This window comes from Caloenas nicobarica, chromosome 3 (assembly GCF_036013445.1).
Source record: "Caloenas nicobarica isolate bCalNic1 chromosome 3, bCalNic1.hap1, whole genome shotgun sequence".
Taxonomy (NCBI): domain Eukaryota; kingdom Metazoa; phylum Chordata; class Aves; order Columbiformes; family Columbidae; genus Caloenas; species Caloenas nicobarica.
Window position 1 is genome coordinate 116,947,814 of NC_088247.1, and position 71,340 is coordinate 117,019,153.

At 43.4% G+C, this 71,340-nt stretch overlaps 2 protein-coding genes and 1 long non-coding RNA gene across 3 annotated transcripts in view; all 3 read right to left on the reverse strand.

Annotated features, from left to right (window-relative positions):
• Positions 1 to 19,327: 19,327 nt before the first annotated feature.
• Positions 19,328 to 31,379, reverse strand: ANKEF1 (ankyrin repeat and EF-hand domain containing 1). The gene is made up of 9 exons (XM_065632418.1): positions 31,034 to 31,379; positions 30,331 to 30,530; positions 28,777 to 28,926; positions 27,892 to 28,015; positions 26,194 to 27,016; positions 23,245 to 23,471; positions 21,827 to 21,978; positions 20,478 to 20,621; positions 19,328 to 19,453 (listed from the first exon to the last, which is right to left on the reverse strand). Exons 1-9 carry the CDS (start codon positions 31,377 to 31,379, stop codon positions 19,328 to 19,330), a joined length of 2,292 nt encoding a protein of 763 aa, XP_065488490.1.
• Positions 31,380 to 39,678: 8,299 nt separating this feature from the next.
• On the reverse strand, positions 39,679 to 53,213 carry LOC135987739 (D-beta-hydroxybutyrate dehydrogenase, mitochondrial-like). Its single transcript, XM_065632865.1, has 4 exons — positions 52,886 to 53,213; positions 45,002 to 45,154; positions 42,203 to 42,333; positions 39,679 to 40,026 (listed from the first exon to the last, which is right to left on the reverse strand). Exons 1-4 carry the CDS (start codon positions 53,211 to 53,213, stop codon positions 39,679 to 39,681), a joined length of 960 nt encoding a protein of 319 aa, XP_065488937.1.
• Positions 53,214 to 70,994: 17,781 nt separating this feature from the next.
• LOC135987553 (uncharacterized) overlaps positions 70,995 to 71,340 on the reverse strand; it is a 12,834-nt gene continuing 12,488 nt past the window's right edge. The window contains exon 3 of the long non-coding RNA XR_010606023.1: positions 70,995 to 71,340. This exon is cut by the window's right edge and continues 1,510 nt beyond it. This is a non-coding gene — a long non-coding RNA (uncharacterized LOC135987553).

Sequence of the window (71,340 nt, forward strand, 5' to 3'; positions counted from 1 at the left end):
CCCAGCCAGGCACACAAGTTCGGAGAGTCTTTACTGATGGGTTTTCTGGCTACAGGGTAATTTTTGCTAGCTTCTGTTTCTACTCCATGATCTACTGTGATTCTGCAGGTTTAAGAGTCTTTCATTTCTGATCCCTCTGGGACCAGCTGTGTCCCTCTCTGCTCTAGGACTTCTTCTTTTCCCCTTTCCTCTCGCCTTTTGCTGCTTGTCCCATCCCAGGCTTTCAGTCCTGCTGGTGCCACGAATATGGCCCTGAAAAGTTTCCCTTTGTTTATGCTCTGGCCTTGTTTAGTTTTCTTTTCTCTCTGTAATACTTCAAGCTCCTGAGCATCTATACTTGGATCTTGCCCTTCCTGTGTCCAGCTCCTGCTGGATCATGAGCAGTCAGCACAACTTATTTGCCATGGAATATAGCTTGTCAGCAGATTTTTCTCCTTTAACATGAAAAGGCTGAATCTAACACAGGCAGTATTGCCAATAAACTTTGCACTCTAAACCTTCCCAAGCAGTGATTTGCACTTGCAAAGTATCTCAGTTTGTCCCTCTCTAGTGGCCGGTGCATGAGCAGATATTTATAAACTATCGCCAAAACAATTTGCAGAGTAGTGGGGCTTGCTGTCAAATGTTGTGATTGCCCCTTGATTATAATCACCCAACGTGGAATATCAAGTTATGGTCTCAAAGGAACAGCGAGTCAGAGCCTCCCCTGATACCAGTCTGTGCAATCCTGCTGGAGGCGACACATCTCCACCATTTCACACCACACATGGTGTGTGCCAGTCTTTATCCGGCATCTATAGCTCTAATAGGAACATACGCTTTGCTAAATTAAGAAGGAATATTTTTGTACTTTCGTACAAGCATGCTAACAATTCTGACTTATTTTAAGGATGTGTCTTAAAAGCATTAAAAGGGGCATAAAATAATAATACATGTAATTTACCACTATGGAGACTGTCAAGTGTTGTCATGCTACTGGCATCTGATTTAATACACAGGCTGCCAAGCAGCATCACTAATAGAATTTGCATTAATATACATAGCTGCTTTAAAAATTAATTAGCCAAAGTAGAGCATCATGTGCTGAGACTCTTGAGCAGGAGAGAAACATTGAAGCAGTAGTGAAATAAGCGGTCTTGAAGCTGCTTGGAAAGGTGAGAGCAGATGGAAATACTGCCCCAGCCATTCCTTCCTGCCCGTTGCATCGTGGCGGGGACACAGACATAAACTGACAGCATGAAGCATTGCTGTGGAAAATTTTGAAGGAAATCATAGATTTGGACTGGGCTTCATGGCTGTTGTGCTGCTGCTGAAGGCTGTTGTGTCGCAGCTGGAAAAAGCTGCAAAGAAATATGAGGAACCTGCTAAGTCACTCAAAGAAAATGTGATATTTTTCTAAAGTTTTCCTAGAGGCTGGGAGGTGCCAGCACTTTGCAACTTATGCAACACACGTAGGCATGGGTCACGTATTTATGTGTGAGCGTGCACCGAAGGCAAATATTTTGCAGATTTGCATAGGTCAAAATGTCCAACGGCAGCAGTGAGGCATTGCGGAGCTTATCAAGGAAACGTGTGATAACCCTCACCCCAAAGTCAGCCCCCTTATTTTTGTATTCCTCCATCAGCCTCAGAATGCAATGGCAGCTTGACTTGGGATGCTGTTTACTTGACTAATTTAATAAATTAGCAGCACCTTCGGTGTCCAGCGCTTTCAGCTTCTCCCCGTGTTGGAAGTGGCAGGAGATGGGTTTCACTGCTCTATATGGAGGAGAAGAAGCAAACTTTTACTGCTCGCATGTATTGGTTACTTTTTGTCAGAAGCTGAACAAAGTTAGCAGTATTTGTGCCAATGCTCTGCCAGGTTGTGGCTCACTCTTCTCTTGTATTTTAGCCCCGTTGGGTTCTGAGTCTGAGCTGTGGTGTGGCCACGAAGGATCCAGCCTCATTGCCCACGGGCATCCTTGATATCAGCTGAGGGGAAACAGGCCCAGTGGTGCTGTACCCAGGCTGGGCACTGCTAGCAATGAGTTCTTCTCATTGCTGAGCTCTTCCCAGCTTTACAAGCTTTCCTACCAAGAACTTCCACCAGCTAGAGATATTTTCCTCCCTTTTACTACCTGTAAGTGAATGCTCTCTCTCCAACTATTTGTTAATTCCCAGCCTTCTCATGTACTGTCGCCTTGAAGATATTAATATTTATAAGCTGTGTTCCTGTCCCTTTTGAGTCAAGGTGGTGCCATCATTTCTATTGCAGTCACATGTCTCGTCATCCAATTTGGGGGTTTTGTAACTCAGCCCTGGAAGTTTTGTCTGGGCTGGAATTTGGAAAGTGGAATTTCAGATAGGGAGCAACTAAAGAAAAAAATCAAATACAGCTATTAACTGTTATACTTATGGAAAAGCAAGGGAGATTAACTTTTTTCCAGCCGTAGTCTGGCTCGTTTTGGTAAGTTAGTTTTTCATAAGTCATTTGACTTATGTTTCAAGCGGTGCAACCTTTCTGCTTTTGCTTGCAGCTGCTATTCCTTCAGCATCTCCATCTGCGCGATGCACATGTGCAGCCTGGGAAAGGCAGCTCGTGTTCAGACACTGCAGCAGTCTGGGTGGGCAGACAGCTTGGGGCCAAAATACTGGCTAAAATATAGCTGAAGACCACAAAAGCTGCCCCTTTTAGAACAAATCCTACAGTTTCTCTGAACCCAGTCCTGGTCAGTACTTGTAGGCTCTTATGCTTCCTCTGAATGGAGAGGAATGCCAGGCATAGACTCCAAGAGCTGGGGTTTTTTGTTTTTTTAAAGGAGGTTGTTACCGTGAGATCTAATGTATTTAATGAGCACATATTCTTCTGATTCATTACTTCAGATCTGTGCTTATTCATACAGTGATCTGGGTTACCTTCCCTCTTCACTCCCCAGGAAATTGTGTTGTTACTGATAAATGCTCAGACTGTCGGTAGCGTATGAGGATTCACTGCACAGAGCAAGCTCAGGGGACATGAGCATCCCCTTGGAAGGCTGAGGGGGTGGTCGGCAATGAGAAAACACCTACACTCAGTTCTGCAGAAAAATGAGACACAAGTACTTTCTCACCAAGTGGGGTTACTCAAAGGGCTCCTTTGCCAACCAGATGTGCTGAGTAGCCGAAGGGGAAGGCTGGGTGGGGGTCAGTATGTCAGGGGATCTGTTGATTTCCAGCCGATGTGGGATGAACTGGGAGCTGGGACATGATTAGAAGCCATAAAGTGAGGAACGTTGAAGATGGGTTGAGCTGGACTCCAGCTCTCAAAGACAGGCTGAAAGCACTGGAGTGAGTCTGAGGAGTGAAATGAATCAAGAAGCTCTAAATCTAGAAAGGTTTTGCTCCTACATCAGAATGAAAATAGATAATCTGCCTTTCTTTCTTTGCCTACACTAGTGGGAATGCTGCTCTGGTGACTGTACTGAGGACCTCCCACCACCCTGCAGCCCTGCTCCCCCAGCCAGCATCACCCAGGGCAAAATGGAATGGAGGAGGGATGGTCCTCCTGCTCCAGACATGGCAACTGGGGCTACAACCAGAGGTTGGGGTTTGCTGCTGCTCCCACTTTTTGGTGGAGGGCTCCCCTGGGTCACTGCTCAGACTGCTCCGTGTGCCTTCCAAAGCCAAAATCCAGAAAATATGGTGCTGGCAACAGTGGGCAATTTCTACCTAGAGGGATCTAAGGAAAGAGGATTTTGGAGGACTGCAGTGAAACAGGCACCTGAAACCACCCAGGTACGCTGTTAGAGGGTGAAAGAGAGGATTGAGCTGTTGGGGAGGGCAGGATGCTTTCTCTGTGAGACCGAGATTAGACTCTGGGGATGGGGTTGCACATCCTCAGTTTCTCAGTGCAGTTCACTGAGGATGAGCAGTGTGATGGAAAGGGTGCTGTGTGCGAAGCAGCTGCTCTGTGTTAACACTAAGGATATTTATCTCGTTGGTGCCTCGCTGTCTTTGATTACCCCAGAAACAAAATGAATCCTGTTAGGCATTTCTTTTTCTCACCTTCCTCCTGAAACGTGATTATTTGAATGGATACAGGAATCATTTCCAGTAGCATCAGTTGTTCAGCTTCTGATTTTTCCTGCCGTCAGGTCCTACATTCAGCCAAGCCATGGGACAGACCTGCCCTCCTGGCAGCCAGGGAAGATGTAAATCCCAGATCTCACTCTATGTGTGGAGCGAAGCCGCTGGTGTTCCTGGCGAAATCCCTGTGCCCGGACAGCAAGGTGCCCCACGCCTCGGGGTTGTTGCAGTGTGAGGGATTTGGCAGTGTGATGAGCAGGAGAAGGACGGGGTCGATGGAGCGGACGGGGTCGATGGAGCAGACGTGTCCTCCTGAATTATAACCTGGTCCTTAGGGCAAAATGGAGATCGAGTATTTTTATTTTTATATTTGTTTCTTCTCTCTAGGTCTTAGTAATGCTCTGCTGCTTCTCACCCAGGTGGCCAGGGGCTGTGTGTCTTTGGCCATCGGAGGCCCCCCTGTCCTTAGGAGATGGCAGCAGTCTTTGCAGCTGGGACTTAAATCCATGTGCAAGCTGAAACCCCAGTAATGCTTCCCTTTGAGTCAGTGTCTCTGTGGATGTGTCCTCCAATATAACTTTGGTACTGTAAATACTAGAGATATTTACCTTCTGTTTCAGACGAGTGAGGGCTTTGGTTTTCCAGCGTGATATTTATTTCCTTAGCTCGGCTTAGCCTTTATTGGCTTCAGGTTCTTGGGCACGGGGGAAGGGGAATAGTAGCAGATTTCTGCTTGTTTTCTCCAAGGTACATGAGGTATCACCCGCACAAGCAGATGGTTTTGGAGGAGACTGTCTCCAAGGAGCGCTGCTGACATTGGATGTGTCAGAAGTCATAGTGCAGAAATATTAGCAGCAAAATCACATTGCAGATGTTATCCTCAACTTGCCATCAATTTCCTCCCTCCAGAAAGGCGCCTCTGATTAATGCTTGTAGCGTAAGAGGACCATAATACATGGATCTCATAAGCAGAGGATTTGTCAAATACAAACGCTGCCATTGAGGCGTACATTGATCCAGAGGCTTTTGCGGCTGTTTGCAGAGTGATGGTCCCCAGCACAGAGCTGGAGGTGGTTAAAACAGCCAGGGGATTGTCCCTGCTGAGGGCAGGGCCAGAGGAGGGGCCTCTCTCTAGATTTCTCATGGCCTTTTACATTTCTCTTGAAATGTATTTATCAGAATTTTTTCAATTTTTCTATAGCCATACATTTTGAGAGCTGACCAAACAATATGCAGGGTTCCTGAAAATTAATAACTTTTTAAAATCAAAACCCAGATATCTTTATCATCTTCCTCCCACTTCACAGTTTCCCATTAGAAATGCAGAATACTTGAAACAGAAACTAAAAATACCACTAGACTTTTAATTTTGGTCGAAAGGCCATTTGTTTGTTTTGAAATGGTTAGATTTCACTATTATTTTGAAACATTAGCCCAAAGCAAAGCACAAAGCTAGGCTGAGCCTGCCCACACACCGGATTACCGTGCTGATGGTTTCTTAGCCCTGAGCACCCGTGGCCTCTCGCACTCAGTGTGTGATGGTGATGGAGACGTGTCCACATGCCACAGACTTTCTCATCCTGCCCTGCACCCTGAAAATTCTTCTTGAAACACATGGCCGAAGCAAGAAGGGCTCCTGGGAGAGGCTGAGATGCTGCACAGACACCGGGTGATTTACCCACTCACGCAGGGAGCCAGCGGCAATGCCAGCAAGTGAGTCAGGTCTCCTCTGCTCCTTAAATCGAGACTTGTCAGCCCTCATCTCTCTCCGTGCAGCTTTGTGAAGCCTAACGGGATCCAAGATAGTTACAAAACAATGTCAAAGGTGTTAAAATGATTACCATAAAAATACATCTGTTTTCTGCAGTAATGCCTTGAAATGCTACAGGGCTCTTGGAAACCAGAAGCCTGGCAGCCGGCTGCTGGAGCATGTCTTGTGTGGACTTGGAGAAGTCTGCTGAAATGCTTGATTTTCTTTCCTTTTCAAATCATCATTGTAGGCAGTTAGGAAAAAAAAAAAAAGCTATTCTAATTCCCTTGTGATGCAGATCTCGATCTAGCTCCTAAATCCTTCTAACCAGATTAAGGCCTTAAGAATTTCAACTATTGAAAATATGAGGTTTTCCATATATATATGTCTTAGATTAATGTCCCCAGTGCAGTGAATAAAATTAGGTGCCTAAGTCTTATCTTGAGGAATTCAAATAGCTCACCATGTAGGGATCATGCAACCCTACCAGAGGCTTAACGTATATATGTATGTAAATATAGTTTACATCTGTATCAAGTTTGCATATCTATATGTAAATGTAGTTTATGTATACAGCAGTTTACAGCAAATCTTGAGAAGCATTTTCTTTTTACCTTTTTATGATGTGTATTTGGGCAAACAGAGCCTGATCTAACCCAGGCAGCTTTGAGAGATGTCTGTCATCTCCATCATCCTTTGGATCACACCTTCGCTGAAGAACACGGAGGTGAAGCTTGGGCATGTGGACGGAGATTGCAGAGATGCATCTTCATGACATGTACTTTATCACATATACAGGAAAGGGTGTTGGTACAGAAGAGTTCAGAGATCCAGGACTCTGATAAATGCACATGGTATCTATTTTCCATTGGAAGGGAGTGTTGCAATTTCCAGCTGATGTTCTCGTGCTTTGGTGGCTTGCCAAGTCCTCGTGTGCAGTTTGCCATGCTCTGCTTTCTCAGTGCCACAAGGCAAAGGGACATGTCCACCCCAGCTTCTCACCTGCACCATGCTGGCCACAACGGTCACCCAGGCTCCCAGAGTTGCGTCTCCTCTCGTGGTGGGGACAACGTGGAGACAGATGTTGGTGATGCCACTCAGTGAAAGCAGGAAGGGCCAAATCTGGCCAGCTTTGAGCCCTGAGATGGAGCTCGCCTGGCCATGGGGACCTTGAGGGGCCACCACCCCCAGAAAGGAGGGAGTATTGAGCTTCCTTGGAAGGAGGAGATCATGATCATCTCACTCTTTCTGTAATAACTTCTCCACTGCCCCTGGGGGTACAGCCTTGGGGTTTGGTATATCCGGCATGTCTGCAGAGTGTGGTCAAACCCAGAGCAGGAGAGAGGAGCTGCCTGTGAAGACCAGCGCAAGCAGCGATGGGTCGTTTTGTTGCTCTCCACACTTTCCCCTCCCTGCTTCCCAATGCTTTGTGAAGTTGTAAAGGTCAGAGCACTTAAAGTCACCAAGGGAAATGCGATGTGTAGTGTTCGACTTTTCAGAAATATAGCGCGGTGGTGATTATTAAACCTGCTTCCTTTCATGCACCAACAGCCCCTGCAAAATAACGTGTTAACAGAGTAGATTTAGCAGCAGATGGTGAAGCAGAAAGCGAGCACTGGAGAGCAGCTGAATGCTGCAACCGTGGGCAGGTCTCTGCAAAGCTGAAGGCGAGCGGCCAGGGCTGCCCTGCAACCTTGGACAGGGTACGGGGAGGTCTGCATGCGGGAGGGGAAGGAGGGTGAGGAGGAGGTGACAGCTCTGGTAGGGATGTGTCTGCAGGGTCTCTTGTGCCACCTGTCCCCCCCCACACCTGCCCTCACTGCCCCGGCAGAGTGTTGGCCAACACAGGCAGCGCTCCCTGAAACCAGAACCGGGGAATTTGGTTGCTTTGGGTTGGTTGGTATTGATGCAACCTCCAGGTACATCCTCCTGATCTGAAGACACAAGCCCAACAGACTCCCGTTACATAGTGGGCAACACCAGACAGTCACACATCTGGATTATTTAGAGAGCTGGAGTTACTGGTATGTTTGCAGCTGGTCCACAGTGGCATTTACATTTTAGCAGCACAAATACAAATTGTAATCCTGCCAACGAGACAAATCTTTGCATGTGCCTTGCTGCCCGTATATGTGATTTATATATAAATTTCCTCTAGACATTCCTGGTTGCAACTGCAAGATATTCAGTGGTCACTTTTTGAAAGTCACAAGATTCTGGCTAATTTGTCTTTTCCTGTGGAAAAATACTAGGTTATGTGATCTTGGTATGTGGTGGTAGCAATGGTGGAGCTATCGACAGAAATAGAGAATACTCCTGAGGATGCTTGCTAGCTGGCAGCTGAAAACTTGTCTGCCGAGCTCCCTTTTGGGTAACTGAAGGAGATGGGCTGTTAGCAGTGGGAACTTGAGAACTGTGCCGTGAGTGCTCTTCCTCCAGTGTGGGAATACCAACTGACTGCCTGTTCCAGTGAAAGGAGGGCCAAAAAAAAAAAAAAAAGTATGACAACCATGGGGAGGAAGAAATGGATGCAAGAGGGAGAAGCATACGGCTCTGGAAGTGATGTGGTGGAAACACTGCTGAGAGTGGAGGAGAAAACCAGAACGGTGCCTGTCCCGGGAAAGGAATGGGAATCCAGCATGAGGTGCAGCCCAGGAGGGGGACAGAGATGGATGCAGCAGAGAAGAGATGTGTTGTGACCAAGCACGAAGGCATGAGAGAGAAAAGCAGGTAGCAGAAACTGAGCAAGTCTGTTCTTCAGAAAAAAATTACAGCAGGAGCAGGCCACTGTGCTTTTGCCATCCAGCTACACTAGGAAATTCAGGGGAAAAAAAAATCCTCATGGATGTCATTTAACAACCTTTTGGTTGACCTGAAATCTCCAGATTATTCACAAGGATCTTGAAATGCTGGGGCTGAGTGTGGGGGGTTGGTTTTGTTAAGACTCTCTCACTTCTTGTTCTGTCTTCACATCTGTGATATTTAGGGGTAAAAATAATGCAGTACAAATATAGTTGTCTCTGTCTTTAAGAAATCAAAGTTGTTGTGATGCCTGGGGCTGTGACAGAGCCTTAGAGAAGTGCAGGCAGAAAGCTGCTGCTGTAGGGAGGCAAAGAAATCTGGAGTTAAATAAAGAAACCAGCTCCAGCATCACACTTGCACCCAGCCCCTCTCCACTGGGCTCGCAGTAAATCAGCACGTGCTCCCACCAGCCCTTCTGATATATTAATTAGCGCAGCACCCTAACAAGGAATGCAGAGAGTTGTTTTTCAGTGGTGATGAGCCGAGCCTTTCTGTTTGCTCCAAGGCAGGCTGCCTCGTACTGAGCTTTCAGCCTCTGCCACAATAAGGGATGGAAGTAGATGGCGGAAAATCAGAGAAGCTCTGATCTCTTGGTGGAGAGGCGGGAGGCTGCGAAGGTGCTCTCTGCACACCAGCAAAGCGGAGCGAGCCAAAACCTGGAGACGTCCCCAGCAGTGCAGCAGCAGCAGCAGCCAACTCTCCGGAGAATTCCTGCAGCAGCCTGCTGCTTTTTAAATTTGGTCAATAAGCATTAGATGAAATGGATGTTTCTTTGTCTGTGTATTTATCTGAACTTCAGTTACACTGGGCACTAGCTGGGAGCCATAAAATGTTTTGTGCTGGTTTATTAAAGAGGAACTTTAATTACCTGATGAAGAATTGACCATTCTCTCTCAGTATATGAAAATCAATGATGATTTCTTGCATCCTCAAGAGCAAAAGATCCAGCACTGACGCTGAGATATTCCAGTCTACACAACCTCCCAACACAGCGAGGGCATTTTCATGCCTCCTGTCTGCAGACACCGTCTGTCCAGTGTTGCTTTGTGAATGGAATTCAGAGTAAACCAAATGTGCTTGAATGAAAACCCAGCTTTTGGGTCTGGAAGTGGAATGCTGGGCTCCTGACTGGGATTTGATTTGGGTTTAAAAGCAGCCGTAGGGAAGGCTGATATGTTTGGGGGCAGCTTGCAGGCTCTGCTGGGATTAAGAAATGGAGAATCCTGCAGCATTGCCTCCGGGTCTAACCAGTTAACTCAGATCCAGGGGACCAGGGAGGGAAAGCACAGGCAGTGCTGACCCTCAACTTGTGCTGTTTCATACCAGGCCGTGAACTGGCACGTTTGCTACTTGAAGGGAAACTTGGTTTTGTGACCATGGCCAAATGGCAACTGCATTAAAAGAGCAGAAATGCTGCTGAGCAATTTGATGTTTTATCTGGGCTTCTTGAGACCTTTCTCTTCAGTGACTCAAGCTCTTGTCTTTCATGTGCTCAGAAACACACTCACAAAGGAAGTTCGGGCAATCTGCTTGTGGCAAATTTGTTCTTTTTTATTGTTATTATTATTAGTCCCAGCAAGCCAAATTGTATAGATTTTACTGAAGGGGAAAAATTGCTTGTTACTATCCAAGTAACTCAATGTAATAAATTCTTAGAGTCAGGAGGTGTATTTACCAGCTATTAACTCACCTCCTCATCAAAACCCAAACACCATAACCTGAACAGGACACCTGTCTTTGCCCTGCAGCCCAGATGATTAAAATGACTCCATCCTAAGGATCAAAACTTGCGGTAGCTTGAAGAAACTTTCCACTGTACAACCCGTAAGCTCTTTCCTGGGGACCGCAGAGCTCGGCAAGGGCTGTTGAACTGGCCGTAAGTCACACAAGCAACAGGACTGGTGAGGAATGACCTGCTTTAGGGGCTGCCATCACCTCTTACTTTTCACAGAGCTCATCAGAGAAACATATTTCATCCTCTTAAGTATCGCGTGAGTTAAATATGGCATTGGTGGTTGTGTTTTTCATCACTTGTTGCAAGCACTGATCCAAGGGGACAGTGCAAAAAGAAAGGAAAAAGCTTACATTCAAAGTCTAATTTAGACTATGCAGCCCCAAGCGCCAGGGTCCTCCCCCAAAAACACAATGTCCAGAAGCTACTGAAGGGCCGGCGTTAGTTAACCTGTAATAGCGGCAGGAGCCACAGAGTCTGCAAAGCAAAATCAATGGAGCAGTATCTAAAAGCTGCACTAAATAACTCCTCGATAATCATAAATCTTGTTACCAGCAGCTCTCGAGCTGCTTTACGGTGAGAATGATGCCCTCGCTTTGTGGAGGCGGAAATTCAAGCATCGAGGAATGAAGCGATCGTTCCTAGAGATGCAGGAGAGAAAAAAGGGTCTGGATTTCTGGGCCAGTTGGTGTATTATCTCCAGGGCTACATTGCCTCCCTCCCGCGACCAAGCGAATCGCCATGGGAATAACCTGCTGGCACTTTTTGTCTCTCCGGTGAGTGCTTCAGGGAAGCAATTTGTGCCGGGCCGTGGCCGACAGCCAGGCTGACACTGGGCAGCACTGGAGGAGCAGCTTCAACACAGGGCTCAGGGTTTGCTGTTTCAGCCAGGAGCCTCCCTGCTGGGTTTTGTGTCCTCTGAGCTGGTCTCTGCGCGTGCAGGAGAGGCAGAGCGATTTGTGCGTGGTTTAAAGATCTGGTTTTTGCAGCAGGTGATGGGAACAGCGGAGCTCGGGGGAAAACGGCACTTGTTATACACATGCAGCAGTCTGACTCCATCCCTGCTCACTTGTCATGGTGTTTAACTCAATAGCAAAGGCAGATTTGGTTTTAACTTATTTTAAAAGCACATCAGGCAGGGATTAGAGAATATCCCCCTCCATGCTCTTCCTCCAGGTGAGCCCCTACAAGAGGCAGAGTCTTCCCTGGGTTTCTGATGGGAAACAGATACCTGATCTGAATGTGAGGGTGTAGGCAGGAGTGGATGGGTCAGGACAAAGTTTCCTGGAATGACTCCTGGTGCAGGGAGAAATTCAATTGGAAAATCCTATGTGTAGGCACCTGGTTTCAAGGCAGAGCCTTTAACCCTCATCTCACTTTTTTTTTTTTTTTTAATTTACCTGATGTGAGGTAATGAGGATGAACTAACTCCTCCTAAATCACTGTGGTACGATTAAATAAGAAATCCTGCCCTGAGTGAGATGCCTTATGGCTTCAGAGTTTGTGTCAGGGACAAAGAAGACGAAACCACAGGCTATGACTATGCTGGTGTTTTAGTGAGGATGAGGGTGAGCTTTTGCAGCAAAAAAATGAGGCTTTGGTGCATCACAAGGGCTCTCCTCTCTGCCTTGGCTTTGCATCAGCAGAGGGCAGCAGAGATTGGAAGAAAACATTGCTATGAAAATCCTGCAGCAGTGGCCAAAAAGGAGGAGAAAAATATTCTTATAAATTAGCCTGAGCATGAGCCAAGGGCTCACCCCTGCATTGCCGATGCTCTTTGAAGGAATGCAAACATATTTCTGTCCTTCTGGCCTACGCTTTGCACGAGGATCTCGCTCCTGTCAGCTGGCTGGCAGGAGGAAAACATAGTGGTGAAATATTTGCAAGGAAGGAGAAAAGCAATTCAGAATGACATCTGAGCCCCAGGTCTTGCTCAGGGCTGCAAAGAAAATAGAGTGTGCAAAATGCTCAGTCCCTCCTGCCCAGCCGAGGCAAAAGCCTTGTGGAGAGATCTTTCCCCTCTGACAGCGACTTTTATTCACGGCGTGTCGGCAAGTTGTCCCTTTCCTTCCCTCTGCCGCAGCCTCCGCCGTGCCCGCAGCCCCAGGGACAGACCTTGGCTTGCCTTACACCAGCAGACTTGTATCTCTGACATTACCAGCAGCTTTTCTCTCCACTTGCTCCTCTTGTGCCTTCACCTCCGTGGTTAAAGCCCGTGGGTTATAGAACCAGCAAAGGGATGGCCTGAGCCCACTCACGCACCAGGTTCTTGACAAACCCTGGCCCTGTGCTCTCCAGGGATCAACACCAGCAGCAAATGCCGGAGCGAGATGGTGTCAGGCAGCTTTACGTTGCCTCCTTAGACAGATCTTAGGCAAATTTGCGATTGAGGGCCAAATTTTCACAGCAGGGTTAAACACGTAGCAACATCAAGTGCCAAAGCACATCACCATCATCCCCTTTCTCAGGCCACTGAGGAGAAAGAGACTCCAGGCGTTGCTTTCTGGAGGCATCGCCCAAGCAAAACTGTCTGATTTTACCAGAAACCAAAACGAAGGAGTTGGGCAGAGATTGCCCCATGCTCCGCTCCGCTGGCTGCTGCTGCTGCAAACGTGGGTGGTTTCCTCATCAAGTAATTCAGCTTTATGGATGGGGAAAGCTACTTGCTGGACCAGGGCTCCCCAAAACAGGATTATTAGGGGTCCAATTATGTGTGTTGTATTGCAATTATTGCTATTAACGTAAATAACTACAATGTGGTTACAATTAGAAGCTCCAGTAGAAAGAAGGCACCACAATTTGCTTTTCTTTGGAGTGAAGCTCTCACTGAAGCAAAGCTTTATGCTGAGGACTTGCAGATATATATTCGGCATATATTTGAAGGATTAAACAGCCTAAAATATCCAGCAGGCTGCTGACTGCTTTGGCACAGTGTCTTGTCTGTTCAGATGTGACTTTCAATTGTGCCTTTCACTTGTGCTTTATTTTTTTGGCTTAGTTTATTGCTTCCAGGCAAATTTCTGACTGTTGTCAGTACCCCAGGCAGGAAACCCAGTGAAAAAGGACTGTTGTCTCAGCTGCTCTAGCATAAGCCTTTTTAAATTATAAGGCATTTTTTACTACAAAAGGAAGGAGCAGGATGTCTCTTACCTCACTACGCTGTGGTGTATACCAGGGTCACCTCCTTCCTCACCAGGAGGCCTTTGCCCTGGTCCTGATTAAACACGAACATTTTATGTGGGGAGGGAACAGGCAGCCCATCAAAACATGAAGGAAAGTCAGGTTATTCGATATGGGGCTAATGCATTCTGGCATGGTCCAAATCCTTACCTGCATGAAGTTTTTTTTCATCTTTTTTTAATTGCAACCCTATCTGGAGCTTGAAGGAAGATGGTCAGTTTTGAAATTTTGATTACAAGCTTTATCAAAATTTTATTTAAGAGGAAAATCTTTCAACATTTTGCAGTGTTCTCCCAGCAGGTCTTGCAGTGAATGCTCAAGGCTCATTTCAAAATTGGTTTCTGTAAGCAAAGCAACATGCATCTCTGAAATTCATTTTTGCTGATTATTTTTAATATTCCGGAAAAGTTCCCTCCCACGGTTCACCAGAAGCACACTGCACAAGGTTACGAGCCTGGCCTCAGCAAACTTGTTTTTAAAAAGATGCAAATCAGTGTTTCAAATGCGGATGGTGCCTTTCAGTATGCAGAGGTCTGACTGTCAGAAGGTGGATATTCCTTGTTTACTGAGAAATTAAAATCTGTTCACCCAGGTAGGCTCTAAGAGTCACCCAGTGGCTACAAGAAACCATTGAACTACTGGGCTGGAAAGGGAAAAACCAGCTGTTGGCCATTAACAGCCAGTTCAATCAGCTGGGATAAATGTGATCCCTCAGCTGGGGCAGGAGAGAATGGAGGGAGAAGTAAAGGGAGAAGTAGCAGCTCTAGGAACAAGTGGGGAGTGCTACCAGGAGGAATAATGTATTGTGAAGCGGGGCTAAAAGGCACGAGGGGATGAAAGTCGTGATGAAGTGATTCTCTACCTATTCCTTTTAAGTAATGGTTATATTTGATTTCTTCTTTTTCTCTTTGGTAGATGCCAGGTCACTCTGGCCCATCAGATAATACCGGCTGACAGACATTCAGAATTAAGAGGCAATTTGAAGCTCCTTTTGGCTTATGTGAATGTTTCTGGTTGTCCCTCTGTAATAGCTGTATAACCCAACAGCAATTCCCTGGGATGTGCTAGGCTGCTTTTCTCTTCCTCATCACCAGGTAGGAGCTGGATTGCACAAAGTTAGCTGGTCCCCATTTTTATAGTCTGCTCTTTGTTTTTCTGTGGCTCTCCCGTATTTTCCTTTTGGGGTACCTGGATTCCATTTCTCCTGTCAGCAGCATGTCATAGGCTGTAGGAACTGGACAGACGAAACAACTCTGTAGTGTCTGATTTCCCTGCAAGCCCCATGCTACAGGAGAAGAGCTGTTGGGTTGTGCAAGCACTCCTGGTAGTAGGAGAGGACTTATTCAGCCCACCCTTTCAGTAGGATCCCACTCAGTAATACTCTTGTTTTATTTTACTTTTTTTTTTCCCCCTTCCAGAAGGTCTCCAAGCCTTATAATGATATTATATTGTGACTTAGCCTTGTCCCATTTAAGTGCGTTTGCAGGGGGAGGAAGCGGAGCCCTTGGGGATGAGGAAATCTTCCTTCCTCCAGCCTCTTAAAGCCAATTCAATTCCTCTCGCTGGAACTCCTCCCTGATTTGTTATTACAAATGAGATATTCCTGGGAGCTGTGGCAAGGGGTTTGTAGCAGTAGCAAGGATAAATTAAATTTCCTGGGCTTCAATCTCAAACAATTGATAAGCTGGGCTATTCAGGAGCCATTCAAAGGTCTTAAGCTGTAACCATATTTATTACCTCCACTGCACTTACAGCGGCTCAAGAATTCCACATTGTACTGTCCATTTTGCATTAGCATAACAGCATCGATGGCTGTAACTAGAACAACATTTGCGTTGCAATTTGCCTTCCGAATAAAGCCCCATTGTGAATGGTAAATGCATTAAAAATGGGGAGAAAAAACATGTTCTTGTATTTCAGCCATAAATGTGTATTTAATGAAAATTGGGGAAAAACACATGTGCTGGGTCTAGGAAGCCTGTGAGATCATCTGAGAACAGAGGAGAGAGGACTTTTTGTCAAATGTATCTTATTTTGTGGCCTTTACTGAAGCTGTATTAACGGCATCATATTGAAGTGATGATTTGTTGTACTGTTTGTTTAGTGTGTAAGATAACTCTGATCATGGCTTCCTCCTAGACTAACAGTGATAGCAGAAGCAAGCTGGTGAAACTATACAGTGACTTAGAGAAGTCTCGAGGACAGAGGAACTGCCCAAAGGGACATGTGGTGGACGTTTGCATTTTGGGGAGAAACATGTGGATTGCCAGGGTGGAGAGTATGGTTGAAATGGGAAATGAGGCAGGTGCGTGTGAATCCAGCTGTCCTCATATGTGAGAAGAAAGAAGCCCCATGGCGAGGTGCTTTTAAAAAAAATAGAAAATAAAATTGGTGCAATATAGGCCTGAACCACCGATTGTTCACTGAGGTCTTTTTCACCAAATATCTCTTGGTGCACAGTTACTCTCATGTCCTGTAGTATTTGATGAATTTTGCGTCTGTTATTAAGCACTGGGGCTTCCTGCATAACGAGGAGCCTTTGAAAACCACTCCGGAGTTAAAGAACAGAGTTCTAAGCACATAAATATGTGCCAATGGCATATATAACAGCAACCCAGCCCTAATTTCATGTGTTTTGCAAGTGAACTTAAAATAGCACATGTTGGAAATCAGGAGATGAGAAATGTAATTGCCTGTGTCCTGCAGTGAAGTGGTAGGTGAAGCACTTTCGGGTATCAACAGCAGCCAGCCTGAGGTACTCCTGTTAGTCTGAAAAGTACTTGAAGATTTCACAAGTGTCTTGAACTTCAAAGGCAAAACACAAAGGTGACTAAGGTTACATTACAGCCTCATTGTGAACTGAAACTAGTACACGACTCATCTAGTCTTAGGTTGCGTAGATGTGCAGAGTTCATCTTCCCTTTTCCTTTCAGTGTTGCTGCCCTCTGTCTGCCTAATTTTTCTGCGTTGGTTTCTCCCTTTGATTTACTTTTCACTTGTGCTCCCTGTCTCAAGAGACTGAGTCACCGCCATAATCTGTTTGAACTCCCACCTGCAGATTTCCTTGTTCTTGGTACATTTTCTGCTATTGATTCAACTTCCCAGAAGGTGCTCTCGCTTTGCTCTCTATTACTGAGGCCCCTCTTTCTGACCATCACTTGGTACCCTTTAACACCGTCCATCAAACCATCACTCAGCTTTTCCATGACCAGTCCCTCCCTCACAGCTTGCTTCCAGCTCTTTCCTGTATACCCTTCCTTCTGCTGATGGTCCAGATGGCAGTAGTTACCCCAGTGAGGAATACTCCTGTGGTACTTCCAGAGAGCAGAGTTGAGCAATTGGCTTTAACAGCGCAGAACTCTCCTAGCTCATCTCCATAACTCTGCCAGAAACACAGTTTTACCTTACATGATGAGTTAGGAGTTTCTGACTGTGCAGCTTGATTTTATTTTTATGGCTACTGTTCAACAAATTGACCCTGCACCTCTCCTTCTTCTAGAGATGCAGTTTTATTTACAGCTGTTCATGGGCATCCTGCTCCTTGCCTGCACTGCCTTCTATGACTAACTTCAACACTATTATTTCTGTTATTAATATTTACAGTCATCTGCAGCCAGCGGAAGTTTTATGCTGCCAGGCAAAGATGATATGCTGATACTAAGAATTCCAAGACAGCTGATATTTTAAATGATATCTCACTTGCCTGTGAAGTCTTTCTTTATACTGAACTATTAAAATGCTAAACATATCCGGATCTTTTCCTCAATGTAAGCAACTTGTCATAAACTACTCATGCACAACCACACTCATACAAATATGTTCAGTAGCGGTATCTGAAAATAGTATCTCCCCAGCTATATCTACTGGCTAAGCATTTGTCTGGGTATCTACTAAATATTGCATTTACATTTGGATCATGGAATACCAGGTTGGAAGGGACCACAAGGATCATCTGGTCCAACCCTTCTCGGCAAAAGCACCGTCTAGATAAGATGGTCCAGCACCCTGTCCAGCTGAATCTTAAAAGCGTCCAGTGTTGGGGAATCCACCGCTTCATGCAGGTACTGGTGGTATCTTTAAGAATGTGACTGCAGGCTTTTGCCAACAATCTTCCACTCTGCTCTCTTCATACCTAGGCAAAGCCAGGCATGGAAATGTTACATCACACGTCACGGGCAAAACTCGGTTCTTATTACAAGAAGTGACAAGCCAGAAGGAAAGAGCCTAGTTTGAAGCTCAGATTCTGGAGTTCAAAACTTGCAGTTAAAAAAGATGAGTATGTTTGAAAACAAGTTTTCAAAAGTAGTTGTACTCTTGAGACAGGCATCTCTTGAAGTCTGTGAGACTTCATTAAAATAAATTTGAAGAATGGGAACTATGAAACCAGAAGCTGATTTAATTTACAGTGTCTGTCAAGACCAGTCTCATCTTCTCTCCTAAGGGACACACACGTCACCACGTTGGACAACCAGGGAGCGAAGTGCACTGCTAGAAATCTTTCTGTGTTATATGCCAAGAATAATTAGCTGAGGTCCTGAAACACAAGGGATTTTCATCCCTTATACATTAGCTAACTAGACTCTTCTCACAATCTATGTAAATATTTTTTAAGTTTCCAAAGATAATTGGCCTAGAGGGTTCCACAGGCTATTTACCCATTGTACAGTATCTAATGCATGCTACTTTCTCTTTTTCCCTCTATCTGAATGTTCTTGTATCCTGTGAAAGGATAGAAGGTTTCAGTTCACATCTCCACACTTTTTGCTTCTTTAGATATATTTTATGGCATTCCCTCCCACTTACCTCCTCTCTAAGCTAAACATTCCCAGTATTTCTGGCCTCTGCTTACCCAAACTTTATCACCTCTTACTGCCTTTTTGAAGCTCCAAATTGGGCTTACTTTTGTGCTGCCAACTATTTTGTAGACATATTCAACAGAACTCAAGAGGCAGAGTCCCTCAGCATAAGCCATGCTGGTCCTATCACATGAATCTTTGACGTAATACACTTCCTAAAATGAACTTTCAGCACCTGTTCTTCATACTAAATTACAGCAGCCTTGTCAGTTCACTTCGAAGACACCAATTCCTTCCCAACCACGGAACTCATTACAATGGCAGGGACAAGATCTGTGGACTTCACAGTTGTGGGGCAAACACTGATTTGGATTAGCCGCAGATGTTGCTCTTAATGCAAGAACGTGGATTCATAAAAATCTCTGAATATTTTTCAAATTTGCCGAAAATATCTAAAGGTTCTGATAACAGCTTTGCAACACTGCAGTTGGGGAATGCAGGGACTGAGGAGAAAGGTTTGTGCACTTTTGCAAGTGTGTGGGAGAACACGAATGCAGTACACTAGACAGTGGTAGTCCTGGTTGTAAATTCTGTACTTTCCGTTGCCTCTGCAGGCAGTCAAGAACATTGTTGTCTTAAATAATTTCTGAATGCTATCTTTATATTTAATACCCTTCTAGTAGAAAGGGTAACGTATCTTCCAGGAAGAAGTTTTATGTTGGGGTGAAAAATAGCCTGATAAAGCCATACCTTCACAAAGGATGTGCGTGTGTCACAACAGCAGCCATTCCATGAAGTATGTTGAGCCAGATCCAAGACTTAGAATCGCATGAGGACAAACCTTTTTCCAGACTAAGACCTTAACAAAAGATTGTAAGCAGAAAAACTTGCTACCGTTTTTTTTAATCATAACTGAGATACGTTTACTGAGCGCTGCACGATTCCTTCCTTACAGAGGAGTAGCATTTTAGATCTTTGTCCCCTCAAAATACGCACTGAGGTAGCTTCTTCCAGCTGGTGTGCTTATTGCACAACTTTTCTATTAAAGGGGGTCGTGGAGCTTTCTGAGCGGCCGCCAAGAGCAAGGTATTCACGGAGCAATTCCTGCTTTCTTACTAGCTTCTCTGTTGCAGCTTCGGGGGACCAAATCTAGAAAGTAAAGGTATTTGTAGTTAATTTTGACATGACTTCTGCAATTGAAGCATTAAGAAGACACTGTTAACCAAATAGAGCCATATTCTGGCACACCCTTCCGTCCTAACACATGGAAGAAAACTAGTGCGGCTTCCCAGAAGATACCATGACATTTTGTGTATCTGTAAGCAGGGCATCCTCTTGTAACTTCGAATCTATAACACGCCATGGGCTCAGATCAGGGATAAAGTAGAAAAAAAGATGTAAAGCTAATTGTTCAGAATGACTGACTCAGGTCCAAGATCCTCAGAGTGGAAAATAGTAATTAGTTGTAGAGTCACCGGCAATGTAGTCTTACTCCCCTGAGACCACTGCAGAAACCAGCACAGATCAGGGTTAGGGAAACAGTAAACAAACTCCTAAAAAAACAGCAGCAATGGTATTCTTTTCCTTTTTAAAGAGAAAAAAAATATTTACAAAATTATTTCTCTGTGATCATCTGTTTCTTGGTTATTTGTGAATGAGTATTAACAAGTCCTTGGTACAAAAAGTGTATTTCCAATATGCTAACTCTAGGTAATATTTAGTGTACTGTGATCCATTTAGTTCGGTAACTGATTTAAGTATGAATAATCATGCAATAACTAGTTGAGAAGGCAAATTAGAAGTTGGTGCTGGTCCCATGCACACGGGCTCCTACCCTTTAAGTGTAGGAATGTAAAAATCGACACCATGAACGTAGTTGCATTTGTATTTTACTGTGGCTCCACCTTAATCCTATTTTAAAACCTGGTAACAGCTTGATTTCCATGATAATTTGTTTTATGTATATATATGCGTATATGTATATAATACATATACGCATATATATGAACTCTTTAATTTACTGTTGTTTTGTGGCAACCTCTCTAGCCTGTGTCATGTCATCTATAAGCTAGTTGAATTGTGAAGTCATTTCATCAGATTGTTCTGGGTTTTGATCTACAGCAAGGTCTACCTTTAACGTGAAACTGCACTCAAGTTTTGCTACTGTACGTACTTTTCTGGGTTTGAATGTGACGCCCTCTTTCTTGGTAGCACCACTGGCTATCAAAGAGTTCAGATAAATAACACTGTCCTTAGAGGAATGCATTTTCTTTTCGAGAATGGTTTTTTCTATAACTGGCAGAGATACCTGTGAAAGCTGAAAGAGAAGTTATCAGTTATACAAATACATCATGTTCGGAAGCAAGGCACACATCTCGCATCTTCTGATACTTCTTTTGCTATCTTTACTGTGGGTGTATTTTTCTTAATCTGTTCAGGATCTGTTCTTCTCAAAGCTGATCTTTTTTTTTTAATAACCAAAAATTGTGAGGGGAGACCCTTTAAAAGATAGAGGATAACTCTCCTTCTTGGACACTAAAACATTCACCGCTCTTTAAGACTCCCAAGACAATCACCTTGTACTACTGGTGATCCCAACCTGTGCTGGGTGATGAATAAATAAGCACCCAAGGTTGTCATCCTCCTGCCTATGGAAGTCCTATATATATCCCTGACAAATTCAGAATGCTTTTGAAAGGGGAAAACCAACATTTGGCTACTGGGATGTATTTACTACACTGCCCAGGGCAGGACTGCTGGAGGACGCTTCCAGCAATGCAGATAAAACTGCATTTTCTCTCTGAGTAGCATTCTGAATCTGACTAACAAGCACCACTGGTAAATCAGGAAGATCTCATCTACAAGAAGACAACCGGAATGTGGTCACAGAGGCAGATGTCAGCTTGGGAATGAGGGCAATAGGAAAGTTCTCAAGGCTCCGGGTGGGTGCAGGAGAGGCATCCAGAAGTACAACAGCCAAACATCAGTGTGAGATTTGAGAAACAGGACTTGGGTCAACAGCAGAAGAGGAAGGGTACAAAAGACAAGCTGGGAAATGAGAAGTCAGCAAGCCTGATATTGCCTGAGTTAATTTGATTAGCAGAATAAAAAGATCTTTCTACTAATTTGAAGGGCCTTGGTCTTATCCTATGAAGAAACAGGCGCTCCATTTAAGAAATTACAGTTACCAGTTGTTCAGTATTTACCACATCAGAGCTGGATGATCATAAACTTCAGGAGGAGGGGGAAAAGAAGAGGAAATGGTTTTCTGTGTCCTGTCAGTTATGTAGGACATAATTCTTAAGTGGCATTGGGGGAGACATGAAGTTCATACAATTAACAAGTCAAAATTTCAACCGATGAACAAGTACTAGCAAGAATGAGTACTGGCTTTGGAAAATACTCACTTTAACAGAACTGCCTGGTTTATAGCTTTAGAGAGACATGGATGGCAAATAAATGACAGAAAGAGGTACTCTACTAACTACTAGCAAATCGATCCTTTGCTACCATCTCTCATACCTCTTTTTTCACAGCATCTACAGGTTTCAGTGTAGATTTTTTCTCTGCTGCTTTTTTTTCTGGTACTTCTGGCAAATTTTCCAGTTCATTTTGGAGCAGATCAATTATTCGAGAATCTGCGAATGCTTTAGCAATATCAAGAGCATTCTTTCCTGTGTTTAAAAAAATCAAATACCTATATAAGCCATGGAAATTAACCTTGGCACTTGTTATTGCAACTGGATCATGACACGACAGTCAACTGAATTTAATCGGGCCTCTGTTTTATTATATTAACTACTCAGTGTGCCAGCAGCGTGCCTGACATTGGTGTGAGCATGGCAGTCATCAGCACTGCTTGCAGAAATGAGCCTTGAAACTAAATATTGCAGGAATTCTTGGAGCGGTTGCTAGGCTCTTAATGTCCTAACGTTTGCAGCTTAATATACTGGTCCTGCAGGTTATAATTTTGATCTGTGAGAGCTGAGAGTATTTAGCACTAAGACATGGCTGGCACATTACAAGGTCAGGAATGTAGATAGAGTTATTGTAGGTATCTTCCTTTTCCAGTGCTTGCCCTGTGGCTGGCAAGGAGTGAAGGGAAAGGCCCGTGGTTTAAGTTGTGCCAAACACTTCAGTACCTAGGAAAGGAAAAACTCTCCTGGATCTTATGAGATGAGACCCTGCGGCTGTGAACAGTTGTGAGACTAAACTGCTGTGTGAACTGGAACTTCACATGGTAACAGAAATGGAGAATACACATCCCTTCTAGAAGAGTGTTTCACCTGTAAGGCATTTTAGGAAGGAAAGTCTCATTATGTAGCAATATTGCTTCCTATGTTAGAGCAAGGGCTTAAAATGTGATAAATGTTAACTGCTTAAATTACACCAAAAATAGAGGAAATAATACTGGATGGGGAATCTGCTGTGAGGAGGTAACACTTCAGTATCAGTTCAGATTTGTTTTTCTGTTAAGTAGTTTTTTTCTCAGGGACTACTATTTATATGCTAAGCAGCAAGATTTTTTTTTTTTAACCAGTGCTGCCTGTTCATAAAAATAAGTGATTTAAATGGGTGGCAGAGTACGCACTAGCCACAACTAAAATCTAATTTTCCATCAAGTAATATTAATAACTAGCTAGATTTTTTTTTCATTAAAGCCATTATAACTCTATATATATCCTGTGAGAAGCGATAGCCTCTTTAATCACGTAATGTATCACGTTACTTTATTTTCTAGATGCATAAAACCCAAGAAAGCTAACTACTTAGTGACTCCATACTGTAGAAACCTAATTGAATCTAAGCCTTACCTTCATCCCAATCCTGACAGCAATCACAAATTCAGAACACTTCTCAAAGTGTTCTAAGATTATTTTTTTATTAAAACATGTATACACATAAGGAAACAGGCCTTTTGGGGAGAGATTGATATTTACCATTGCTGTTTGTTATTTGGATGTCAGCACCCGCAGTGATTAAAAAATAGACTATATCCAATCTGCAGATCTCGATGGCTCTCATTAGCGGGGTGGCATTGCCTATTGAAAGTGCATCCACTGCTGCTCCAGCCTCCACGAGCAGTTCAGCGATATCCAGGTGCCCGTTATAGCACGCGTGATGGAGGGGAGTCCACATGAAATTGTCTGTTGCGTTTATATCTGCCCTACAAAAGAGTAAGAGGAGATGCGGCAGGTAAAGCTAGCTACTAGATATAGTAACATCCACAGCTCCAAGTACAGTCAATGTTAACTGCCCACTGCAATGGCATATTCAATGTAAATAACATTTTCATGTTGCTACTCATTTTAGTATCTGATATATTGCTTGTCATGCAATATTAATTGTAAGAGTGTGCCTGGGTGGCGATCACATCCTACTCGAAGCCAACACAGTGTCCTCTACGTGGAGGTTTTCACAGGTACAGAGAAAAACAGGCATTCAAACAGCTTAGTCCTGTCAAATGCTGGTAGTGTTGTGCTCCAGCTCCACAGAGAATGGCAAAAAGCAGATTAACAAATTGAAAAAAAGAATGCTTCTGGGCCAAGAACAGGTGCTCTAAAACACATGGCAAAATTGTCTGCTGTCCAATTTACAAATGAGGTAGACAAGGCCTATTTCAGAAAATCTGAGGATTTAAAACTTTTTCAGCCACTGTGCCACTGGACTAGACCTGTTTCTCCTCCCACGTTAAAACCGGTGTGTTTTGAGGGATACAAGGACTACTTTGGGGAAAACATTTGCAATATGCCACCTTCAGATGAAGCTGTGGGGAAAAGTATTATCAGCCCTTTAGCAACCGGCTGCCTTGGGAGCTTTTGGGCTGGGGTCATGCAAAAGCAAGGCCTGGGGAACACGAGCCACTAGAGCCCTTAATGGTGTTAAAAGGGAAGAAATATGGTTCCCCAATGCTTTTCAGAAAGCACAGTCCATGACCATGCCCATCTGCGATCTCCCATGTGTGCCATGGACCTAGAGGTCCTGAACTGAATTAGGGGCACTGTCCCGTTTAGGGCCAAAGAGCTGATGTCTTCCCAGAACACATGGAATGAGGGAGAAGGAAGAAAAATTAGGAAGGAAGCTGCTTCCTGGGACAGCTTTTTGTTCTTCTGGTCAGGTGGTTAATATTTAAGACTAGATCAAAAGAACTGATTCATCGGTTCATCTTGTTTAAATTTTTAATCTTTTTCAGAATTCTACCTTTGGTGAGATCTTATAACAGTAAATTCCCCAGACTTACCAGTTTTACCTGTGTTATCTTTCAGTTGCTTAGCCATTATGGTTTATTCATTTGCTGTTGTCATTTCCTTTATATTTCTCATTAAAATAAGCGGTTCCAATTATTCCACTTTCTCTCTCAACCCAGCCTCCGCACCAGTACTGATACTCTGTCTACCCTTGAATCCTTTTTGCTACCTTCACTCTACCAGTAACAAACTGATTGAACAGAACAGGGACAACACAGCACTGACTTAAAAATTCTTTAGCATTAAATTTGTCTTTAGCCCAAATTAAATTTACCTCTGAGTCTTGCTGGAACAAGATAGAAAGCAGATACCACCAATTTATGTTTAAACCTCAGCATTTTCTATAGCTCTGGATAAGTGTTTTGTTTTTTATTTGATAAGGATTTGTTGTAACACACTGAAAAAGCTGTGTTGTAAAAAGCATTTGAACTTCCGTGCCGAACTGAGAGTATCTGAAAGTCCATGCTGTTAAAAGATGCAAAGCTAAACACTGCACTGACCACTTTCCACTTTCTGCTTTAGGTCAATTTAAAAATCTCAAAATTGATACTTTTTTTTTAAACTAATTTATTACATTTCTAGGTCCAACTGTTAAATATGATGAGATGTGACTCCAGTGCTGTCTAGTGAGTTTTAGCATAAGCAGTTGAGATTAATTTGCTGGATTAATTTGCTAACTCTTCCATCCTTATCTTTGGAAGACCTGAATATGCACGTTTACACAACTTTCCATATGCTCCAGGAATGTCAGTGTAATTACCAGGATGTGAAAAGATCCACGTGCTGTTAAATCACTGTGGGAGCTGGAGCAACAACTATAGCCACTTGTTCTGAGAAATGAATGTTAAAATGAGTTCTAGCTATAGGTAGAGAACAAAGCTAATGTAAATATCTCTGAGAAATGTTCATTTAAGCATTTATGTGAATGACTATAGGACTACAGCAGTCTAACAAAAAGAAGACATTATGCTATTACGACTGAATCTTTCTTGAATTGCTTTCACTTCTAAGCTGTCATTGAGATTTTTCACAAGTGTGTCTGTAGGCTACAAAATCGCTGAAGCACTTCTAAAGTGAGGAATGGACTAAATAGGAGCACGTGCTTCTGGTGTAAATCCTGCTGCCTCAGCCTGCTGAGGCTACAGAGGAAAGCGATTATAAGGCTGATCCCCTTAAAACATTTGCATGCAAAGGCCCTGGCATGTGGACCAGAGAAGTCCAGGATTACCTTGATGATTTCAGGCAAGTCACTTGAGCCAGATTTCTCCAAAATCATTTATCTGATTTTGAGTGTTCAGTTTTGAGGATGCACTGTTTGAGGCGTGGATATGAACTAAGTGCAGTTCCAATAGACTGGATTTGTAGGCACTCTACATCTGACCAAAATGTCAACAGCCCAGACACCAAAAATTTCAGATCTGGGAAACATACCTCTTGGGTGTTTCTATTTCCCTGTTACTAAAATGTGAAAAGTAATAAACTGATCCTCTAACTCAGGATCTCATGGAACTAACTTTAAATGTCAATAAAATAAAAACCCATAGTCTGTTGCATCCAAATGTTTACTGGAAATTTATGCTTTTTGAAAGCCCTTCCAAAATATCAGTTTAAAAAAAAAAAAAATCTCTGAAATGATCTTACCCCTTTTCCAGAAGATACTGCACCAGATCTATGTTCCCACTTGCACACGCCGTCATCAAAGGTGTTTTGTAATATTTATCTTTTATGTCTATTGGCACACCCTCGTCAAATGCTTTCTGTAGAGACACAAAGTCTCCAGCTCTGACCAGGTAGTTAATATTCATGTACACTTTCCTTGGCTCATCTATGTACCAGACACGGTCGTCGTGCACGGGATGGGCAGACGGGTGGTCTCGGTTAAAACGGGCACTATCAGGAGTGTCCTGAATAACCTCGACCATGTACAGAGGGAAGCCGTCTTCCCTATGCAGACACGCGCTCTTCGGCATAATGCAAATCGGCACGGGGACGGCAACACCTTTTTTGCCTCTTCCTTTCTTCCCTTTCTTCCCCTTCTTCCCTTTGGGTCCAAAGGCTGTTATAAGGCAACTTTTCTGCAAGTATTTAAAGCCCTTAAAAAATTCTTCTACGTTGATTGCCTCGGGCTCAGACCCTTCGTGTTTTTCAGCGATCATTTGTATTTGTTCAATGTCCACAAAGGCACAGTGCTTCTGAATAACCGATATAAAATCAGCTTTAGTTACCATCCCATCTTCCTGCTTGACAGCCTCAAACGCCTTGCAGAGGGCAGCCTGGTGCTCTAAGGACCAGTCATACAGCTTCAGTGCCCAGAGCGGGTTTTCCTCCTTAGCCTCAGGCTTGGACTGTTTTTTGAAGTTATTTTCAGCTTTACGCAACTCTGCTGTTGCTGCTTTAAAACCACCTTCCTTGGCAACGGCTCTTGGGGTCTTTTGTGACAAGTTCATCCATGTAGGATCACAGCCTAAAAATACAGACACAATTTCGCTGATAATGCAGTGGGATTCCTAATTACGTAATATAAGAGCCTTGTAATATATGTGCAACTAATTGCCACAGGTCTGCAATTTTATGCTGGTTTAATTATAAATAGCAATAGTAAGTGGAATCACATTATTAATAGACTAGAAGGTTTAGCTATGTGTCCATACTTGTTTCCCAAAGGGAGAGTCACTGGGAAACCCATGCACTACTTATCTGTGTGCTCATGAGTATGTACAAAAAGGCACAAGTTCAGTGAAAATTTTACTCTTTTACTTAAAGCAGTAAGCAATGTTAAGAAGACACAAAGATTAAAATGTCGCTTACTGTTCTATGTCCCAAACTTGCAATTTGGCGATGGACCACTGGTTAAACATTTGAATTACAAGAACAGTATGTAGGATTTTGCATGGTGCTCATGAATCAAAGCTTGAAGCGGCGTAATTATCTGATTAAGTTAGAAAATGACCACAGCTTCTTCGGAGTATGTCTCAATGGCTATGGGCGCCAAGTTTCTCCATAACTACACCAAGATAATTTTTTAAAATGATCAGCAAACCAAAAATTAATTTTCTATTGGAATATTCAATAGGCTACTTCTAAAAACAACTAAAACCAGAACCACTTAATACAGTCCAGTTCTAAATGATACAAACCTATGATGTTTCTGCTGCTTTCTTTGAGGAATGTTTTATTTCTGCTACAATAGCAGAAATGAGTCACCATAGCCTATCTTAGGCACATCTTAATGAGAATTACATACGCCACATCTTTCATAGATGCCCAAGTGAAATCTTTCCTTTAGCACAGAAAAGAGAATATACAGGATAGTTGCAAAGTAAAGTATTTTTAATGTACCTCTTTGTCCTATAAACTTGCAGCACATTGCAAATCCTCCCTCCGCAGCATAATGAAGTGGTGTGTTACCATTCATGGCAATGAGACCCAAGTCTCCATTATAAGCTGAAATAATCCTCAAAACCTAGAAAAAACAAAGACAGTATCACCAAAAATCTTGTTTGTTAAGATGGGGAAGGGTGAGAATGATTTACAAATAAATGCAATATGATCTATTCCCAGTTTATATAGTGAAGTTCTCTCCCATGCCCAGCTGGTCAATGTGAACATAGTATTCAAATTTTCTATAGTACTGTGATTACTCAACTGAGGAAATAAAAACTTTGTTCAGTTGTAGATATCAAGGACAAGCTTCACTCCTGCTAGCCTACTGCAGGCCACTGTCTTAAAGTAATGCTGACATTGCATGCACAATCAAAACTGCATAATTTTATATACTCTCAGGATGATGTGGGGGATTGGGAAGAAAGCGCTTACCTGCAGCTGTTTGCTTCTGCCCCTCTTGTAATGGGAATGTTTCATGCAACTTACACAGCTGGGTGATGCTCCCGGTTGAGAGAAACAAGCTCTCCAGCAGAGCTGTTCCCACCGGGCACCCACACAAGCACACACACTCAGAGGTACCTTAGCAAAAAAGGCTCTGCAATTATGAGAGGGATTCTATCACTGCTGGATTCCCTTTGATACTTAAAAGAAGCTGGTTTTGATTGCTGATTATGATGCTTTGATCAGCTGAGATACTGGACTCAAAAAAACCCCAAAAAACCAACCAACTACAACAAAAAAACCCAACAAACACAAAAACCCCCAAAAACATGCAACCTGCAAAAAAACCACCCCTAGTTGGGCTTTGCAACAATGTTTTAATGCCACAAAGGATCATACCTCAAAATGGCCTCCTTTGGCTGCAAAATGTGCAGCACTGTGTCTGTCGAAGTCAAATTGGTTGACATCGGCTCCTCTCTCAAGCAGACCACGCACCAGCTCGAGAACGCCTTCTCTTGAGGACTCCATTAAGACTGTGCGACCCGTAGCCTGCAAGGTAGCGAGGAATATATTCAGAATTTGTTTTGTATGCTAATTCAGGTTGCAGCAATATGATCTGATTGTTGCGAGGTGGCATAAAATTGATGGTCTTTTAGGTATTACCAAAAAAAGGAGACATGTCTAGTAGTTTCAAAGATACTTGTGAGTAAACTTTAAGAATGTAGTCATGACGCTGCTAAAATATGAATAGTCAAATCCCAGAAACTCAAGTATGTTAGTAGCTCTAGTCTCTTGCAGTCCCCATGAAAATAAATACCTCAGTTACGGAATTCTTTATGTGCATGCTCTCATGCATGTTTACAAAATCTAACACAAAATACCACCTCTATTGTGAAAGAGCATAAGGAGCTGTGGCTGGAGGAGTGCTACGGGGAAGGCAGAGCAACTGGGGAATTTCACTACTGTTCCGAGAGGGAAAGTTCCCATTCTAATACATTAACGCTATGTCTTTTTCTAGATAATATTGTATGTTTGTGATTAGCAGGGTCTATTTTCTTTATAATGGCTGATTTTGGTAGAGCTGGTGACCTTACCAAGATCCCATCTGGGATCAGGGATCGCCTGCTACTAACATCTGGACCCACAGCAACACTTAGAATATCGGACTTGCCATATTTCTCTGGGCGTAGCAAACCATTCCCATTGTGTGAACAGGTTATGTGCCCATCATATTACCAAAAAATGCAGGTTTCTCATATTGCAGGTGCACTGAGTACATGAATCAGGCACGTGCATGAAAGGACGGGATAAGGATGTCCAAACATTGGTTTTGCTATAGCTACAAGCTAGGAAGGATGCTGCAAAACTAGGTCCAAAACAAAAGCCGTGGGTAGCTTTGAAGGAAAGCTTGAGCTCCTTAACTTGGTCAATAGCACAGAGCTCCAGTCCTTCAGGTCTTTGTTAAATTAAGGAAGTAAACAAATAAATGACTAAGACATGCAAAAGAGTAAAAAAGAGTTTCTTATGCTTCATCCTTGCCTTGATTTCCCCATCAGGTTTTTTTTTATGTTGACTCACCTTTTAGTGAATATTATTTCAACTCTGAAAACTTCAGGGCATATCAAGGCAAAGTACAAATCAGCACTTCTCTACTGAAGTACAGTGAACTGCAGCTGCTAAGAGCTGGCCCAGTTACATTTTGGGTTTGTAAAATATTTGCACTCTAATCTAGAAAAATCTAAATCAGGATACATGGTTCAAGCAGAAGACTTAAATCCCTGCTCCTGCGAAAAAGGGTGGTATACAAGAAGGGAATAGGTATGGCCACAGAGTTAAGCACTTGTCACTGCTTCGTTATTTTAATGTGAGGATTTAAGGTCACATATGCTAGTCATCTAATAACTATTCTATATACCCCTGTATATATGTTCATAGTTACAGAAACATTCATACTGGGTTCATTCCATGGGGATTTGCTCCTCTTTCCAAGAAATTCAGACATATTTCTTTAATATCATGGGCTTGCTCACAGGCTTGTAGAAATACAGGCTTCCCATCAGTAGTACAGTTGTTAACATCTGCACCATGATCCAAGGCAACTTGAGTGCAGTGGTAGTGCCGCTTTGTAGGTAACATGCAGTAAAACAAAACACCTGCAAAGAAAAACAGCAGGGATTATGGTGCAATAGTAAATTATTAGAAAGGTTACTTAGGCTGTAATCTTCACAGCTGAACAGACAGACTCCTTCAATAGAGGCCCATTAACTTCTCTCAGGGTATATACATGCAAAAAAGACTTCTATTAATAGAATAGTAATATTATTAATTAATATTAATAGTTTAGGGTCTTTGAACTTGGGGAGTAAACCAGAATTTAAAATATGACAGGTCATGGAAGGAACGCAATTCTCAATCGCAAGTTGTCTTTCAGCTATGTACAGGACAGACCTGTGATTTAACGGCCTAGACTGTTCAGGGAGAATTATTTTCCTTGTCATCAAAGCTCTTATGGCCAATAGCTCCTGTTGAGCTGTAAGGATTACCCTCAACCACAGCTCTTCTCTAGAGACTGGACACAACATTTGCAGCAAGGCTGTAACATAGTAAGGAGTCATTTCATGGTATTTCTGGTCTGATAATGTTCCCTTTTACTTACCTTTCCCTTCCTTATCCACAACAGTCATGTCTGCTTTAGCTTTTACTAATAAATCCAAAATCAACTCATGGCCTAGCTCAGCTGCCTTCATTGCTGGAGTACATCCCATTTTGTCCTGGACATCTGGGTGAGCTCCCTGTTCCAGCAAGAAGCTGCACATGTCACTGTCATTTTTAATGCAGGCTAAATGAAGGGCACTAAGTCCTTCCTCAGGCTCTGTGAAATTCATGAGGTTTGGGAATCCGTTCTGGACCAGCTTTTCTATTTGCTTCTTATCTTTCTGGTGAACGCACTGAAGAAGTTTGTAGATCTGTAAGTTTAGAAGTCTGTAATCTACTGGTAACATCCCAGAATAAGAAAAAGTGGCTTCTTTCAAGGAAGTAATTTCTGCATAGGGAGAGAAGAAAACATGTAAATTTGGAGATGAGATTATAACTACATGCCAGGAAGAACAGGAATCAAACTACGTTCAAGGCATGAAAATATCCACTTTAACTTGACAGCGCACCAAGCTTTTAATTAATTAATCTCATTTAGTATGTACAGCATATATAGAGGTAATATAAATACATATAGCACCTTGCAAAATTTTTCTTTCTAGTCTTCAAACTGTTCTGAACAAGTCTCATTCAAGGTGAAAATTGAGTTGAGAAACTGCAAGGTAGCTGCTTTCCATTCAAGTAAATGTTATAATCTACAACAACTTGGAAGCCTAGGGGGAGACTGATCATCTGTCATTTTAGTACTTCAAAGTGAAAAGAAAAAAAAAAATTCCAAGTCACAGTGTCCTCTGCACTTACTGAAACATAAAACTGATACTAGCATCACCTCATCAGTACCTGAGCACCTTCATTTTTTGGTAGCTGATGCACGTACATAAAAGAGTAAATTGAATTTCTCTGCAGCAAAGCCCTTGGGGAAAAAAAAGATGCAGACAGTGAGGCACTGGTCTGGAAAATGGTTACCCCTGGTGATGCAACACATGCTTCTTAAGAAAGTGTGCTGCAGGAAACCAGCTTTGCATTTGCCTCAATTCTCATTTTTTTGTCAGGCTTTTCAGCCATTTTTAGCTAGTCTGAGCACTAAGGACATTATAAGGACGATTTCTGAAGATTCACTAAGTGGATGGGAAGCTTCCTATCAGCTTCAGCAAGCCTTGGGTCAGCCTGTCCTCCAGAAACAATGCTGTGCTTACACACCCAAGCAACTACTAGTTGTAAGTAAACACCTGCCATCGCTGATGTTCCTGTTTGTGCCAGCGTCCACAGCAGTGACACTGCAAAGGAGCAGGGTACAAGTGGCACAGGCTGTTGCAGGAACAGCAGCGGCTTTGAGAGGCAGCGAGACCGAGTAGGGCTGAAAAACAGCAAACCACAAAGTATTCTTGCAATGTCCCTGTATATATGCCCAATGATGATTTAAACTCATGGTTAGGTACTACTTGCTCCCTACAACCTCTGTCTCATGCAGGACATGAGACTGACAGCACACCTTGCACTTACTGCACACTTTCTTTTTTGCTCACAGGGTGATGTGTTACACTCCATTACAATTTCAGCCCAAATTCAGCCTGATCAGTTTTTCTCAGTGCTTTTGAGATGCATATCATGGTATTCTTTTAATACTTCACACACAGTAACAAAATTATTTCCGTAAACATAAGCTAAATTATTTTCATCACAATGGTGGTTTGTTGTTATCGCAATCCAACCACCAGTGAGATCCTACCAAGTTTAAAGTCTTTGCTTCAAAGCATTAAGAACCAACAACTTACATGAAAACAACTGTAACATATTAACTGTGACAGTTAATATTTCTTTGCAGTATTTCTTGAAAGTGACTGGATCAAGTTTTATTAGAAGTTTCTACAGTAACAGAATCACAGTAAGATAGGGGGAATAGAAAACTCTGCCCAGAGTCAGGTAAAGTTACAAGCAAGTGAAACAGGCTTCTGTAGTGAAAATATAACTAAAGCATCCTGCAAATTTTCATTAAATACTACCAACCATACGTACTTGGAGTTTTTATCACTTAAGCTGTAACAGATCTTTTAATGGAAAATGCGGGATTGTTAACACGGCTTTGAGACGGTCATGCTCCAGGGAGGACTTCATGAAGCTATAATCATAAATCCCAAGCTTGTAACATCTGCTTAGCAACAATTTTATCTGTTGACAAACTGACAGAATCGCTACCTTCATTCTGCCAGCTTGTATCATTGTTTCGGTTGAGAGCACGATCTCATTTCAAATTCAGATTAATCCTTTTCCCAGTACACCTAGTATTAAGAAAATCATTTAAATCGGACTCTTGTTTTCTCTCAAAGCTTTCCAAGCTGTGATCGAGGTACATTGATAGAGAGGGAAGGTCTGGTGGCCAGGGCTCTCACCCACTGGCTCTCTGTTGGAGCCTGGTGCCTCACTGCTGCTGGAAGCACTTGTGACTCCTTTTTTAAAGCTTTCAACATTTTTCAGTTTCAACATTTCAAGTTGAAAACATCCCTTTAATTATCACTATTCACAAACCAGTAAACAAAATTTTCATATGTTTTATCTTTAGTGAGAGAAAATAGCTTAGCACTTCCTAAATTTAATCCATTTGCCTCCTGGCCATAGAGATAAGCATGAGCCCTATATGCTGGTATAAAAAACCCCACCAAAACAAACACAATATGGCAACAGTGCCACGCTATATTTATAGCTTTATACAAATAATTGCACCGGATTTTTGGCTGTGACTAATGCTTAATAGGAGTGATGCAGCAAAATCTTCCTAAAACTGAATTCCAGTAAAATGAATAGCCTGTAATGATGGGGTTTCTCTTCTGAGCGCTTCTTGGTGTTAACTCTCAGGAAATGCTTTGTCTTGGGCTGAGGCATAGCTTGGTGCTGAGTGATGGTCGCTTCTCTGGCGCTTCCCATCTGAATCGAGCGGGTTTCAATCCTGTGCTGAGATTTTTGCCCCAACACAGCCCTCTGGGAACCTGGGCCTAGTAAATGCAACCCCAAGGTTAGGGCTGGATTTGAGCAAAATATTTGTATTTTTCCGTCTTTGCTTTGCCTTGCAACTTCCCGTCACTTCAGTGTTCATCCAAACTGGAATGTAATAGAGGCAGGGAGGGCGGGCAGGCAGCCCTGGGGCCAGCCAGCACCTGGCAATCAGGTGTCTGAGCAACAGCTGCAGGGGGTAGGGGCTGAGAGGAGGTTGTTTCTCATCCAGGAGCAGAGCTCAGGTTCTCTGCAAGCCTCAGGACTGCTGGGGAGCTGGGAATGAGTTGCTGCTGCATCCAGGAGCAAGGAACGGGGCGTGCAACCGCTCTCACACAGCCTCGAGTGCGGAGGGCCCTGGGGAAGCCAGGTAAGGGATAAAGCCGGTGTGAGGTGGTTTTCCTTGCGTTGCAGTTCAGAGGAAGGGGTGGCTGTAGAGCAGCCTGGCTTTAACAGCAGAGAAACCGCTGGAAGGGGAGTACGCTGCAGAGCTGGCGTTGACACACTCTGTATTTAATGGTAAGGACTTGCGCGTCTGATGGTGCAGAAAGACAAACTGAGGTAACTTCTATTAACAGCCCACCCTCCTCTACGAGAGCTGCCAGGGGTTGCTGGTGTCTAGTGTGGAGTATTTCTTTACGCAGCCTGAAGCAGAGCAGCGCTGTGGTGCGGCTCCCGCTCCGTGTGTGTGTGTGTGTGTGTCCCTTAGGCGGGCCTGCACCACACGCACTGCCCGACACCGGCGTTCCTACCCGGCCGCGCCGGAGGCCGCGTTCAGCCGTCACAACCCGCCGGCTGCGGGAGCGCCGCCCCGCCTCGCCCGCCGGCGGCCTGCGCCTGCCCCGCCTCGCCGGGCGCTCCCCTCAGCCCCAGCGCGCCCCTCGCCGGGCACTCACCTGAAGAACCACGGGCCCCCGAGGGCCCGGCGGCCGGGGCCCCCTGGCCTGAGCGCCGCGTCCCCCCGCCGGCCCCCGCCGCGCCCGCCATTGCGGCCTCCTTAGCAACGGGGCGCCGCCGCGCGCCTCTCCTGGCAACGGCGTCGCGCGGCGGGCGGTTGTGAGGCGGGAGAGGCGCGAGGCGGCGGCGCCGTCGCCCCCTCAGGGCCCCGGGGGTGCGGGAGCCGAGCGGCGGCCTCCGAACCGCGGGGTGCGGAGCCGTGCCCTGCCGCCCTCCCAGCGGCGGGGTGAGACGGGGCACACGGCCGGGACGCTGGTTTAGGGGGGCAGGTTGATGGTGAGGGCCGGCGGGGAGGGAGGGAGCGGCCGCCCCCATGCCCTGAGCGGGTGCGGGAGCCTGGGCCGCCCTGAGGGTCGCTGGGCCGTGTGGGCCGCGCTGGGTGCGCCGGCTTCCCCGTGTTGGCGCTTGCCTTCGAGTGTTGGGCGGCCTCATCTTCTGTGGTGCCGCAGGGATGTCGCGGCCTTTGATGTTTTCCTGCTGTAGACCTTACTTTCTTACTCCTTTTCCTCCCACGGAAAGCAGTACGGTGTAGTTGTTTCACCTCTAAACTTGACTAGAATCGCTGACCACAAAAATGGAATCACAAGATCTGTGCATACCCCAACTTCATAGGCATTCCCAGAAGGTTTGTGTAGCGCTACAACGTCAACTTGACTTAAATTGAAACACAATTCCATATAGGCCTGGCTGGAAGGAGAAACCTATTTATTAACAGCAAAAAAAACCCCTGGCAGTGCCGACAAATAGGGGTAAATGCCCAAAACTGTTAAAGCGAGTTGAAGCGTAAGTCATTCTAGAAGACAAACGCCACTAACAATGGGGCTTCTCAAGCTCTCTGTGCTTCTTTTCTATTCCTTTAGTGTCTGATTTCAGCCCCCGAGTGCCACAAACCCACTGGCCCTTGGTGCTTCCATGGGCCTCAGTAATCGCGTGTGGGATAATGGCAGCGAGGCCGGGTGCTGCAGTGAGACCGTCTGTCTCGGACCCAGCCAAGACTGGCTGTTGAATTATTTGCAAAACACTTCTAGCATCAGGAAGTTCAACAACAAAGTTGTTTTCTGACATGAAATCTCTCCTGCCAGGGAAGCAGTGACGCACAGCTGGATGCGTGTCCGACAGCACGGGAGGACGGGTGACGCAAGGCATGAGGCTGTGTGGTGAGTCACAACAATAGATAACATCATTTTAGCAGAAAGCATTTCATTATGTCCCCTGCAAGGAGTGCCATTTGTACAGTAGCTATTTTGTGCTAGTACTTTATAGTGTGAGTTGGCTGGATTATTAGTCTTGTGCTGTTCTGCCTTGGTTGATTGCTTTCTTCTTTGGAAAATACAGCATCCAAGCCCTTCTCCTCTTTTTCCTTGTTGCCTGTTCTGTGTAAGATTTTTTGCTTTTGCTGTTGCCACAAACAAGGAGACATGTGGGTCTTGACCTAAGGCCCAGGTGAATTCTCCTTTTTTCACTTTGCGGAGTGGCACACATTAAATGCACATTAGAAAAGCTAGCGCATTTATTTTGAAATTTAGTTCATTATGAAAATAACTGAAGATCCTGTCTGAAACACCCACATGACTTGAATCTGGAAATTGTGGAAACTCTGGAACCAGACCATAACAAGTGCGGGTACTTGGTATTTCACCTCAAGTGTGGATGTGTTTATAAGTGCATGTGTGTTTGGGGAGGGATATTTAGATTTTTACGCTTGATTTATTTTCTCATGGTGATCATCTTTCCGTGAGCTTTTTGAGAGTGATAATGAGGACTCATGATTCAAGAAGCAAAACATCCTTTTTCAAAAGCTGGATGTTTCAAAGCACTGTGGCTTCAAGAGCAGAGCTTCTCTGCCTTGCTGCCTGCTGCTCTGGTATTAGTGTACTGCAGCAACTCCAAAATAAACAGGATCAAAATCCTGATAGAGAAACTTACAGTAGTCTCTGTCTTTAGAGATAAATAAACCTCACCAGAGAAAATTATTCCAAGGTCTGAAGCCTCAAGGTGTTGGGCTCTTTTTGGCTGACAGCTCAGTTTTGGAGGAGTGCCAAGCGAATGCAGGAATACAAGTAGGAGGTTGCAGACAAATGTGTCTGCACTAAGGAAAGAAAGGTGCAAACTGCCCAGGGCATCAAACATACCCTAGAGGTTTGTAGCTGGAAATTACAGCAACTGTTGCTTGTTTTGGATGTTGTAAATACAGGCTTCTTGTATGCATCTGCACTTTAACTTGACTTGAGGTAAAGGTGATTTCAGGGTTCTGTGATTTCAGACCTGTGGGAGTGCTGTGCCCCTTTTGTGATCATTTCTTGTGAAGATATCTTTCCATTAATCTCAGGGACTCTGAAATCAGCCCTGGAACTTTTTTCTTTTTTTAGGTTTTCTTATCTAACACTATGCCTTGGAGCCCATATAACATAGTGGGAGGATTCCAGGTGACTTTCAGTGGGAGTGCATCAGGCCTGTTAATAACTGAAGCTCTGACTCTCTCAATTAGTTCTTTATCTGTAAGACAATATGTAAGACAATAATTTTGTAGCTATTTTTCAGTTAGCTTCCACGCTGACAGGTTAGACAGCAATGAAAATACAAACTGTCATCATTTGTCCCACCCATTCTCATCTGGCCTGTCACTATATCCCATGTGAGACTATACACACTGCAAGTTCTTAGTTGTCAAGACCATGGAATAAATGTTCTGGAGTACTGCTCGTCTGATGTTACATGAGGCTACTGAAATACTGATCACATTCTTTACCACATACACAGCAAATAAGGCAGGAATTTTCAGCTGGAAGTATTTCATGTTGTCAGTATCGGGGAGGCAGGTCTTCTTGTGGTCTCAGCAACAATTTATTGCTGTAGCTTTCAGAAATGCAAATAGAAGGGAGATCATGTAATGTAAAGTGACATTGTGAGGCAGAGAGAAGCACATGGATCCTGGGTCTGATGGAGAAACATCTGGGTTTCCAAGCTGCTTGTTTGAGTTCAGTGCCTACTTACTGTAAGGAAGGGTCATCTGCACAAAGAATAGCTAAGAGCATGAAAGCAACTCTTCCAAAGCAATGTAAGGCTGCTGAAATCCCCAAGGTCAAGCAGGGGGAATTCCTATACAAGAAATCAATTGGTTCAGTTGGAATAAGCCTTGTTCCTATTCCCTTGCTTGGCCTTGCTCAGTTGTGGTTAAATGAGGAGAGTGGATGATAATAATCTGATAATCTTGCTGTTGACAAGCAGGGGAACAGGTGGGCGCCCCGGCTTGTCCTCTTACCAGTGCAAGCTCTTGGGATGGGTCCAGCATTTAGGAAGAGAAGTAAGATGTTCCACAAGCTAAAAAAGGTGCAGTAAGATGACTGTTCCCCTGCTGAGTGTATCAGGAGAAGACCTATAATAGTCCGTCTGTTTGCTCATCTCGCCTATGTTTCTGACTCAGACTGCCCAATTATCCACCACAAGGGAAAGTAACTTTACTTGGTAATGAATTCAATATATTAGGAAAGAGATCCCAGGTAGAGGATGCAATTTCTGGTTCAGACCAAAAAGTTAACTAGGTCAACTTACAGCAGAGTCTTCAGTTTGATATGGGAGACCTGGCATGGAGAAGGCTAATGCTCCGTGCTGCTATTCTGTACCTACCAGTGTCACCACAGTTGATGCCAATTATTCTGGGATCTTTTGGTCCCAAAGTTCTTGGATTTTGTGCCATGCCACAACCAGGCTAAATTTAAAACTCTGTATGTGTAAAACAGGAAGCTGTTCCATATCAGTTGGTAGGAGACTGCTAATGAAGCCACTCTGCTCAATTACTCTCATAATACGTTATGAAAGTTTTCCTGTTCATATTAATAGATTTTTTTTTCATCAGACCTTATTCCCTATAATAGTAGCAAAAACAGAGCTCCAGGCTGAGTATGTTCTTTCTAAGCTGCAGGTTGCTACTGCATACTGATATCTGTCACCTTGGCGTTTAGCTCTCTGACTATACTTTAGGTTAACACATCAATTAATCCAGACATTAGATGAAAGATAGAGTTTATTTAGAATGGAATATTAATTTGTAAATGGAATATGCTACTTATTTTCCAAAGTCCATGACATACTGGCTTTGTTACAGATCTACCCAGAACACCTGAAAAAGTGCTGAACTGTAGTTAGCCAAGACCTTGTTTCCGTATTACAACTTTATCGTTCAACTCTTCCAAGCTTTCTGCAGCCACTTAACTCTGTTCAAAGTATTTCAAGGTCTAGTGCTCATTCCTAACTTTTCCATTAACATCTAAACAAATTAATAATAACTTACTACTCAGGTTCCTACAAATAAGGTATTTTCATGTGTGCTGTAATGATTTCAGGTATGCCATTGCCCGGTAGGATATGCTCCACTTTGTCATGTCTGCAACACAGTAACCTGGTATTGCATTAGAAAAAGATGCATTAAATTTTCTAGGCAATACATAAAGCAGCATAAGTGGATGTATTTTTTTTTCACATGGGAGAAATAAAGTTACCTAGAAAAATGTGTTAATTTTACATGGAGTCTTGTATGTTTCTCCCGATGAAAAAGTGACATTTCTGATTAGGGACACCATCTAAAGTTTGTGTCGGTTAACTGGTGCCACTCTACTGATTTCTGGGAGCATTAGATTGAGCCCAGGCTTTCGCGTTTTGAAAAACTGCCCGGCCTGAATCACTGAACAGTACCAATGTAGGCTATGCAAGTTTTACTTTACTCAGAGCGTAAGACATAAAGTAATCCATCACAACAGTTGGGAATAAAGCACACACAAACACCAGTGCTTTTTCCTTTAGCTTTGCTACCATGTAACGTGCCTTGGGTGCAGGAGATGTTAAAGCATCTACCATAGCGTCTACAACCTCATTGCCGTTACTGCTTCCTTCGCTGAGAATGCTGTTGAAGAAGTTTGCCCGCTCTTGAACGTACTCCTTATTGTAAACTGCCTTTTCCTCTTCACTGAGTTCATTCCAAATCTCTTCGGCACTGATTGGTGGCTGAATTTTTGTAGAGCGTGCATAATTTCCTGGCTGAATAATACAGACCTAAAAGCAAGATGTAAAACCACAATGCAATCAGTCATTCTGAATTCAATTAAATACGATAGTCAGTAAAACAGATCAAAAGCTTTCTGCAGACAGATTTCTTCCAGAAAATGCTGCTTTGTTGAAATTTTAACCTTGAAAACTTGACTGAAATCAAATACATTCCTGTGAAACATTTAAGATTGCAGAGGTGCTTTATTCTGACTTCCTCATTTCACTCTGTTAATGTTCTTGTTTTGACTACTCAGCATACCTTCACAGAATGCAATAATGCATCTTTGATTTGTACGGAATGCTTAATGGTATAAATGTTTTGACAATAGTGAGACAAAGCATTTCAGTATGACTTTGATGTCTCCAAAGTGGAATACTTTGGATTTTTCCCTCAGTGGTGAATCTTCTGATTGGTAATTTTTTGGTCCCAGTTTGGGACTAAAGGAGATGTCACAGAAAATTAGAAGGTCCTGGGGAAAGAATGGCTGTTTTCTCCAAGTGGGTGTAATTAAAAGGAAAATAGGTGTTTTCAGCCAAATACAGAGGGGACCAAAGGTCCTGGTCTAGCTCTCACTGATGTCATTGGCAGATTTCCATAGATGTCTGTGCATGTGGATTTAAATTGAAACCACACAAATCCTTTACTGCTCTGCCTGTTCTCTTTGCATGTGTTGTTGCTACTGTTCTGCTAACTTCTGAGGCTTCTGGGGAATTTCAGAGCAGGCTTAGCTCTTACAGTATGCATGCCTTTCCCCCATTAGCAGTGGGCTTGTTAAAACTTTGTAGACATCCAACATTAAAAACTCCATGGCATTTAACTGACATGATTTCTAAAGACTACAACCCAAGGTGAGGGAGGGGAGCACAAGGAAGAGGGACTGTGTATTCTGCAAGCTCTTTGCAGGGCAGGTTCTGAGGGAAAGGCCAGCCAGTGTCTTGCATACAGTGAGAAATAGAAAAATAACTCTCATAGATATTCTGGAAATGTTTATCAGCCTGGTTCACTGTATTGTGTGCTGGGGCTATTCTGGGGGTGGGGGAACAGTAAAAATCCCAAAGCAACCAGAGTAGCTAACCTGTTAAACTAAGCTCTTCCATGCATTCGAGATTATCCTCAGCTAATTGGTGCAAATCCTCATCGTGCTGTGTGGTATTAGGATGTGTAAAATAACTTGCATTTTACAGGTTTATATTTATCCGAGAGGGGTAGTTAATAATGCGTGGCTGTAATTTCCTCCAACACAAAGCTTATCAACAATGCTGTAAATCTGTGTATATAAAAGGTATACCAACGTAAACCCTCAAGGGAAGACTTCTGGTGTTTGAGAAGTGTTTCAGCAATGGAGTGACCGCAGTGAAAAAGCCTAGTGAAGCTACTTAGTGATCTAAGCTTCAGGTTTGACTATCAGTGATGCTTAGACAGGGCACTAAGAGCACTCTTAGAGGCTCTTAGGTTAAGAGAATAAAAACATAATTACTTTGCGTGATACCGCCTTTTGCAGTTTAGCTATTCCCATAAAAAGGAAGGAGCTTTTAAGCACTGATGTTGTGAGAGGAGAGAGAAAGAACCCCTCAGGTAGGTGACAAGCTTTCCTTTTTGCTGGATGTCGCTCACATCTGGGCTCTTTGCTCCTGCAGCCACCCCAGAAAAGGTTTCAGCTCCCTGGTGCTGTCACAAGCTCTTCCAAGAGCATGGCACTGCACAGGCAGGCCTGACTTAGAAAGTTTCTCCACTGTAGAGGTTGTGGAGAAAGGGTGGAAGTCTGATTGTTGGCACAAAGCAGAGGAGTGCTATCCCACAGCTTCACAGAATTGCAAACATCACCCAGGTCCAGCATTCTTAGTGATTTCCAGCTCACTAATTAACCACAGACAAACCACCTCTTTCCAAGGGGCAGCTGCACCCCTGGATTCAGCTCAGATCTTTATCTTTGTCATTCAGATGCATAGCACTTGCTTTGCACAAGATATTTTGCGTGTGCTTGTTCCCTTGACCAAAATTTCCACCCCTGCACTGTTGTCTGGTATTCTTTCTGCAAGTCGCTTGCTGCTTTCCCTACAAAAAGATGCATTTCAGCTCTGTAGGAAATCTCAGGAGTGAAACTTCTCTCTTACTCAGATGAAAATCCATGTTAGAAATAGCAGGGAGTTTCACACAACAGCTACTCGTTACATCACTTACCTGAACACCGAACTTCTTCATTTCCAGTCTTAGAGCATCACAAAATCTCTCAATAGCTGCCTTGGTCATAGAATAAATGCCATTTCCCAGAGAAAAATAGGCAATAATGCTGGACATGAAAACAATGCGTCCTGGAAAGAAAATAGTGCAAGTAACATAACTTCGCTCTCAGTCTTTATCATAGAAGTGATTTACCTGAGTCTTCTGAGCTGTTAATAATGTGGTATTTAGTATGATGCTGTTTTACTATGTAGTATGGCAAAGCTGGGCTGTGTTAAGTGTGGGGTCCCAGCACAGAAGTGCACTAAGCTCTGTAAAGCAGAGAACTTCTCACAAAAACCTTCCTTCCATCTGCTGACAGATGCTGGGCTGGACAAAGCGTAACACGTTCCCAACGTGCTGTTTATTCCTGCTGAGTCCTTCCAAGTCTGACACAGGATGAAAGAGCTGGAAACAAAGCAGTCCCCTTAAAACTTTAGACTGAAAAACAGTAATAAAGGACAATGCTAGTAATAGGAGGAATGCAGAGGAGAAAAGCAGATGATTTTCCTTGTGGTGGATATGTGACTACTAATACCACCTTTTCTGCACTGAGTCCTGGCTTACAGCTGTGCATATAAAGCCAAAATCAGGTTGTACAGTGATAAGCTGCTCCAGAGAAAGGTGACTTGACAGAATGTGTGCAGCCTTACACTGCCTTGCTGTGATTTCCCTGATCTGTGCTGCTTTTTTCCCCATTATAACTCTTGCCAAGTGCAGGCATATATTAAATAGCAGAGATTTCTTATTTGAGGTGCTGGGCTGTTGTTTACTTATAAACTTCTATCACATAGTCACACCATGGAGTAAGAAATGTGTGAATGTGGATACACAAATACCAGAGGTGAGAGAAAAGATGGCCTTGTCGCTAACAACACGGAGAACGTAGTTGCTGTCACAGATGCAGATAGCGTCTGTGCCCCAATCTGACCAAATGGTACAGGCAGGAGTAAATCTTATACACAATAACAGAACAACTACCAGCTTGCTGATGAAGATGCTGCATCAGCTGGCCTGGCCGTCTGGAAAAGTTATGGGGAGATGTTGCTCCTCTCAGAGCAGGACGCTTAATTTTAGGAGGGCAATACCTTCCTTTACAAATATTAATAATATTTAAGTTTTTTCTTGGAGTAGGGGTAGTCAGACGCTTCCTTCAGAACACAGCTACAGGGTGGTAAGATGGTAGGGTGGCCTCTGCCTCCGTTATCCAGTAGCTAAGTGACTTGGGGCAGGCACCCAGGATGTGGGACACATCACTTAACTTCTTTCTTTGCCTAAGAGAGCTTTCCTAGGAGAATGCTCTAACATCCATAATTCAAGCTTTTCATTTGAACAGGTCACTTGCTGCCCCCAAAAACATGAGCTTTAGCTGTCCCGCTGACCCAGCAAGGAAGGGGACAGGACAAGGATTATTCCTACAAGTACCTTGGCTTCCTCTCCTACATAGATGGGACTTGAAAATAAAGTGTGGGCAGTTAATAAAGGCAGCACTGACAGCCGGGAATGAGATGCAGAGCGCTCTTTTGAGATAAGGTACTGTGTGTGTGCAGCCATCCAAACCCAAATCTTCTAAAAGCTTATGCATGTGCTGAATATCACACACACACAATTAGTCCCTTTTGCTTCAAAGTAACCCCTTGCAATTCATGAAGTCAGACAAATGCCTCTGGTGGATCAGCATCACAGAGTTTTAGTAGTAAGTGGGACATGACAGAAATAAAGTGATGTCTCCCCATGTAAATGCCATGTAACACACTGGGTATACGCAATAGCACATTCTTTTACAAAAACACATCCAGCTTGCAGTATTTAAAGGTGTCTTTTTTTTTTCTTGCCTCAGAATATCATCAACCAAAGGCAACCAAGCAGGAAGAAGCAGAGTAGCCAAAAAGGGGATGCTTTTATCTTACTGATGTTTTGTGCAGCAGTGGCATCTAAGGCTTCTAGAAGAAACCTAGCCCTTACTGTGCTTGATGCTTTATACACACAGAACAAATCCTCACCTTAAAGAGCTTGCAACTTAAATAGACAAGCTAAGCAAAACGGGGAGAAATGAAAAGGGTATCTTTCTTGCCCAAATACAGATGGTGACAAGTAGGGAACAAACTGCAAAGCAACTGAGACACGCTGCAATGCTGTAGGTAGCTATTTGAACCATTTCTTCTCAGAAGAAAGGATAAAGCCCATGCATATGGAGGTCCATGCAAATGAATTTATCCCATTCAATACCCATGCATCTCTGTACAGTACTGTTTCACATACTTGAAGTTTCCTGCAAAGGTCATAGGATCTTGCTAGGCCTGGAACTGGAAGTTGGATGTCTCTAGTTCACCTCTGTAGGATCATCCTTCCTCTCCTAATTGCCAAACAGTAAAATAGTAAGGCCTAAATAATAAAGATAAGCAGGAGTTTATTTGGTCTTTATGATTTCTGATTGTCAGTGCTTGCAAAGTCTTACTTGGGCTTAATCATCTACTGTAAGCATTTTTTCTCTCTCTTTTGAATCAAACACTGAGATAACTCATTATTTGTAATTACTTTTTTTCTGTATATTCTAAATACAGAATCTTTAAGGGCATGTTTTCCTCTCAGGACTTTACCCTCTTTTCAGCATCAAGTTGCTCTTTCAGGCCACCCAGAAGGAAGCTGTCATTTCAGTTCAATGAGAGACAATTGAGGCTTCTTTTATAGATGCTACATTACCCTGATTATAGTAAGCTAATTATTCTACAACTCTAAATAACAGTGGATTAGCATTACCCTTGTATTTCCTTAGGAGAGGAAGAAATGCCAGGGTTGTCCTGATGCTCCCAAGGAGATTCACATCTGCAAATTTTTCATATTTCTCCATAGACAGCCACCCTGTCTCACCAAATGTTGATATTCCTGCATTGTTGACAAGCCCCCAGAAGCCTATGGAAGAGAAAAGTCTCAAGAAGCATCTTTCACTGCAAAACAAGCACCATTAGGTGACAAAACAACACTAGTGATTTGGAAACAACTTTTTAATTGTTACCTTTTTGTCTTTTCTACTTATAAGTGCAGGCATGTTTTGTTTAATGAAGGAACATAATTGTGTCCCTTATCTGGACTATGTAACTCTCAGTGCTATTTAATAATCACTTTATAGTCATCTTAAGTTATTTATGAATAACATGATCTGGGAGACTACATCTTACTGCCAATGCGGTGTACCATGATATTTTAATTACTTTAATCCCAGTGCATGCTATGAGCAGCTTTGTGAAAATTATATTAAGCAGTCTAAAGGCTAAGGGATAATATTTTCAAAGTGCCTGATGAATTTAGGAGCCTAAATCTTGGCTTCTTATTCAGGATTGGAGCTTTGATTCCTTCTGAAATCGGCCAGAATCAAGTACATGGGTGCAGCATTAGGTAAAGTAACCAAGTAAGGTCAGTGGCTACAGTGTTTTTTTGATTTTGTACTCTTGCCCAACTCTGTTCCCCACATAATAATGAGTCTTAGTGCTAAGGAGCCCAGCCCCATGACGTGCTGTAAGATTCCGGTGTTTACAAGCAGAAATGTATCGGCAGCAAAGCTTGTTCTGACACAGCTCTACATCAAGTGCAAGCCCTTTAGCCCAAAGCCACAGAACGCTTTGTGTGAGCGCTGCACAGCACTTATAACCTCGACTGTTGGAAATGCTTTCTTGTTGAAGTGTCGAGTGCTCGCAGTTCAGAGCTGATGTGCTGCCTAAACATGTTGATTAAGCCATGCTGACTTGTTCTTGCCCTCAGAGCACGTATCTGTAGATGTATGCTAAAGCAGTGACACGGTGCTTTTGAAAACATTCCTATTTTTGTCCTCAAATCCTGACTGAGGGTATTTCTAGGGTGACCGGCAGTGTAACTAAGTACATAGGGTAGGTAGCTAAGTTTGTAGCCTGTCTCCGCCAGCCTTGAAAATTTTGCTTACACATTTTTTAAGATTTCTTGTACTTGTCTGAGGCAAATGATTGTTTTGTCATGCTTCCTACAGGATCTCCAAGCCCAGGTTTCTGGTGAGGCAGAGTGGACAACAGTGCCTCTCTTCTTTCTTCTGGACACAGGGCCTGGGGCACGGGTGTGATGTGACCCAGCCATAGCCTCTTGTACCTGTGGTGGCAAAGATATTCTCAGGGGACCTTTGGTCACCCTGGTGAAGGTGCAGAAACTCTTGGGCTGAACTCTTTCTGATCTTCTCTGACAAAGCTCCTGTGAGGATTTCATGGTATCTTGGTCCTTCCAGAGCCCTGCCAGGAACTGCTAATACATTATTTCCTTTACAACAACAGCTAAAGCTGAAAGTCAATTTTTTTTTTAATTAGTCTGTAAAGCAGACCTCTGTGAGCTTATTTCTCTCTCTTAAAATGGAACTAACCCCATGGGACTGACATCCTTGTAAAATTTTTCAAGACCAGTGGATTAGAGAGTCCTCTGTAAAAGCTAATTATCGATATTTTTGTACTTGCACGTGATCTGATCTAGAGATGGACTGCGTAGCTGCAAAGCCCATCTGTTTCTACTTAAGGCTGGAGGTCTCTGTACTCAGCTTTATTTTTATATAATCTAACTCTAACACAACACAAACTAAAGCCTGGCATCACTGTAAAAGCTGTTCCCTGATCTTTTCAGCTTTACCTTTCCTAAATAAAGAAGAAATGTCATTTTCCTTCTGCCACTGCATCCTGCACAGCAAAGCAAGAACACCTGCTCCACATATCCCTGAATTCCTTAGGGCTTCAGAAATATAGCCATCAAACTTTAGACAATTGATTTTCTTCCTCTTTCTCTAAACCGTGAAACACAGAATTTAGCTTGTAGGGCTTGAGTTTTCTCTCCAGCCCTTTGTCAGCTTTCGCTCATGCCCTTCAAAGAGTCCAGGGAGTTAGTGGTGAGGCCAGCCTGAGTGTACAAGCAGGCAGAGTTCACAAAATAATGGCTCCTTTCTGTGCAGCCGCCAAATCAAAAGAGGAGAAAAACTTGCTTGAGTTAAACTGAAACAGACTTTTCTAAAGAGAAGATTAAATAAAACATAAAAAGATATTTTGCTTGGGGTCAGTACAAAACATTTTAGTTGCCCTCAAGCAAAACATATTGTTACTCAGAACATTTCAGCATTCCCAAGTGAGAAATGTTCTGATATTTTCCTGCCGCTTTGTTCAGTTGAATCAATTTGCAAAATTCTACCCAAATAACAAACAGTTCATTGTTCCCTTATGCCACTTTTTCAGAAAGTTCCCTACCTCCTGAGAAACAACCTGCCCAGTATCCAGTACTCAGGGTACTTCAATCAGCTTTGGTCTTCCTTTCCTGAAATGTTTGTAGTGAAAATTAATGCTATAAATGTGCATACAAAATATATTATAGATTTGCTTAGACAAACGCAGCTCAGGTAACCTGAGAAATATAGTCCTTAGATGGAAACCTAGAAGGACAAGGCACAAGTGAGAATTGAACCGCAGAAGGAAAAAGACATTGCATTTCCTGAGAGTGTCCATGCACAGACACATTAGGAAAAAGCAGCTGAAGTTTCATTGGGAAAGGAAAAATTACTCAAACTGTCAAAATAGAACTCAGTCCAAGCACAATTTAGGAAGAGGGGTGTTAAGACCATATATGCTACAGCAGACAGGGAATAAATAAACTGGAAAGCAGAACTGGACGTCAAAGAGATTTTCAGTGATCTCTGTGTTGGGAAAATGGCTCCTGAGGACAAAGATTAAGAGCTGTAGCAGGAGATCTAAAGAATCACTTTAGGAGACCTAACTTAAGATTAGTGAGGCTTTCAGGAGAAGAACACTAGCTCTCACATAGCCTCCCAGATGATTTCTGCTTCAAGATATGTTGACCAAAAGGCGCATATCCAAAGTCCTTATTTAGGCTCCAAAGATGCCTGACGTTTTTCCAGAAACTCTTAAAAGTCCTCTTCCTGCTCAAGTCAATCAAGTTGTGTGTTTGCAAAACCTTTTGAAAATCAGGCTGTTTCTATGTAGGTGCCTACACACAGATAATCTCTGAATTTAGCCACATTTTCTAAACTCAAACATGTATTCTTGATTTCATGGGTCTTTGGAGTTTCTACCTAAACCTGAGCCCCTGCACAAATGACAGGCTCTCTCCTGAAAGATTCCAATCCAATACTAGAGGAAACCAGGCAAAGGAAGGAAAGTGTGATTTGCCGTATTAATATGGAAAAAAGGGAGGGAACAAGCCAGTCTGTCTGTGGCAATGCAGAGTGTCAGTGGTGACAGGTCAGCTGAGACTCCCGAGTTTCAGATACAGACACTCAGGAGTCACCAGCCTTAGCTCGGAATCTTGTGGTCGTCTTCATTGAAAGGATAAGTCTATTTGAAATGGAAGTCTGAGTGAAAATATGGTACCATGGGGCCTACTGGGTGGATTCTGTGAATAGGAAATCTCAATTAAGTGGAGGGGAGTGTTTAATAACCTAAAAGTAGGATGTAGGACTAAAACTAATATCCCTCCCTTCTAGCTAGCTACATGTCACTCATAATAGGCAAGGAAAGGAACAGAAATTCCTGTTTTAAACAGAAAAAAACAATGAGGTTTGCTGTAGAGCTTAAGAGAGTTGCAAATCAACATGCTCCAAAGTTCCTGTTCTACTTCATCTTGGTTTTAATGTGCAAGTGCAAGAAGCTGCTTCTTTTTAAGCAAGAAAGGACTCTAAATATTTTAGAAAGTCATCTTAATGGGTGCATAAGCCATAAAAACCAATTAAAAAAAAAAAGGCATGAGAGACAGCAGATTTTTGTGGAGGGACAGTTAGTCAGCCCTAGAGAATGAGCTACATACTATGGAAACTGATTTGCCATCCTTTCAGATATAATTTTACAGTCTAGAATAGAACAAATATTTACAAGGAAACAAACTATGAAGTGGCCGAATATCCAGCTAGCTGTGCTACCAGCAGTTTGGATTTCTACTGTGGCATAACAGAGAAGATAAGGTGGGGCTTGGGTTAGTTATCTCATGGTTACAGCATAACTAGAAGGTGTAGGGAGTACTGTCCTTTATTCCTGATATTTAGTTGTACATCTTATACTAAATAGTCTACTTAAAGCAGAAATTATTCCAGGCACAGGGAAATACCAGAGCACAGTATTCCTCCATCCTGAATGACTTCCCTTAGCACCAGCAACTGCCGACTGAGGCTTCTTGGATTCATTCTCTCCAGACCCAGGAACTTCTCATTTCTTTCCATGCAGTGAATTGACTCAGTGGGAGAGTGACTCTTGCGTTCAGCGGAGTCCACAATGAGGTGGTTAGCTTCTTCATTGGGACTTCAGGCAAAAAATACAGGCTTTACAGTGTAGAGCCTCTTCAACTTGGGTCTAGGTTTGAGGCAACTGAAATCTGCCAAAGAACAAGATTCAGGATAGACCTGAGTTCTCTGAGTTCTCTCTGTTCACTGCCAGCTCCTTGTCTGGAGAGCCCTCTGTGGCAGATTGCATACTCTTCAGGACAGGGACTCTCTTACTTTGTGCATGTATCAGGTCTAGTACAAAAGAGTATGTGATGCTGACGAGGCTCAACAGACTTCATGAAAATATAAGCAGAAGCAGGAGCATTCTGCAAGTTTGAAACAAGGAAAATAGTGCAGAGAGGTGTAATAAATGCAAGAAACCACGTATTTTCATCAACTACAAAGAAAAATTTCAGATAAAGGACAAAATTTTGGCTTATCAGATTACGATGACTTGGAAGACAGCACATCTGCCAATGTCTGGCATTCAAACAAGTCATACTTGTCTGAGATGCACACTCCATGGAAAGGATGATACCGTAATCATAAAGAATAAATGTTTAATCTTTACCAGTATTTACTCTGAGCTATTTAAACAGAGCATGCAAAAAGCGATGGTTGTTCAACTGCTTTCCTATTGTTTTGTGACGTCTTCTGAGGTTTTAGTTTGGAATGCGTAGCCTTTGCACACTTACCATTAAACCTGAAGACTGCTGAAGGGGTTTCTTTTTGACCATTTTTTGAATGATACACGAGTGTTTTAGTGATCTGACTTTGTAAGTACAGCACATTGGCGTGATGTACTTAAAATCTGTGGTACCTGAGTTAAACTGATTATAGTAAAAATGGTATGAAGTGCAGAGAGGGAACAATCCCTAAGGCAATGCGTAGTGATTCCCAGAGACAGATCCCTTTTTTGAGTTCCTACAGGGATTTGCTGAATAAAATTACCTGTTCTGAGGGAAGAGGAGGGAGGGATAGAACTGTCCAACAGTTCTTACTAGCTAAAAGAGCATCCAGAACATTGACAATAACTGTTTTAAAGGTGGATGCTTTCACAGCTTTTTAAGTAAAATAATGTGATCTACTATAACCTTTCAGCACAACCCTGGATTCCTACATCAGTTTGAATTGTTTCTGAAAAAAAACCCAAAAGCAGGTTTTCTATCTCTCCAGTGCTTATTTAAAATGGTCCACTGGTCTCACCACCTGCTCTTTGTCCTCCTTACTGCAAATGTCCAACATGTTATTGATTTTCAGTGTGATCTGTCTCCTGGTGCAGGCCCTGGATGCTCCTGTCTATGACCCAATAGGGAAAATGTCCCAAGGTTTCACCACGGAAAGTTCCTTAACTGGTGGGACATTGAGGTGCACGCTCCGCTGCCCACCCTTTGGGAACCTTTGGGTAGCAGATAAAATGTTCTCTGCAGTCACATCCTTTTCTCATCTTTTAGGTACTTTCAGAATATAAATGCAGTTACAGATGGTTCATAATTCTCTTTCCTAATGAAAAATAATTTCATTTAAAAAAATCTTTAACCAGAATGTAAAAAAAATTAAAATTCCTATCTTTAACAATAAATTGGTTAATAAGAAAGTTAACCTTCAGTTGAATCATTAAATTGAAATTGTTTTTATCAAGTTAAAATACCAAAGAAAGCATCTGTTTTCAGAGATGCCAAGAAGGACCACTCCTACTGAAGTCTTTTGCTTGAAGATTCTACATAAGTAGAGTATCCTCACAGTTTTGTTACATTTGAGATAAAAATATTTATGCCCATATGTTTTATAAATTATGAAGAAGACTTACGGCATTCACTCCATTAATATCAGACTTTAAAATAACTTTTTGCTCTTTTTTATTTAATGAATTTAGGAGGATGATTACTTGATAATTGAGAGTTTTCCCAAATGGTGTATGTGCTATCTGAAACTATAAAACTACATTTTGTCTTTCGTGGCCCCTCCAGCAAGCCCTGACATCTCTCATGTGATTTGCCTTGATCTGAAGGCACATCCACACACTTACGTGCAAGGACAACCAGCAAGTTAGTGCTGAACTGTGGACTCGAGTCTACACGACACCATGAACACCATCATTGCATAGTCAGAATTACAGGATAAATTGCCTGTAACCCAGAGTTTCAGGTGACCCAGTCCCCATTGAGCATGTAAGGGCTTGCGTGAGTCATCTGTGTTGTCTCTGCAGCTTGGGAAAGAGCCTGAGAGGGGAAGGCTCTGCCTCTTAATCAGATAAGGTCAAGATCAACCATAAATACGCTTACTTACTGAGCAGCATCTCGGCTTTTTCTTACTTCACTGCTGATTTCATCCCTTTCCCAACGTGCTAATAGACCACGCAGGCGGAGGCCTTGCATTTCATTATCATTCTGCATACTTTAGCCTCTGCTTATATTCCCTGTGTGAACAGAAGGTGTTTGTAGTTCTGAGGGAATCTTACTTCTGAGCTTGAGTAAGCCTGTTCTGCACCAAGTGGATCCCCCGGTATTACGCTGGGTGACTCTCGCCTTGCAGCCTAAGTAGGAAAGGAGGTAACTCTGATCCTACTACCTGCGCCCTGTCATGTGTTCTTAAGGGATAACCCAGGATTTAGGTTGTCTGCAATGATTCTGCAAGCTAAAATCTATCCATTCCCCTAGGTGTGTGTTCCCTGTAGGGTGTATAATTGACGTGTTTCCTTTTAAGTAGCCCTTTGAGGGATGAGCTTGGCAAACCTCAAGTTGTACCACAAAGCGGCTGGTCCCGTGTGGCAAGGCAACTGTCTTATCGGTGTTTCTTTTATTTATTCTCCCTTTCAGAAGTCATGCCCAAAAATATATCACCTTCCTGCTGCCTCCTCTGTGTGCACACTTGTTCTTTGCATTCCCTGCAGTTTCCACTTGTTGGATACCTGGGGAGGGATCCCAGGGACCCCTGCACTGGGGATTTTCTTTTTTGGCAGACAGCTGACACCTGCGGCACAGGGAAAAGTGCACCCACTTTCCACTGTCAGCATCTTTGGATAGGCCACGGTTTGTGTACCGCTTAGCCAAGCACCAATGCACTTTTTAATATAAAATATTGTTGTTATTACTGATAGCAGTAACTGCAGTTAGCACCCTTATTGACAGCCCTCCCTAGTCACAAGTGACAGTCCAGCTGACCCTCCCAGGCAGCTCCTGCTCAGCAGCCCCCTCCAAGCCCCGGGCGAACCGAGGGGCCGTTTTCGGGACTCCCGTGTCCGCCGGTCCTGCCCTCCCCGCCCGCCCCTCACCCTGCCCGGGAGCCGCCTCGCCCGGGCGGCGGATAGGGCCGGTAGCCGAGAGCGGGGCTTGCACCGCCGCGTCCCAAGGGCCTCCCCGCCCGCCTCACCTCACCTCGCTCGGGCAGGTGGCTGAGCACCAGCTCCTTGGCCGCCAGCACGTCCCCGGCGCGGGTGACATCGAGCCGCAGGACGCGCAGGCGGCCGGCGCCCGCTTCTCGCTGCAGCCGCCGCGCCCCCTCGCCGCCGGGGCACAGGCAGCCGGCGAAGACGGTGAAGCCGAGGCGGTGGAGGCGGAGCGCCAGCAGGTGCCCGAAGCCGCTGTCGCAGCCGGTGATGAGCACGGCCCGGCCGGCCGGCTCCAGCGGCACCGCCCCGCACCGCCGCAGCCGCGCCAGCAGCAGCAGCAGCAGGAGGAGGAGGAGAGGGGCCGCTGCCCACATGCTGCCCGCGCCGCCGCCGCGCCGTGTGGGCGGGAGGGAGGCGGTGGGGAGCGCCCTGCCCGCCCGCCATCCCCTCCCCCGGCAGCGGCGGCCCGCAGGCACCGCCCTCGCCCCCGGGCTTGCGGGTCTGGGGCGGGCGGCGGTGGGGAGGAGAGCCGGCGTCCTGGTGAAGCCTCGCGCTTGGTAGGGGTCTCTCCCCACCTGTTTCCCCCCGTGCTACTCGTGGCTTGTTTGGAAGAAACAAAAAACCGAAAAACAGTGCAGGCTGTCAGCATCGTGCGATGGCCTGTCGGCTGGATCTGTGCGGTCAAAAGGGAGCTGGGTCGAGCTGAAATCCAGTGTTGTAGTTCAGCCTCTCTGCTCACCCGAGTTTCCCGCAGGCCCGTCACTACAGACGAGCTGTAGAGTGTGACATGAAAGCGTCATGAGTATTTCTAGATCCGCGAGATGGGGATTTCTAATACAGTTGCGTTATTATTTTATAGTAGTTGTATGTTATAGCATTAAATTGATGTGAGTTCTTATGGCCCAGATCTCTGTCTGCTATGTTATATCAAGGATGCCTATAAATACTCCTTGGTTGAGGAGAATATCTGTTTCTTGTGGGCTAAAATGTCAGTTTTATATTGCTGAACAAAGATCTCTGAGAGCTAAGATTACAGGAGAACATTAGGCAGTGTTTTCTCTGCACTTCCCTCTGAGAAACTCTCCAGGCAGCTACTGGAAGGGATAGTATGTCATATCTGACTCCTCTGATTAAAATGAAACTGTCGAAAGCACCTTTATTAACTGTGATTTAAAGTTGGCTTGTGAAAAGTACAAAGGAGCCAGAATCATTCATTGACATATACACAGCGGCAGAGGAAGCAGCGGGACTTAATGCACACAGGGGTAGTCCGAAATAGTTGTGTAATTTGCATCACTGTAGCTCCATAGTCAGCCTTGTTCACTTTTAGTAGTTTGTCTTAAATATCTGCTATATTGGGTTGTGGCAGAGGGAGTTCAGAACTGGTGGCACCTGGCTGTCCCTGGGACTCCAGAAGTGGCACTGGTCCTTGCAGTCAGCTGTGTTTTGTGTTTGTGTGGAGATCCCCTTGCACACATGTAGAGTGTTTTGAATGATATTATAAGAAGAAAGGGAATAATTATTCTTTAAATCTCTTTCCCGTGGGCTGAGGCATTCATGCATCTTTACTCTTGTTAGCTGCCCATCTGTTTAGATTGGCTTTAGCTTCAAATTGGTCAGTGCTCTCTCCTCCGCACTGCTCAGGTCTCCTGTAGGCATTGAGTAATAGGACCTGAAGCCTCAATTGGCTTGGAAAAGGAGGTTGTGCTTTGCTGCCGGGAGACAAAGTAGAAAGTGGAGTAGTGGTTAAACCCAAAAGAAGATATCCAGACACCTGTCCTCAGTAGGATTTATTTGATCGTGCTCCATCACACTCAGAGAGGCTGCCCTTTTTCAGGCTTCAAAAGATCACCCAGTCTTCTGCAAATACATGAGTCACAAAGCTTTGTCTTTACATTTAAAAAACTATGCAACCCTCAAAACCATGAGAGTTGATGACAGCCTGTTCTCCAGCCAGCTTCCCTGTCTGGTTCCCTCTGGCATAAAAAGATGGAGAGGGATTCCAGATTCGCCTCTTCTGTGCCTCCTACCCACCTCTCCTCCACATCTGCCAGTCTCTGCTCTCTCAGCTTTCGTGTCCCATTAATAACACAAAGATCACAGGTAGTGACAAAGCCATTCTCCCAAAGAATAAAAGGTGACCCAACTAACCTCTGAATCTTATGCTGTTTCTGTTCCAAGTAAACTTCAAAGGATATTAAAAATGTGGCACATAAATGCGGCATGCTCCCGTCTGAGAACGGGAGCGGTACGTTGTCAGAGCAACACAATAATTTAGGCCGAAAGTTATGGGTTAGAACTGTATCCTCCACAGTTTGAAACAACTTCATGGCTACGTAGTCCAGTAAATGAGGCCACTTAGGTTTAGTGTTTGCAGTAGAATTTCTCTGTTTGTTGGAACGATTTTCCTCTGGTTCATATTATTTTGTTCCTAACTCAAATATACCTGTATATGTGTGTAGACACACACATGTATCCATGTTAATATTCATATTGAATTTATGACTCTCTGTTTTGTCTACTTTCTGAAATACCTTTTTCATCTTTAGAACTCATTTTAAATAAAAACTTAAGTATTTATCTCTGTCTTAATGCGTTCTACCTCTGTTGTGTGATTCAAGGCAGTCGTGGTTTGCCTGTAGCACGTTTAAGCAAAGGTCTGGATTTTGAGGAATTAGATGAGGAAATGGCAGATGCCAGGGGCTGGTACTGATGAGGATCTGGACAAGTCTGTACCTAGAATGTGCCCAGGGATCTTCCACTCTTCCCAAGAGCCCTTCTGGGAACAGCAACCTGTGAAGTTTATGTTTAAAGCTTTCCTCTGGGTCACCCAGTAAGTTTCACAGTGTGAAATAAGTTGCTACAGTTAAAAAACTGAAGAATAAGCTTCCCAGAGGCACCATAATCTCTTCTTGGGTGATTGGAGAAGCAGATGTTCAAAAGTGCTGCATTCCTGAGAACCACAGAGGCCGCAGTTCTTCCACACTTTGGGAAATTCGGTCCATTTCCAGACGTGCCAAAGTCTGGATTCAAGGCGTTTAAGATTAGGCTCCTCCTGGGAAAAATACTGCTCAGATCTTACTAGCTGTATTAGTCATTGGTCTGAAGCAAATTAGATGGTAAAAGATGCTATAACCTTTTCTTTGAGCATAGAAGTGTTGCCATGTTGTTCCTACCCTCAAAACAGAGTGTGTTTCCGAAAGACTGTCAGTTTGTTCTTAGGCGATGGCTAGAAAGGACCACAAAAAAGGAGATCTGGGATGGGCTGTGCTCCTCCAGTGCACTTTAGGACTTGCAGCCTGACTTCAGGGAAGAAAGATCTGCTTTTTACCTAGTTCTGAGCAGCCCATCAGTGGCTTTGAGGAGCAGAGCTTGCTACAGGACACTTAAATAATATTCACAGATCTTTATCTAGCATAGCTCTGGTAGAAATCAAGATACAAGGGAGGGGAGGAGGCAGTGTAGTTTCTCTGCCTTTAATCGCCTTCTTATCTTTTTGCCTTTTCTCATGTCTTCTCACCTGTGTTTATTTTACCAATTCTCTTATTTCTGTTCCCTCATCCCTCTACTCTCCTGGCAGTCTTATCACAAATTGGAGCTGTCTCAAAATTTGCCATCTGTCATGCTCAGTGGTACACACTCTCAGTAGTGGGTAGGAGGAGTAATGATATTTGATGTCTTTCTTACAGCCTCAACTCTCCAGCATTATGTGGAAGTCATTATTATTTTTATTTTCTGAAGGAAAGATGAAACTGTTGCCTTTTCAGGTAACTGCAAAGCCATCCTTGGTCTCACGAGAGTTTTTTTGGTGCAAAGCATCTCTCTGTCAAAGCTTCAGAAAAATGCTCAGAATGTGACAGAGTGCCTCCTAACAGCTCCAAATAACCAAGCAAACCTAGGAAACTATAAACACAGACCCCTCTTTTGTTTAACATTCTTATGCTTTTGAAGCCAGTTTCATGATTTCCGGGGTGCAGGATCAGGATTTCTGACCTGTAGGAGCTGGCTGTGTATTCTCTTTGCCATCCTTTGCATCTTGTCAGCTCAGACCATTTAGCTTGAGTACCATAGCATGCTGCTGACCTTACCTGGGACTTTTTGATACTGGTACAGTGAAAATGATGCTTATTTAACAGAAGGAAACAAGAAACTCATCTTGACCAAGCCATCTGGATAGAACTTTAGCAAAATACATTCCTGCCTTCTAATGCTGACACGCAGATGACACTGCTCACTGCAGCTATCCAAAAAGCTGAAATCTCATCTGCTTCTGCAGGCAAGCATTTTAGGACTGGCAAAACTAGCTTTCCAGGAAAAAAAAAAAATTAAAAGTGTATTTTTGGTGCAGTTAGACAGCCAAAGACATCCTGAACAGAAATGCTTGCAGTTTTAGGTCTGGCACGTTGTGTGTCCTAGTTGAGAACTCAGCCAGTGAACGCTCCGCTGTGGTGTCAAAGGAAGGGAGCCAGCTCAAGGCTGTCACCGCATCTAATTAGATAGGAGCAGTTGCACAGGGGCTGCGCATGGGGAATAGCAAGTCTTTGAAGACTAAGCAGGATGTCTGCTTCTGTATAATGTGATGAGCTGTATTAAAATCAGGACTCAGTTGACAAAACAGATTTAGGATGCCACGTGTACTGCTGAGTGTGTCATAAAAGGGAGATGGCAGGAATATCTCTACCCGTGAAATATTTTCCAGTACTTGTCACTGTGTACAATGTCTAGTCCATTCTAGGGATGAAGTCGTGTATTTCTCAGAAGTTATTTTATTAAGTCCTTAGGATTAAGTCCTTTCTAGCAGTATTGGAGTAGTAGCAAAGAAAGGGAGTTGGGAGGGAAATTCTCTTAGAAGAAGGAAAATCCACCCTCTCCTCTAACCTGAAGTGACTGATTCTCTTTAAACTGGAACACCCCCAGCTCAGGGACAGATGTGTCATGGTTCAGCTGGTGTATCCTTGTGCATGGGGCGGTGTGGAAAGTGAAAAGACACCCTATACCTTCCATTTGTTACATTCCAGAAACAAGCACAAAATTAAACACTGGTTTCCTTTCTAACTTACAAGACAAACATTGGATGATTCTGACTTGAAAATGCTACCACAAAATGACCCAAAGTGAGTAAAAATACTCTGACTGCTTCTCCACCCAGACTAATACCCATTTCTATCATGGAAGGATTACTGCAGCGTAGCAAATTGAAGCTTCAAGAGTTGCTGGGGGATAAGGATGAGAGGAGATCAAGTTTCCTTTTCTTCCTGGTGACCAGAGCTAGAAAGTGCTGAAATCAAAGTGGTTTCCTCCAGCACGTATGCTTACCTTAGCCATGCAGTGTGGACACAAATTCATCAGGTAAACTGTTTTGAACCTGAGGGTTACTGGAAAAGAGGTGCAACATTATGAGATTAGGATTTATCTCTGGTTAAAAGTTAATTCATCTTGAAAAAGAAAGTGTGTTTGAATGTGGTGGCTATTCGTGAATGTCTCCATATGATGAAAAGCCCTTGCTCTGTTGGACTGTTGGGAAATTCCAGTGGTGTCAGAGTAGATACAAAATGAGTTCAATAGTGATGAACTGATCCAGCATGAGCATTAGTAAATTTTGAAAGAATTTTACCCAAGCCCTAAATATCCCACTCCGAATCTGCCCAGAATTAACTTTCAGTAATTTTGATTAATATTGTATAATAAGTGCCTGAAAAAGCACAGGGCACATTTACACTGATTTGACAGCAGATTGTCACAATGCAAGAGGTAGAAACATGAAATCTGACTCAAGTTGCTATATCCTAAAAGATCAGTAAGAAAATATCAGGACCTTCCTTCCTTTCCGAGGGTGTAGCTTACCCCTGTAAGGACAGGGTGCTCATGAAAGCACCAGGGTCCATTGGCAATTTTTAAGCTAGGTCTGATTGCCTCGCATCTGGGAGCCAAAACTTTCTGAAGTCAGTACAGAGATCTCCGTTACTTTTGGATGCTTGACTGCACTGTATCGATGCAAGGACAGAGGCTCATACGGTCACATAGGCAGCAGGGTTTTAGCTTTTGTGTAAGAAGTATGCTGAGCTTGCTGTTGCTGCCCTTAGCATTCCACACTGGCACCTGCAGATTTCCCTGTTGAAACAGTTATATTTGTGGAAAATCTGTCCCACCAACCATGTTACAAACTGAACAACTCCATCGTCTCTGCTCCTCTGTAATCTCCAAAGCCAGGGACCTGAAGCTTTGTGGTTTGCATAGACCAGCAGAGCAGAATATTGACAGTGCCGTGTTACTTGTGCTTGAGAGTTATTATTTCCAGGGCGATGCATGTGCCAGACGGTGCCCACGAGATGGCAGCCTGTGCAGTAGAAAAATGGGACCTGTTCATACCTCCTGCATGAAAAGAGGATTATCCTGTACACGTGCCACCAAAGGTGGCCTCGGCCCTGCAGCCCCGCCAGCACACGCATTCGGATAATGCTGTGCAGATGCGCCAGCTCCCACCTGTGCCGTGGGATCTGACAGGTGGGGAGCAGGTGAGACGTGCTGAGGAGCATGGAAGTGGCACAGAGAACCCAGACAAGCTGCAATGTTTTGGAGCAGGGGTGTCGCACTCATTTTCACCAAGGCCCACATTAGCCTTGCGATTGCCTTCAGAGGGCCAAATGTAATTTTAGGACTGTATAAATGTAACTACTCATACCAGTCCTAATGTGGCCCCCGGTGAAAATTAGTTTGACACCCTTGTTTTAGACAGATAGCAGGAAAGTTACATCCCTGAAGACACAGAGTCTGGAGGGGAAATGCAGTGAAAAAGACCTGGGAGGCAGATGGCCAAAAAAATACTTTGTGTGCATTAGTGGCAAAAGAGCTCTTGAGTTTGCACTGCAGTAAATACACGTGAGCACAGGAGGGTGCTGCTCTTTCTCAGACTTAGCATAAAGCAGGATCTCTCTTCTCTGCTCTTTGGTGCCATCAGCTTACAGGCTTCAGAAGAATATGTGTTCATTCATCCTGGACAAATACCTAGGTCAGATGAGCAACTGAATAACCCCAGATGGCTACGCCTTTCTAGAGTAAAGTAACATTCACATAAAGGGCAGATCATGCTTTTAGGTGATGACCAGCCACAGCCATCAGTCTTCCGGATAAGCACCCAGGTCAGCCTGCAAAATTGTGTCCTAAGGACTTAATCTTGATACAGGTGAAGGTGTGAATCATTTTACTGTTGTCTCTCACTAGCTAAGGGCATAAATCAGAAGGCTCATGGTTTAAGGTCCTATTGCCCTTGTGCTTGGTTGTTCCAGGACAACCCAGAATGTGATGCATAATTTGCCAGTTGGTCCAAACTGGAAGAGTCTAGACACCGATTTCTACTGGAAATAGCTCTACAAAATTACTTTGCAATTTTATATTGAGTATCATTTGCCTTTCCTTAGCAGTGTGCCAACTGGTAGCAAGGACAGAGAAGCCTAGATTCCTTACTTACATGTCTGTGTTGCCCTGTGTGCAGGACAAGCTTAATCCATTCCCCACCCCTGCCAAAAAAAAAAAGCAGCCCAGAGGATGGAAATACAGGAAGATTTGCATTTTTTTAAAATAGAAGTCAAAAGTCAACTCCATGGTAGAGTTGGAGGAGTGCAAGAGACGGAAAGGTGGTGTAGACAGTGAAGGGGCTTTTAATATCAGAAAGAGATGCGGAGATTTGCTGCTGAGTCCGCTGATGCAATTTGAGCCCCTGAGAGAATGATTCAAGAAACAGCAGCTACTACTTTCCCACTTGCACCTGGTCCCAAACCTCACTTACATTATGCAGAAGGAATGAATCAATAGGTCTGGCTTCCTCCCGGAGTGTAAAAGCCCACAGAAAAGAAGTCTTGGCTTCTCTGATCTAGTTCAGTCTCCACCTGCCAGAAGTGCTGTCAAACTTGCCGTCTCTGAGCAACCCTGCGGGCTTACCTTCTTGGCCCTTCAATAACTGAGACAGGACATAAGGCTGATCTCTGGGCTCAGAGGAAGAGTACATGGTTGGCAGGACCGGTCTTTGTAGATAACAGGATGTAAATGTTATTCTTCAAGGCAGTTTCTAATTCTCCCTGCCTCCTCATATAGCCCTGCTTTTCTGGGAAATACAGGACCTGTTTTTCAGAAGCTGTGTGTTTACCCATACCCCTCAGCTGAGCAGCTTCCCTGACTCAGGATCTTTGCCTCCTCTAATGGTTGCATCACTGGTACAAAACTGTAACTGCATTATTATAGAAATATGGGGGCTCATTTTTTGAGCCTAGGCAGTGTGTAGGAGATCATTTGGACTGGCACCCTCCCAAGCATAATGTACTCAAATGTCATTCTGCTCCTGGGTGAAGCTTGGATTCTTCCCAGCTTGTCTTCTCCTGTGGCTTGCAGCATCTGTGCGTCTTGCTCTCATCTCTTGGCATGCAGATGCCTGAAGGTGTAGAAGAAAGTGCTCTTGTTAATACTGGGAAAGTGAAAATAGATGTATTTTAAATCCTAAAGGGCTGGGGTTTGCTTAGGTCCTTCTGCATTGTTCTTCCCATCATGCAAATGGCCACTTTTTGAAAAGGGCCCCCAAATGAAAAGGAGATGCTTTGGAGCAGTGCAGTGAATGTTCAAGGTCTGCTGACAGGACTCCAGCTGCTCAGAGTCACTCTAAACTGGGTCATTTTTAATGCTCCTCACAGGGGATTCAGAGCATAACTTTAAGCACATTTGGAAGTTTGGATTTAAGGTTTTAATGATAAACTTTGCATGTGCATTTCGGCCATTCCCTTCCTCTGGCGTTTGGTATTTTTGTTGTTGTTGGTTTTGGTTGGATTGTTTTTTGGGTTTGGTTTTGGTTTTGTTTTTTGGTAGATTTCCAAGGGTGCCAGACAAACAGGGGACAGGAATTTGACTCATATTCAGACAACATGCCATAGAGCGACTCAGTTCCATGATGATGTTTCTACCTCTGAAACCAGCTTCATCTCTAGCAGAACCCACTGGCTTTGCTCTGACAGTGCACGGGGATGTTGACGCAGTCGTGTTTCAGATCAGTGAGAATCGAAGCCATTACTCAGGTAGCAATGGGAACGTTTCGAAGCTGAGTTCTTATCTGGGTTGCTAAAGAATATCATGTTTCTGAAAGCTATATGTCACATGGAGGCTGTTAAATAGTGAATGCCAGGGTGCATAGCTAAGTGTTGACATACAGAAGAATCTGTCTTCCGAGCATCAACTTCTCTGCCTAGCAGCAGCAGTGGAATGCAGTTTATCTAAATTTGCTTAGGTAATTTTTTTCTTTAAGTCAATAATAGCTTTTTCATTTCTTTCATTAAATAGCTTCTGATAGGAATTTATTTTCCTAAGGGAAATGGGAAGGACTTGAAAATTTCTGAAGAAAATGAGAAAAAACGCTACCATGAACTGTAATTGTGTGTTCTACTTTCCAAAGCATTTCATTTCCCCTCCTGAACTGTCATTTGACATCTAAAGGAAAGGACTTGTCAAAACCTGATTAAACCAAGCTCAAGTTTGGGCAGTACAGCCTCAGAACCAACATTCATCCCTAGTCCTGCAGGGTTTTAATCCTAGACACAGAAGAAATCAAAGTCAGTTCTTTACCCTGTCATGCCTGTACTACAAGGGAAGAGTGGAGACTTCGCAGAAGTCAACAGAGGCCCAAACGCAGCTTCTTGAACTGGCTTTGTGCAGACCTCTCCTGATTAAAAACACTCAGGGACCAGCTTTAACTTATATCAAAGAGCTTTAACTTACATCAGCACAGATGTGGGCAAAACAGTACCGCTCTATGCCCAGCCTGCTCTCCCTGTTCCCTCCCAACAAGCCCTGATCTTCCCTGCTCTGCGTTGTGATCATAACAAAAGTGGTTCTGGCCCCTCTGGAGATGGCCCGTCCCTCGCTGGGCAGACTCACTAGGCAGAATCGAAGAATTATTCAATAGTGTCCTTAGGTAGGCTGGATTTTATAGCAAACAGAGGAATTAAGCACCAACATAGAAGTCAGCATCTGCTTAAATACTCAGTATTCAGAATGCAGTTAAATTTGAAGGTGCTAACTGTTCGAAGGCAAAAGGCATTCTTAATGTTCATGCAGTTAATCATCCATCAAGCACTTTGTTGCACAGGGAGCTGAGGAAGAAAAAACAGCTTAATATTGCACAACACAGTTTTTAGATTTGTTGGTCTCAATCCCAATTTTATTTTGTTGTTCCATAAAATCATGTTAGCAATAAGATGTATACTGGGCCAGTTCCTTGGAGTCTCTTATTGCAAACTCCTTTTCTCTTTTTTTTTAAGAAGTGAATTTATATACAAATGTAGCCATTTGTAAGCAACCAATATATTCAATAACATTTCCCTTTGTGTTACATTTATGTCAGAAATCCAGAAATGAGAAACTCTGAAATGCCAGAGTCCTTTGAATGCTGTCTCCATGTGATTTCCTCTAGCCTGGGTTTTCATAACAGTTAAATTTGGGTTTCAATTATACAGTGACCTGGCTGATGAATATTAAACAAGGTCTGCATACCTTTCTTGGTTTGCTTTTACAGACTCTGCTTGTACAGAGATTTTTTTCTTTTGACAGTGCCCTTCTTGATGCCCTCCATTCCATTCTTTTATTGTTCCCAGGTTGTTCTGAGAGACAACTGACAGTGTGAGACAGGAGGAGAATGATTACATTTCGCAGGGAAATTATACAGAGTAGAAAATCAATAGTTAGATGCTCCCTGGGACTGCCTAAAACTTCTTTGAAGAATAATTAGATTTCAAGAGGGCTCTGGTAGCTGGAATTCCTCCCCAATTCTGTATGCATAAGATAAATTTAGTCTGGGATGAGCAGTGTGCTTTGAGGTCTCTTTGCTGGTCTGGGGAAATGGTTTGTGTGGAGAGAATGAAGGAATTAGCTAGAGGAGGTTTGGAAGAAAGCCTGGCAGGCCACATCCATCCTGGGCTCAGAAACAAGCAACAAGCAATGATGAAAATGGGGGAAACTGAGCAGAGCAAAGCACAGAGGGGACTTGCGGTGCTGGAGCTCTGCACCGGATTATCCAGGTGACTCTGTTCAAATGGCAATTAGCCCTTGGACTGGCAGCTCCTGGGGCAGAGCTGAGTGACTGTCAGTGTGGAGGGTCAAGCCCAACAGGAGTAAATGGTTAATTCAATAAAGCAGCATGAATCAGATCCAGGGCTGTGTTTAAGCTAAATGCCTGATCTGGGGATCAGCAAAGGTTTCCTGAAGCTGGAGAAGATGAAGAGCAGCCGAGGACTCCTGCTGACCCCCACCATTGTATGCTGACCCCATCGCATGTTTGACCATTTTCAATATGCTGCTTCCACCTGGGATACTGCTACAGGTAATCCTAAAGTTGGGCGATGAAGTGTGGGGTTTAACAGCTTTGTTGGTTTGAACTGATCTGGGCAGAGTTGACTTAGGAGTGAGATTAGTCTAGCTCTCCAGAGCTGCCAGTGCTCTGTCTTTCAGAAGCATAAAAATACACTTCAAACGCACGGAAAGCTGCTACAGGAGGTGTCAATAGCAGTTTGTGACAGACTAAGTGACATCTGATCAATTCATTAACTCTCCAAGAAAGGACTAATAATACTTGCTGGAGGCATAATGTTACAGGTATTAAGATACGGGAGGTTAGATAAAAATATAACAAAACTAGATAATAAAGCACCACAATAGCAAAAGAAATTGTAGCAGAGGTGACCACAGGGTAACAGAGTGATTCCTGCTTTTCATTCACCCATGGAGATTGATGTTTAATATCTGTTGGCATTTACATTCTTGAAGTCAGAAGCGTTGTATGGAAACATGCCTTTGTTTTGCTTGGTTTTGGTGTGATTTTTTTTTTTCATGTATCCATTCCGAGGAACTAGAAAAACATCCAAGCACATGTGTAATGTTAAGCATGTGACTCATCCCCTCTAGAGCTACAGCTGTCTCTCGCTCTTGCAATTAAATAAGTGCTAAAGTGGTCTGTTGGAGCAGAGCCCAGGAGCACTATGTGCAAGTTTGAGCTCATCGGTACAAAAGTGGTGCTAACAAGCAGGCCTAGACTTACAGACTTGTCAGCTTAGCTTCGGTTCCTGGAAAAACACTGGAACAAATAACCAAACTATTTGTGAACACCTATAAGAACATGAGGGGATGAGTAACAGGCGGCATAGATTTTTTTTTTTTTTTTTTGAGATCCAAGAGATTCAAACCAATCCAATTTCCTACTGTAATAGGGCAACACTCTGAGATTGGTTTGAATTTTTGAGCTGTTTCACATGCGCTTGTATAAGGATGGCATGGATGAAAATACCTGGGTGCAAAACTGATGGAAGGATGTTTTGGAGGGAGATTCTATGTGGGCTGTTTTCTGCATTTCCATACATGATCTGGCTGATGGAGGAGTGGCGATGCAATTTAAATTTACTGCTGACACCACATTGGAAGAGGCTGTGAGCACACTGGGCAGGATTAGAGTTCAGTAAGATCTTTGCAAGCTAGAGATGTGGTAAAAAAAACCCCAACAAAAACCAGCTTGCCATTCAGCTGAGACAGTGCTGAATATAGATTTATGTATTGCGATAAACTCTTAATATAGGTTATTATATAATTAGAGCAGATCTGGGAACAACAACAACATGTGTCGTTGGTTTATCAATAAGGATGAAAGATTTTCATGGCTCACAATCCAACTGTGAATTAACAATGCCATGCTGCTGCAGAAAAGGCACATCCAACATATGAGCAGGGCTGTCGCCGCTATGGCAAGTGCCATAATCCTTGTGGTCAGCTCTGTGCTAACAAGCAGGAGCACAGCCCTCACTTTTGGCCAGCGTTCTTCAAGACTGAGCTGGACAATGGTTGAGTATGAAAAGAAAAGCAGTAAGACTGATGGAAGGTCTGGAAGACTTGATCTGCCAGGTTTCATCCTTGGGAAAGTGAGACTGAGGGGGAGACTAAATCTCTTCCAAAACATGGTCAGGAGCTGCAAAGGAAAAGGGGGATGATTCGGTCTTCTTCATCCTGGCAGTTAAGACAAGAAGCTGTGGGCTAAACTACTTCAAGGGGTAATTAGAGCACTCTATTTTTAGTAATTAATCTGATACTAAGGGAGTATGAAGGACTGGAGTAGATTCCCTGGGAGAGTTGAATCTCTGACACTTTGAAAATAGGCTAGACCTCTGTCAGGACAGGTGAATGGACTGAATGACCTCTGGAAATCCCTTCTAGACCCCTGGTTCTGCTAGCATCGATTTACACAAATCTACCAGCATAAATCCAGGTGAATTTAACTAAGTCAGTGCCAATAATCTGGTGTTTATGGAAAGGGAATCTTGTCTTCTCAGCAATACAGCTATAGATATCCAGATGTTTTCCACTTTGACACTGAGAAGTATTAAATGTGTAAGCACAGAGAGAAGCAGGGTAGGAGAGTGTACAAAGCAACTAATAAATGACAATATCTAAGTTGAAACTCACTTGTTAATTAGTGTATTAGCTAAAAGTAGTTTTGTCTCAGCCCCTGACTGTTGGTGCTTTCAGAGGCTCTTAAATAGTGCAGAGCAGGTTTCTTGCAGCCGTCCAAACAGCAGAAGATGACAGCCTTATATACTGCAGACAAGTTGACTGTACAGATATATTCAGCATTTGATGGTCCATCAAATGCTATTAGTATTGGTAGTATTTGGGGTCTTCTTCTTTTCATCTACACTTCTTCATAGAGTCTGCTTAATGTTTTGCATCTCTTTTTTTTCTTCCCTGTAGTTAATTTCTGGATCCTCAAGCTCCCTTTTTATTTTTACTCAAAGGTAATTTCCTCCTTACAGCTGTCTGCACATAACAGCTCCATTAAATGTGCAAGTAGGAAAATGGCATGTGATGTTTCACTTCACAGGTGATAGTGTAATCATTGTGATTGTGTTTTCTTTGAAAGCTCCATTCCTGTTACCTGCAGGAATCAGGAATTCTCTTCATTTAGTCACTTGTTTATTTTTAAGAAAAGAGATACTAAAATCTACCAGGACATTTTTAGTCAGCTACTTCTTGCTTCATTCCTTTATTTATCTATCACAGAGCACTTACTAGTCTTTTGACTAAGAAAGTGTATTCTCGCATTGAAAAAGAGAAGCACTATACATATGGAAGGACAAAGATAACTGACTTTTTGCTCAGCTTCTGAACTTGCTTTACAGACAAATTCCCAAGAAAGCAGTTGAATTCTCCCCTTTAGGACAATTGACTAATTGGTGGAATAACCCACATCTGATGGGTTTGACCTCAGTTTCCTGACTCTGGTGTCTGGCTCCTTAGAACATAGGCTATGTCCTGTGGTATGATACCAATAATATGACATAAATGACATGATATGAAATAGCAAACACAACTGTTCTAGGGCAAAATGTGGCAAAGCTGCTGTGACACCTGACTCCCTGACTCTTTAAAAGGTTCAAGTTTGCATGTAAGCCTTGACAGAGACGTTCAAGTTCAAATATCATGAGATGATGGATCAGCAGAGTTATCTGAAGCTTGTCTGGCACATAAAAGGTTCCAAGAACACTGGGTTAGGACTTCAAACCCTTCAGCTTTCTCTTTTCCCTGTGGCACACTCCGTAAGTCTCCTCTCAGTTTAAATGTGCTCTCCATACAGGATGGCAGGTTCTTGCATCATTTGGAAAAAAGCCAAAGGAGTTGGAGACCTCTACTCCTGACACAAAGATTCAGCCGTAGCAGCAGATATTTAAGGTTTTGATCGATGTTTGAGGTTTGTAGCTCTGGTGTGGCCTCAGGAAGAACAGGATTGTTCTTATTAAATTCTAGTTAGAAGTATATAACTCCTTCTGTATTGCTGAATTACTAGGATTTGTGTCTGTTTGAATATGTTTATGTGGTGACAATCTCAAAGCTTCAATGGGAATTCGATGCCTTAGGCATGAGTTGACCTGTGATGTTACGCAGTGCAAAGTGCATCTAAGTGGCACAATGGAAAGTTATTGTTTCTTCTTAAAACAAACAAACAAATGCCAAAAATAACCACCCACCCAAAAGACACGTTTCTTGCAGTTGTACTTTTCCATGCTTCTCAGAGCAGATACAACAGCATTGCCCATAGTTGTTTTTTTAGCTATTTTTTTGTCCCTAGGAAATGCCAAAATAGATTAGCCACATTATAGCAAACCAATCTTGCTACTGTGCGTTTCAGAGTTCTTGTGTTCTGTAACGTGGTATCTGGGCTCCTTGGGCAGATGCTGCCTGTGGCATTCGCTGTTACAGCCATGCATGTCTGCTCACAGACCAGCATCTATAAATGGCACAGCTTCCCCTGTCGTGAGGTCATGGGAACAGGCTTTTGGATGGGGAAAAGTGCCCCTCATCCTCTCACTCTGCAAGAAGAGGGCCATTCTGCAGAGAAATCTGCCTTTACTATATTTTTTTTTCCCCCACTTGCAGTTGTCAGTTTGGAGATTCTCTCAGCTTATTTCAAAGCCAGTGTTAAGCCTTTTAAATTAGCTTTATCCTGATACACCAATAGGATGTTTTTACATGCTTTTAGCACTACCTACTTAGAGAGATTAAAGCAAAATTTAAGGCAATCTTTCTCTGCCAAAGAGTAAGGATTATAAAAAAAGCCTGTGGCTCCTTAGAACATAGGCTATGTCCTGTGGTATGATACCAATAATATGACATAAATGACATGATATGAAATAGCAAACACAACTGTTCTAGGGCAAAATGTGGCAAAGCTGCTGTGACACCACCAGCCTCACCTCGGTGAGCGCTGTGGGACAGGTGCTGTCCTACCTGACCACCAGTTGTGCCTTGTCCCTCCATACATGTGTGCTTTTATATTTTTTACATATTCTTTAGTATCTAATTAATGAACTGTCAAAACAGGGGCTGCTAATAAGTCATTCCTTCAAGGAAAGACTGTGCGAGAAGCACAGGGTCCAACTGTGTGTGATCTGCGAATCTTTAGAAGCGTTTGGCCATCTCCAGCGCAGGTGAGAAGCGCATATGGCTCCATTTATACATCTGATGTGAGTGGTGCCTTGGAGCACGGCACCTATGCAATTAACTGGATCATATAGAGCAGGTCCCACATATCGTGAGACCCGTCATCTCCATATCACGTGTCCGGTGTGTCCAGCACAACCAGGACACACAGGATGGCATGTGGCTGAGGGGGTCACTTGTGCATGGCTGGGATTTTGGGCATTGGGAAATCCCAGTCCTGGTGCCAGACTTCACAACTTCCTGGTTTTGTTGCAGAAGTAAATGGGTAGTAGAGATGCAGACGATGCTAACCAGGGCTTATGAGTGTTAAGCTAAATATAATGCGACTTGATCATGGCAAGCACATAAGAGGGTTCAGTAAATGTTTATATTGATTAAACTATTAACAAGAATAGCAAATCCCATTACCCTAATCATTGTTAGATTGCTTTCCTGCCCTCTCCTCCCTCTTTCTCCTCCCCTGAATGCTTTTCCTAGAATACAGTAAGCACATATAGGGAAATTTCTCACCTCAGGGGCCCTGGTGGTCTGAAACACCTCCCAGTGTTCACTGTGGAGGTGAATAGAACCTGCACGCAGAGCTCTGGTTTGGAGCTGTCTGTGTAGCTAAACTCTGCTCAGGAGAGGAAAGTCTGCAGAAAAATGCCCCCCAAAATGGAGAAAGACTGCTAGTAAGAGAATGATAATGCTGAGGAGTGCTTAACCCAGGAGGATGCTGGTTTAGTGTCTTTTGACAGGCACACAGACATCCAGGAAGAAATAGTATTGGCTCGTAGATTCGTTATTAACATATTTTCAAATGGTGAAAGGATGCGTTCATGTAACCAGCTTCCCTCTGTTTCTCCATCGCCACTAACATTTTGGTTCCATCGGGAAATAATTTTACTGTGTTATGCAGGAAGAACTGTTATATTTGAAGTCAAATTCTGTGCTTTCTTAAAAAGCTTTAAAAAATGGAAGTTTTGCAGTTGGCGTCAGGGAGAAAGAGCAGGTCTTGGGTGATCAGTTGTTTCTGTTCTGAATTGTAGGACAGAGGGTTTGGAGCTAAAGGTTTGTTTTCTTTAAACAGACTTATAGCCCAATTACTTTTTTTTTTTTTTTTTCAAATGACTCAAAGTGATCTATTGCAAAACATTTGTGGGAATTGTTTTTTTCTGAAGATTTTCATCAAAATTTGGACTTTTTTCAGGGATTTCTGAAAATCTCTCATTTTAATGACAGTATGGTTGGGAGGGTTGTGTCCCAAGAGATGTTGGCAAAATCTTTTGGCTAGGTTTGTAGACTTTAGGAACAAGTGACTTTATTTTTTTTTAGTTATATATTAGTGATGAAATATTTGAGACTATTTAAGGAATTCAAATCCCACTCAAACAACTAGGCATTCAGGTCCGTTTGCTTCAGCAGTCTGTAACTTTAGTTTGGTACAGCTAATTTGTGTTAAACACACTTTTAAGTGCAGTTATAATTTATCTCATGGTTGTATTGCCTCACAGTCATAATTTTATGCTTGTGCACAGTAGTTCTCTGTATCCCAATGGACCGGAGAGCTTTGTAAATAAATGTAGGCCATCCCCATGTCCTCGGGCAAGTGAAACTTCCACTGAAGTCTTCAGGAGCTTTGCTCACATAATGTCTGTAATTTCGGACTACGAACACTACTGTGTATACAAGCAGGCGTCATCCTTTGAGTGAAGGTCACTATGGGGGAAAAGCAATAGCCTGTAGCAGCCCACACATGTCCCCTGCAATACTTTGGAGGAGAAAATGATGGTTATCAGCTGAAATTGCACAAGATTGTGTGCACAGAATGGGATTACGCACCAAGGGAGTTGACAGGTCTGCCTCGAAATGGTGTTCTGGCTAAAGGAAACCTTTCCTGGGACATTCTGCAGAATATATGGGTTTGGCATTGTTTATATAATGGATTACTTGCCAAATATGTAAAGACTAAAACCCCAAGCTTTTCATTCAGGAATTTTCTACTTTAGCCTGTTCTGTCCCAATGTTTTGATGTTCTGGAATGAAAATGTTTGTCGTCAGTCTGTCTTGATATTAAACTGGTTTAATGTCTTATAGAAGCTGTTCTGAAAGTTTTCCTTTTTCTCTCTGGACCCAGGTCCCTGGGTGGGTGGCACCTCTTATCATCTGTCAGACAGTTCTGAGTTCTGGCTCTAAATAATGAAAACCAAACCCTAGCATTTTTCTTCCTAGCAGCGTTCTTCCTTTATTTCCTTTCAATTCATGTTTTTTCTCTGTATGTGCATATCCCCTGTGTACAGTACAGTGTGACACTGTACAACCCAAAATTTCAGTGTCGCGGTGTCCTCTTCCTTACAGATTAGACTTGCAAGGGAGTTGGAGACGTGTCTCATGGTTCAGCAGGTGCTTTCTGTCTTCATGCACAGCTTTCCATTGTCCTGCGATTGAAGTCACCACTCTTAATCCTCCCCTGCCAGGAGTTTGTCACTTCTCATCCCAGCTGTGCTC

Bases quoted from the DNA above. Each gene is read 5' to 3' on its own strand.
- ANKEF1 (XM_065632418.1), bottom strand. From the start codon at position 31,379: ATGTTACCAGTAGATTACAGACTTCTAAACTTACAGATCTACAAACTT. The intron at 20,622-21,826 runs GTATGAGAGATG...CTTCTCTTTCAG, and splicing joins TAGATGCTGTGAAAAAAGAG to CTTTCACAGGTATCTCTGCC. The intron at 19,454-20,477 runs GTACGTACAGTA...TTTACTTTCTAG, and splicing joins TCACATTCAAACCCAGAAAA to ATTTGGTCCCCCGAAGCTGC.
- LOC135987739 (XM_065632865.1), bottom strand. From the start codon at position 53,213: ATGTGGGCAGCGGCCCCTCTCCTCCTCCTCCTGCTGCTGCTGCTGCTG. The intron at 45,155-52,885 runs GTGAGGTGAGGC...TCTCTTCCATAG, and splicing joins CAGCCACCTGCCCGAGCGAG to GCTTCTGGGGGCTTGTCAAC. The intron at 42,334-45,001 runs GTAATGCTAATC...TTTTCTTTCCAG, and splicing joins TCTCCTAAGGAAATACAAGG to GACGCATTGTTTTCATGTCC.